Here is a 71,546-nt window from a genome sequence, read left to right as displayed (position 1 = left end):
CAGGGGGAGAATATCAATGACACGCTCACATCTGTATGCACGCACGGCTCTCTGGCAAGTGGTTGAGTCTCGCAGGGGCTTCACCGCTGGCACTGCCTCACCCATCCATTCCTGACTCACCCCGCCAGCGAGCGTGCCCACTCTTTGACTGTGCAGTGAACCCAGCAGAACCCACCCTCCCTATCGCCTGAGCCTCCCCAAGAGTGCGGCTCTGAGGGCTTTTTTTTTTTTTCCTTTCCAAGTTTCCCTTCCCTAACCAGCTTATCTGCACAGTACCCTGAGTGTGCTGCTGTGTACCGTGACTTCACCATGATTGATTGTGGTGGGGGTCCTCCACTCCCTTAGTGAGACAGAAAATGGAGGAGGGAAAAAAACAGGGGAGTGCGAGGGGATAATGGGCAAAGCAAAGAAGCCTGGAGATTCTGTGATGGGTAAAGTGAGGCATGTCTGCTCACACGCACGTGCATTTCTCATCATCTCCATACAGGGCGTACAAAACGTGCTCATCTGGCTGAGACTGGAGCGACTGTAAGCCGACAGGTGGGTAAACGCGAAGCCGTAGTTGGGATGGCTCTCTGGCAGAGAGCTGTGGAGATGCAACCTCAGTGCTGCTGGCAGCTGGGGGGTGGCGGAGTAGAGGGGTGCGTGGCGTTGACCGCTCCCTGTCTCTGCCCCTCTGTTCCCTGGAGGGTAATAAAGACTGATGACACTGATGCTGTGCCATCCGGCTCCACGGTCTCCACCGCACAACCATTTGCGCCATCATTTATCGCATTCCCCCTCCACTCCGAACCACCCCCCTTCCCCTCACCGCTCTAATTCTGCTTTAATAACCGCCAGCTCCATTCATCAGTATATTGACGGGCATGACAGGCGGTGCGGCACACACTAACTCCCTGCCCTTTACTCGCTCACAGCCGGGGTCAGCGCCAGGTCACACAGTCAATAATCACAACACACCTCACTGTCACCTTGGAGCGACTGCATGCCCTGCATATCTATTCTCACACATGCCCCAGCTTCTCATTTACTTTACAGTTTAGGATGTAACGCTTTAGGTATCCGCTTCGAAGCTATGAGCGCTATGCAGAGCAGGGATTGTAGCTCCACCAGTGGCCCAGGCAGGTTATTTAAAGATTTAAAGCATTCTGGAGTTCTGTCATACCGAAACTTCTATGACGATCAAACAAGTGGTAATGGGAAACAAAGGTAACCTGAGTAAATACAAACAGCAGTTTTCAAGTGATGAGTATGTCCATGAAGGGGAAAATGCTAACTAAAGCAACCTGACGCTATGCAAAAAGCAATTGCCTCCTAAACCCAGTGCAACAGCTGCCATCAAACATTAGCGATACCAGGCAATAAGCATTTTATATCACTGCCGAGGAGTTTTGGCCCTATTATCTTTTCACAATTGTTTACATCTGTTCCAGCAGTTCATGCAATAAGATTTTCAAAAATGATCTGCTAATGCCACAACACCTAAATTAAATAAGTTTGTATTTTGTTGCAAACTTATTCTTTTATTTTTTATTTTTTTACCGTTTACCTGTGAACTTGTTGGTGTTAAGACCCACTTCAATAATCCAAGTGTCCTTGAACTTGCAGTTGCAGTATGTAACTTTTACAAAATATATATGTGTTTTACATATTTGTTAAAACTATCACCATGTCATGCTAGCATAATACAGATAATTTGTGAAAGAATATAACTCCTCTGCATTCTCTGTATGGACCTGCTGTTATCTACACAAATACACTTTTCTGTTAGAAACAACTACTCAGTGCCAGGTGGAGGATCTTAGCGCTGTCAATGACCCTTGTGTATGTGTTGCTCTCACCTTCCCTCTTTCTGCTATGTTACAGCTGGCTCCCCATAATGGAGCCTGACATGAATGCTCAGGGCAAGTTAGCATGGCAACCGACAATGACGGATAAATGGTTTTCCTGGAATGGTAAGTTGTTTCCCTGCCATTAGCACATTTAGCAGCGCATACACAATGTTGATTGACAGTGCTACCGATTATGTAATTTCTTGATTGCAAACATCTGGATGTTTTAGTTATTTATTTATTTATGTTGCGTTTTAAATGAATCATAATTTAAAAACGTAAAAACTTTCTCAGATTATTTTTCTCTAACTTTAACATTAGAAAATAACAAAAGCCCCCATTACACACACCCACACGCGCGCACACACACATACACACACACGCACACACACACACACACACGCACACACACACACACTCACACGCATACACACACAATAAAAATGTAAATCTATTTGTGTGTGCACACTACCACCAAGCAGGCTGACTATGTATTCAACACATTCCTCTCAATGTCATCTTTCAACTCCATCTGTTGCACTAACCATCACAGTTCCTGTCATTTCAGGGGCTTTTTTTTTTTTTTTACTTGGGTGTGATGTGAGTGTATGTGACAGTGGGCACTCATTTGTTACAGGTGCAGAGCCACCCTCTTTCTCCTTGGGCATTCACCTCTTCATATGCAAAGCATGTCCTGCTGTCCTCCAACTCCAGCACAGTTTGCTGCCGTGACACATTTTTTCTTCATTTCAGCTTGACAGTGACATTTATGTTCATTTGCTCAGTGCAATTGTGTAGCATCTGGAGAGACCGCTTCCCCCCCTCTCCTCTTTTTTCACCTCTTTCCTTTTTTTTTTTATTTCCAGTCCTGACAAAAAAAATATTAATGTGCATTTGCATGCCACAGTGACTACGCCCTTGATGAAGATTTGGATTTTTGGGAACACACAGAGGGAAAACACAGCGGCAATTATACGCGTCAAGAAGACTGAGGAGCGCAGTGAGGTCTCTTGTTTTCAAATGGATTATCGCATGCATGGCAACCCAGGACGCAGCCAGGATCTGAACCCGGGCCGCTCCATGAATCTTGTGATGCTACTGGAAGTTGGAGTGCACATGGCAGCTTATCATGCTGCACGTGGTACTGATCCAGGTGGCAGCCACCCTTCTCCTTCCTCTTTGGTCACGTGATTTGTCCCCATGCTCTCTCACAATTGAAAATACACACAAACACACAAATTCAAACGTCCCAAAAGAACAAAAAGATACTTGCAGCCAAGCAGAAAAGAATGAAGCATTAAGAATACATTTGTTTTCACATAAAAAATACAAACATATATGTGCAGAGATCTCTTTACGTCTGCCCCCTCTTCACCAATGCTGGACCAGCAGCAGCAACAGCAGCAGCAGCAGTCTAGGGTGCGGGTGCTGAGGGGGCTCTAATCTGCAGTGCAGGTCCCATTGGCAAGGATCATTGAGCTAATTAATAATGTGGCACAGAGAGGAATGGCAGTCATTACAGAGCCACAGTAGTGTGTGTATGTGTGCGGAAATGCTGTGGGCTTGTGTCTACGGGAGTGGGAGTATGTGTGTGTGTGTGTGCGTGTGTGTGTGTGTGTGTGTGTGTGTGTGTGTGTGTGTGTGTGTGTGTAGGGGTGTGTGTGTGTGTGTGTGTGTGTGTGTGTGGGTGTGTGTGTGTGTGTGTGTGTGTGTGTGTGTTGGGAGGAGGCACTGCAGACACAGGGACTGACTCTGGTATGCAACCTTTTGATTCATGGTCCTACTTAGGCCAAGCAAACATAAAGACAAAACAAACCCACACATGCACACACAATTCATGAAAAGGCTAAAAATACATTACAGAAACACATATGTACTGTGAGCTTCTGCCAAAAGTATTTACACCCCCTTGTCAGCACAAACTTCAATGTATTTTAATTAAATCTGAACAAGTTGCAAAAGAGTTTAGAGCAATATTAGGTTATAAAACATTGTTCCAAGCTTTGAACCTGTGATGGGGCTAGAAAAAGTAAGAGACATCTGAAAACCAACCAAGACATGATCATCCTCCTAAGCAGAGGTTGGTGGAAAAAAGAGGATTAATCAAAGAAGTATTCATCAGTTCAGGTGTGGAGAGAGACAGAGAGACAGAGAGAGAGAGGGAGAACAGTTGTAAATTGCAGAAATTTGATCTGTATGGATCCCAAATTTGTCGAATTGTTTAAAGTAAGGTGTAAGAAATCATACTTTCAGTTGGCCAAAAGCAATTTAGTGCCTCTGCAAATATTTGAAGAATGGTGCTCTAGTCAGATGAGACTGAATTTTTTTTACTGAGTTTGGTAGAAAACAAAAGCCCTTAACACACCATCCCCAGAATGAAACATGGTTGTGGCAGCATCATGCAGTGGGCTGCTTTCCTTTAGCCTGGTAGGGAATCTGGTCAGAGATAATGGAAACATGGTTTGTTCTAAATAAACAACAATCCTGGACAAAACCCGGGGTATGGACATTTATCTTCAGGAGTACATTGAACCTAGACATATAGATATCATCTGAATGGACTTAATCATTGTGCGCTTCATTCAGCATGACTGAAAAAACAAATGAAATACCATTTGTCTTCCTACTTACTAACTAAAGTCTGGAGAGACTGGGATTTATTTTTATTTTACGAGAGACGGAGGCCTTACAGGATTTTCCTTTTCCTTCAGTCTCAGACAAGTGAATTCAGTCGACTGTAGCAGTAAATCCTCACAAAATCAGAGCAGAACACGGCTCCACTGGGCTCTGTATGAAACACTCTGCTGCACAAACAAGAGTGTATCATTTCCAGTCTTGTGCCATATGCTTGGAGTTGCTGTATACATTGCCAATATTTACTATAGGCAAGGGGACCAGAAGGCTAAGAGCATTTAGTTGTGTGCCGCAGCCCAATAGCTCAGCCCGGGCTAATGAAAGGAAACAACAGGAGCAATTAGCAGTGTAAACAAACTGCTCGCTGAGGCCCCAGACTCCAGCCTCCCCCCTGACAACACGGGGACTGGCAGCCTGGAGAAGGAGGTAATTGGGAGCACTAGGAGCCGAGACAAAATCAATGGCAACGCATGGACAGGCCCAGCGTTATTACTCACCTTCCCACTTCTCAACTCAGGGGACTCAAATGCAACAAGATACAGTAAGGAGTTTGAAGTTTACACCCAAAACCCGGAAGCGCCGGCGGTGCCTACCGAGGCATTCGTATGCGCAGGGAACGATAAACAGACACGTCTGCTCACAGGTGTATGGACAGCTGACACAACACAGGATACAAGCACTGCACTCTGACCACTGCCCATACAAGAGCATAATGACCTTCCCCTCAGTCTAATTGATCTCATCTCGGTGCCATTTATGTGTCTGCCTGTACACTAATGTCTCCAACACACTCACTCATTGGGAAGTATCTGCATCTACTGTGCGACCGTGTGGCTACAGCCTACAGACAGCCGTAGAGAACCCGCGGCCGTGTGCGTCTCCTCGCTCTCCCTGAGTGGAGCCACAGGACAGAGGAGCATCACTAATGCAGTTTGCTGGCTGGGATTTCTACTCTGCAGGGCACATTCTGCTGCAGGCGCGATGCTTTCGCTGTCTGAGTGCTGCCCAAGACAGTAATCAGCAAGAGACACTTTCCTGCAGAGTGTCATAAAAGTCCACTCATTAGAGGGGAAAGTGAATGTTTAATCTAAATAAGAACTTCGTGATAGTTTGATGTAAAGTTTGCAGACATTGTTGTAGCAGTACTGACTGTAACACTGGTGGAGTTTTATAGAGATGGCAATAAGAATGCACACCTTAAGCCAGTCTCAGAGGCTTGGAACGATATGGCCTTTACCAGGTCTTAAAACTTTGTTTTAATCTAACTTGTAGCTTCCCATAAAGTCCCACATTACAATTTAGACTGTCTTTGCTTGAGACAAGAATACAGTCTCGTTTTATTCAAGATGGGTTGAGACCACAGTGGAAAATCTGGAAAAATGAGGCAAACCTAAAAAGCCCCAAAACTTAAGAAAATATGTAAAACCACAGAATTGAAAGTTCACTTGCTATCTTTTTTTTGGCAGTCACAATAGTTTATACACTGACAAGCTATACAATATTTTGCCAAGGTATTGGGTGGCCCATTCAAATCACTGAATTCAAGCAATTGCAATCACTTCCAGAATCACAGGTAAAGCACCTCAGCACCTGGACGATACAGACTGCTTCTGAAAGAACGGGTTGGCCCCGAGGGCTCAGTGAGTTCCAGCACAGTGCTGTGATAGGATGTAACCTATGCTATAAGTACCATCTTGAATTTGCTTCTCACTAAATATTTCACAGATGACTTTTAGTAGTATTAAAACAAATCGGGTATGATTTGGTGTGGTTTGGAAATTGACTGGTCACAAAAAAAAATTTAAAAAAAATCACAGAGAGGTGTCAGCTGATTCAAAGGTCAACAACTTATTGCAGCTGGGTTTGGCAGCAGACAGGAGAATCAGGAGAATGGCACTTACCCGATGCACCATTTCAAGTATGCAGTTTTGCACGGATATAACTATGGTGTGGATTTTTATTTTAGAAGTTCACTGGAATAATGGATTCAAAGAAGCTGAGCCAATATCAATTTTACTGGATGGCAACGGCACGACTGCGCAGTGGTCCGCAAACGCAAGGCCCATTGGATGAGTGAGTTCACTCTGGAGGAACAGAACTAGTCAGGGCAGACTTCTGACCTCAACCCAACAGAAAGCCAGGCCTAATTGTCCAACATCAGTGTCAGACCTTACAAATGCTCCTCTGGAAGAATAGTCAGATATTTTTTTATAAACAGACAACACAGAACACACAAGGTTTAAAATAGGTTTTCATTAAAGCTTATATGTGTGTGTGTGTGTGTGTGTGTGTGTGTGTGTGGGGGGGGGGGGGGGGGGTGTGTGTGTGTAAAAGCAAAAAGACCTAATAAGTTTGTAAATGTAGTATAACATCAAGACCAGTGACAGCTAAGTAAATGTTTTGATCACAGCACCTGCTGATGAGTTGAACATTATGTTCTCAAAGATTATGTATGAAGTCGTAAAAAGGTCAGGTGCAAAAGAGTTTTGACAGGAATCACTTTGTCAAGATGACTGAGTCATGAGTTGGTGCATCTTCAAAATTGCAGAACTTTTATTTAGTTGGTAACTAAAATGATCACTTGAACACTGCGTTTTGTATTTATCCAGGTAATTTTTGTTATATTACAATTTTTTTGATGATCCGATTCACAGATTTGATAAAAATAAGGGGGAAAAAAAACAATACATTTGTTAATAGTACAGTTCTGTCCATTCACTTTCTGTATGCGGTCATCACGTTTCATCAGTCTTGATGTTTTTACTGAAAAAAAATCCTTTTCTCTTGAATGTTGTCATGCATAAAATTTCATGAGCATCAAGAACTGAGCCACAACACGCCTGTATGTAGAGACTGCATTTTAAATGACATTCCAGACTCACATGGACTTGGAGTCGATGCTGCAGCTTAATTTGGACCAAAGAGACTTTCATCATTTATGTTTTATCATTTATGATTCAGAAAATTGGAGGGGAACATTGCATTCATCACCTACGTCAGCCCCCTTTCTGATTTAATGGTCAAATGGATGGATATTGACTGTATTAATCCTCATTATTACTTTAAATTTCAGCTGTACCGCCAGGTCGGCTCAGCGAGGATTATGGACAATTATTAGCAGAGCCGAGACGAGACCGAGCTTCCCCTCTCCACTTGTGTGGATGCAGAGCAGACAAAAGTATAAGGGCAGGAAAGAGGAGTGAGATTCGACTCCACATGATATTAATACAGGAGACAGAGTTCTGATCAGGTTGCCAAGCATTCCCATTCAGCTATACTTAACAACATCCTCCATAAAAGCAGCCTTTGGTTCAGGCAACCAAATGTCCGGATGTTGATAGTGTACACACACACAAACACACGCACACACACACCCACACACACACACACACACACACACACACACACACCCCCACACACACACACACACGCACACGCACACACACACACACACACGCACTTTCACACACACACACACACACACACACACACACACACACTTACACACTGCCTGCCTTCTAAATACCAGTGCATTACTGCTCTGCAGCTCATTGACAGAGCTGCCACTCATCACAGAGATGGATGCATCTCCTGAGACGGTTGCAAACCTTGTTCATTAACTCATTTATTTTGCTGATCTAACTACCTTTAAAAATAAAAGTGAAGGAGAAAGCTTTCGAAGAGAGGAAGCGTCAGTGTTTTTGTGGATTTGCGCTAAAATGTGACCACAATTCTCTTTATGCTTCTAAAGCACACTCGTGGGACGTGCTCAGAGTCGGCACAGAATTAGAAAGCCCGGAACTGGCCCTTCTCTTCTTCTGCCCGACCCCAAGTAATGTGCTCCCTCCTGAGATGATGCTCTTTTATTCATTCTTCCCTCCAAATTCTTTGATTAAAAACATGTAAATGACCGGTGTGGAACCCCCAGCTTGCAGGGGAACACTGCGTTAAGTTAAACAAGACTCAAATTTGCATTTTCATTAAACTAGAGGGGGATCTGAGGATTCTGAAAACACCTTCATCTTCTGTCAATTTCCTATCGAAGTAGGTCACTACAGCAGACTACAAACACACATGGGGCAGCGCTGCATTCATCACACACACACGGCCTTGTCGATAGTCGCCTGGCTGAGCAGGCTCATAATGAATTTGAACAGTTGCACACCTATAGCAAAGTCATTTACTTTATCGGCCGATAAAAGGAAACGATAAGATAGTGGCTTGGGACTGTAAGAGTATCAGCCTCTTATTCATCCTGCAAAGATCTGCAAATGGCAAAGCTCATCCCTCACTGCAGCCGCATTAGACCTTTATCTATGGATTAAAAAAAAAAAAGTAATATCTCATCAGCACGAGTGCTTATGAAACCCCATGTTTTCATATCGATATCAGCATCTGCATCTGCAATGCAAAGACTGACCAATCAATCAAACGTTATTTGTATAGCTCCTTTCGCACAGCTTTGTCGAACACAATCTGCTTTACAAGATTTGAAAAAGACGCAAGGCTCATTAAAAACCAAGAAACAGACAAAGTGCTTAAAACATGTAGCAAAAGAGGATAAACCTCCACAAAATACATTTGAACATGAAACCGAAGGCTAGATGATGGTGGATGATAATTTTTCTGTCATTCACTAACAAGGAGCTGCTGAAGAATATAAAGTAAAATGATTTATAAAACTAAATCCAAAAACCGAAATATCAGAAATAAGAAATATTTCTAAAACTAATAAAAATAAACATGTGAAAATGCATGAATAAAAAAAATTGTACATAAAAAAATCTTTTAATAAACTCACTTATGGCAACAAATAAGACATTGGAAAAAATATTATATCATTACAACGTCATATTCAGTACATTTTAATATTGTAACATTAATTTACTTCACAAAATCAATTCACTAAGTGAAACACAGATTAATTACACATAGACTAATGCTGTCAAGATTTTATTTCTGGCAATTATGATGATTTTCCACTTTGACCAAATGAACCCTGAGCATTTAAAATTAGAGTACTACATCAAGCCAATTTTAAAAATGAGCACATAAATATGGGCTTAACGAAAAGCATATTTGCTACCTGCTGAAAGGTTGTCTTTTAAAAACTACATATTCTAATTTACTAAATATGTCTGTATATCCTCTAACATTACACTGAAAAATAAACAGTTTATTTAAGAACAAACCATTAAAGATTGAAAAAGCCACAACAATCTGACTGCATTCGTGTGCACACCCTACAACTTTTTTTAAAGCACGTCTTTATTCAAAGGCAGAGTTCAACCTGCTTTGATGTTAGGCTAAAAGCATTTACTATCTCAAATCAGTAATACTTGGTTTGTGAGGACATCACTTTACCACCTCAAAGAGTTAACCAAGTCAGTTTGGTTTCAAAACTAACTAATATTTGGGACTGTTTATAGTTTTTAAAAAAATATATTGACGAAGACCCCAAATTCCTTTGAAGAAAGGCAAGCTCAGCTCATGATGCTACTGCCAACACACACATTTATTAAGATAACTAACACCCACACCTAACACTTAATAAGATAAGTGATAGGTGTGAGATTTCCTTACAATTAAGTTGAATTGCACTTGATTTGGGTCAAAGTCAAATTATAGGTGGAAAACATTTTGAATTAGGATGTAAAATATGAGGCAAATTTTACAGCCCAAAAACTTGGCCATTTGACACTTTCAATTTTTACACTTTTAAGATTTACAAGATTTAAACTAAAATGTTATATAATTATTGCTCTTGTTATGGGAAGAACACACCCAAGTTAGACATTATGAAAAGCTAAAATAATCCATCCATCCATCTATTTTCTGTTTAATTCTTAAACTTAAAGTAATTTAAAAGTTTATGGACTACGATTGTGGAGAGCTTCGTGTATGGGTTCTAAAATCTACCCTGATGGTAAAAGGGTGTGAATGAAGAGCCTTTAAAATGAGTGTAATGTTAACAGTCTTTCAGTGACTGCAGGTAGAGGTGAAAAATAAATATATTTCTAGGAGTAGTTTTACTGTACCACACATTTTTACCTCTACTTGAGTAAATGCTTTTGAAGTGGCACAACTCTTGCAACTTCTGGCCTCTCTACCTACCTTTAGTTACTTCACAGTATGAAGAACGAATATGTTTTTGCCAAAAATGCACTGGACAAAGACAAACGGTTTGTTTTATTGACCTCTCGTGCGTACCCAAGCCTTATTGTTGTAATGTTGTTTTCTATCTACTCACTCATTCATGTCTTTCTATCTGCCTTGGTTATTTGAAGGTCAAGTGAATATGGAATGAACAGCACATACAGACATTGCAGCCTGTATACATTGTCAGCTCTAAGCATTGGTTTCAAAAATATTATGCAGTGAGGAATGTGTGTTTATTTCTCTTTAGTTATTTTGTATTGATGATATTTACTTTTTCTTTTTTTTTTTTTTTTTTTTGAAATACCAAATTTTAAACAACTTCAATATTTTGTCTGCTAATCATTGTAGCTACCATTTTGGAAATTAAATCAGATGTTGTGAATTTTTTGGATGACAACATTTACTTCTACTTGAATAGGACTATTCTGAAGTGATTCTAATATTACTTGGGTATATTTTTTATTGTGTACTCTACCAACCTCTGGCTGTGCTGTGGAGAAATTACATTGATAGATACCCTTTGGCTCCCTTGCATCTGTTCTGCTCCTGGTTCATGGAACTGCTAGAAGGATACAGGTGCTAATGCGATTTGGGCCTATTCCTCTTATGAAGTTGACCCTTTCTGTAATTGACACAGACACACTGACAATTTGATTAGCTCCTGTTGCTGCTGGAGGGTTTTTGACTATGAAAACTTCAACATGTGCATCATGTATGTAGCTCCACCTACTGATCAAACGAGGGAATATCAGCCAGATGGAGGGGAAAAGTAGACTTCTCTTGATTGACACCAGGATTGAAATTAAGCTCCTGAGCCAAAACAAATATTTAGGAAACTAGGCAACGTCTGAACCACACGCCCAAACCACTTATTGACTCATAACCGCTCTGTAGGAGGAAGTAGTATAATACATAATATAATTTAATCATTTTTTGTTCCATACTACAAGTAGTAGTACAAGTTTGTCTGCCTTTGCATCTCCTTTTCCACACATTCTAGTCTATCTGTGTTCAATTCGAAAGCATACAGAGATGCGAAAACAATAATGTTTGTATGCATAATAAGCATGTGTGTGTGTGTGTCTTCAGCCTCCCTGTGTGCTACCCAGAATGCATGTGCCATTAAAGAGTACTTTACCCTATTATAACAAAGAAAACTGATAAGAGCCTCTTGAAGCACTTGAGATAACTTGCTGGGCTTAAGTGCACTGACACTGTCACTAAACCCGCATAAGGCGTGGGAATGCAAGCAAAGGAGAAGGAGAAAAGCACACACACGCACACACACACACACACACACACACACACACACACTTCAATGGTGCATCCATCCACGGCACTAAACAGGAACGAGTTCAATAGCAAAACACTGTGTCACACGAAGGGAAAATGACTGTACATCGATTCATCAAGAGACATCGTTAAAGCTGTCAAACATCAAAGGCGCTCTGATCACAGCTCATTCTCAAGAGTGACACCAACAGCCTCATTTATCAGATTTGTTTGAGTAAGGAGAGGTAGAGCAAAGAGCCTGAAAAGGAGACCAGAGAAAGTGCTGGAAGGAAAAGATAACAGGAGAAGAAGTTTAGAAAGAAGGCATTAGCAAGGAAAAATTAGTGCGAACAACTTGAGAAAATAGAGCGGAGACAATAGATCAGAAATAAAGGTAGAAAAGACAGACTTGGAAGTAAAGAGAGGTTTTTCTTTTTTTTTTTCTTCTTTTTTCTCAAACACAAGCAACAAATGGGATTACAGGATCTGTCTATGTAGCAGGACTCCACCTGGACTGAGGTCTGGCCCCCGAGGCTCTGCGAGCTCTGGCTCACACAGCACCACACCTGCACCTCACCAAAAATGTGCATGAAGCACTATCTCCCCTTCCATCATGTCATTTTTATTATCTGCATATCTCACCTTCACCTTTGTTTGACCTCACGAGGCTTCAAGCATGTTGCTCGCACCGGTCCAGATTTATTATCATCTATCATTTTGCTAACATGGGAAACATTTCGGTGGGAGATTTTTTATTTCCATCCAAGCTCCCCTTGTAAGCGGGACATCTTTAAAAGTTTACGCAGCTCGCGATCAAATGTTTTTTATATATCCCCAGGCTCTTGTATTCTCCAAATTGCTCCAATAAATAACTTGTAAGTCTAATTATGCAGCAATTAATTGCAGCCAACATGGAATGCCCATCAATCTTGCATCATGAAAAAGTATTTTCCACCCCAGCCTGACAGAGCAAATAAGAACCCTGATTAGATTTTTTTTTTTTTGCAAGCATGTATGAGATTGTGTGCTTGCGTGCCAGCTTGTCATTATGTGTGTGGCTGAACATGTGCCCATGGAGGTTACAGAAAGAGAGCTCCATCCCAGCAGCTCGGTGGAGCTGGCTCGTCCAGTTGCTATGGCAGCAGCAGCGATGAAGGCTGTATCCATGGCCAAAGGAGGAAGCTGGCATCCTCTAGTAACAGACCTCCCACCCCTTCCTGTCTCCCCCGTATCTCCACCCCTCCCGCCTCGACTGGCTCCTGACCCGCCGGTGAACCTGCCTGGGGGTCGGAGGTCAATGGCTCAGAGCTGCAGAGTGACAGTGAGGGATGAAGAGGGAGAGAATGAGAAAGAGAGGAGTTGCACCACACAGATGGGGAGGGGAGATGAGAAAATGAAAAGATGAGACCAAATTTGATTACTATGAAGAGGGAGAGGGGGTGTGTTCGGCTGGTGGTGGTTCCGAGTTTCCAGAAAATGGCTGCGATTTCCAGAACACATTTATTTATTTTTTTTAATTTTTTTAAGATGGAGGTGTCGCCACCGATCTCTCTGTTGTGTTTGTTTACAGTTTGGTTTCCTACATGTGTCTGGATGTGTGTAGAACTACAGAGACTTAAGTGGCAGCAAAAGGATAGAAACGAGGACACTCACATCTATTTTGTTTTTAGTACTGAGTAATCAGGTGATCTGCAGAGTCAAAATGAAAGTGATTCTACCCTCTCTTGTCTCTGGTGAAAGTGAAGATATGTTTGGAGGTCGTTTTCCGTGGAGAAATCACAGGGGTTTACATGGTTCTGGGAAAGGGAGGGGGTCAAGTGAGTTGACCCCTGGCCTTCCTGCCCTGAAAGAGGTCAGACAGCCTCAGGTTTGCTCTCAGACCACAACATCCTTACCTTCACTCACCTCCAAAACTCTGAGCTGTCATACCCGTGGGTTTTGAAAGATTTGCAGTTTTTCTTTTTGTCGCCACAGCAAATTTGCAGACAAGCTTTTCATAATTTATATTTGCCTGTAAATCGCGACTTGTCTACTTTCAATGTGCATGAGAAGGAACTATTTGACTTTGTAGCTACTGGTTATGGAGTTTATAGCTATATATATCTATATATATATAGATATATATATATATATATATATATATATATATATCTATATATATATATATATATATATATATATATATATATATATATATATATATATATATATAGATATAGATAGATAGATAGATAGATAGATAGATAGATAGATAGATAGATAGATAGATAGATAGATAGATAGATAGATAGATAGATAGATAGATAGATAGATAGATAGATAGATAGATAGATAGATAGATAGATAGATAGATAGATAGATAGATAGATAGATAGATAGATAGATAGATAGATAGATAGATAGATAGATAGATAGATACAGTTTATTGTTTTTGTGTGTTGTCCTATGACATAAGTTGGAGAAATAATTTTTTTTTTGCTCACTTCATGCTGTTTTATGTATGTTTTTCTCCTCCTAGTCAGTCTATCTAAGTGTGAAGCCTTAGGAATTACTGAAGTAAAAGAGGTAAAGACCTGCACTCATCCAAACAATCAACACCTACAGAGTTACAGCCTAAAATGACCTGCTACTGTATTGGACCAAGCCATAGTCGAGCTGTAGAACACTGCTCTGTGAGGGGGGATAACATTACCCCCCAGTGGCTAGTGTTCGTAACTGCACCCTGAAACTCATGAGTGAACCTCACCATCAATCTCCATCTGTAACACTCTGAGGTCCAAAGAGTATATTTATAATAGAGTCTCTTAAACTCTGCTTTTTCCTTCTGATGCATGCAAAATGTCAGCACTATCTACTACATTATTTTCATTCATTTTCATCATCTGTATTGGCTGGTGTGGAGTGCCGGAATCGCTGCTTTTGAACTATCAGCCCACACAGTAGCAGAGAGGGCAGGGTGTAGGATGTATGTTTGCTTTCCACAAATAAAACAGACACACATGCATGTGCTCCAGGCGCAACGCACGCATTATACGCAGCCCCGTTCACTGGTGCATTCTTTTTCTTCTGCATGTTCTCCAGATGTCGTGTCCTCTTCGTCACCCCGTTCCTTCGCTCCGCTCTGCTCGGTTCCCTGCCTGGAGACTTGTCACAGCCCCTAACCGCATCAGGAGCACCGCTAGATTGGATATACATGATCTGTCCATCCATCAACGATGAGAGGGTGGGAGAGGGGAGAGGGGAGAGAGAAATGGGCAGTCTATCTGTGAGGAGTGAGATAGAGATGAAAACAGAAGGGAAGGAGAAAAATTAGGCAATGATGATCACATGCAAGCACGAAACACACACAAGGTAATTTAAGGACAAAAGCAAATAGAAAAAAAAATTGGCTCTGCGAGTTTATTCAAGGGATCATATTGGGATAAAAATTGTGCTGTTTGTGGAGAAGGTTCAGATATGAATCTGTCCCTTAGCATTTGTCTCATCGGGTCGGTGATGCTGAATCACTGTGTGCACTGAATGGGCCGGAGCACATGTGTTGTGGCTCCTGCAGAATGTGGGCACACGTAGGCAAAGCCTCTGGGAGCTGAGCCAACACTAGTTTGCACACTTTTAAATCTGCAGGTGCTACAGCGCTTATTCCCTGTTGCAGACATTCTTAATCTAGCAACACTACGATCCAGAGCAGGAGGCTGGGGGGATCTTCACCACTCCTCACTTAGAATATTTCTTGCTGGTTCTAAATTTGCTTTAATTACAGTCAAGTTATGTTAATATGTTCATCTCTCTGGGATGTATTGGTGCAGCTTCAATTGGACTGATTTTTCCTTTTAGGATGTTGAATAGAAATCTGAAGGCAAAACAAACCGCGAGCTCTTGTCAGTGTTACTTGTTGAACTGCCTGTTAAACCTGCAGATATGCGGTGACATGTGGCTGCTTTAAGCTGAATATATACTGTATAGGCAAGGTTCAGGCTGAGGTTGCCCCAACACTCCATTGTTCTCTGCTGTGATATCCATCTTATGTCTGCAGCTCTATCTTTTCCATACATTTCCAGATGATGTGCTATCACAAGCACATCTGTTTATCTCCTCCCTTTTCCTCCTCCATCTCCATCTTGCATCCTCTTTTCCCCTAAGTCCCCTTCTCTCTCTTTTCTCCACACCCTTACCTCTGTCCTCTCCTATCTTTGCTTCCATTATCGTACTGCCACCCTCCCTCCATCCCTTCCTCTCTGTCCCTGCTTCTGCTCCGTTTTTCCCACTCTCTCTCTCTCTCTTTTCGCTGCGTTCTGATGAATTGCCTTCCCCTCCTGGTGAACTCGACCGATAATCCTGGGGAAGCAGTAAAAGACCATCGATCAGCCCCGCAGACAGGCCCACAAGCCAACAACAAGCCTCTGCACTTGGCTCTGCGTGCACGTATGGGTGAGTTTGCTCTGGCATACATGCAGGCATGTACAAACCAATGCAAAATGTGTGTGTAAACCAGCAGGTGCCGTGTACAGCTGTCCACCAAAACACAGCACTTCTATCGTGTCAGTTCTTTCACATGTGCAAGCCACATGTGCCAGCGAGCTGGTCTCTGCCGAATGCGTTTCATGTGCTGTGCGTAGCTGCATGGAGTCACCAGCACATTCAGCGTACACTGACGACTTCCCTCTGTGCTCGTCCTCTCTGCATCGTCACGTGATCAACCCCCTGCTGTGACTTGTTCTTTCAGAACATGTGCATATATGCCCTATGTGTCCATATATGTGCATAATTAACATTTTTCTGCTGTATTCACGTTTGCGCATTTTCCTTTTTGTCAGCATGTGTGTGTATTATTTGCGTACAGTATCAGTCATAAATATTTGTAATGTGTAAAATGCCTGAGAATTAATTTCTCTTTCATTACAGCAACATAATCACACTCAGATTTTTTTTTTTTTTTTTTTTTTTAGAAAAGCCCAACTTTTAATTTGAATACATTTTTTCAGTTAGGGGGAAAAAAACACGTTAAGAAACAATTATTCACAAAATTACTAGCAAGACAGTCATGGTTCCTTTTCAGATCACTTTAATATAATGTTGCTGAAGCATTTTTAGATGTAAGTTTTAAAACTGACCAAGGAAATTCTTATTGGTAATCTATGACTTTCTCTACAAATATGACATGAAGGCCAATTTCATTTGTCCAGTTCTTAAACTGAGAAGACAAAATAACATGACATTCACATATAGATGTGAGTCTGGCAGCAAGAAAAAAAAAATACTTGGACATCCAAGTGATAATCAGATATTGACATAAATGTCTGACAAAAGGAATCACCTTTGTTTCCTCACTGATTGATATTAAGTCAAACTAAACCTTTCCTGTTTTAGATCCATTAGGGAACAAAATAGGAAAGAGAAACATTTTTGTATTACTAATGAAAGTTACATACTGTAAACTTATATTTTAATTTACATAACATCTTTGTTCCTTTATAGGTTACTCTGCAATTATCCAGTTACAGTCATGTGGAACATTTTAGGGTTTTGCAAATCAAAATTAATAATAAAAAAAGATCACCTTGACTTTGCTAAAAGTAATTAAACATTGAATTACTATTCAGTATTTTTCACAGTCCTGTGATTTTGTCCAAATTTCACATCGTATGCATTCAGCTGGGATTCCCTCCTGCAGGAAAGTGCTCACTCAACATGATGCTGGCGCTCCTGTTTTTGCCTCTGAGTGACCTTTCTGCCCATGTTAATGTAGAACATGTTTAACTGTGGACAATGACATCCTCTTACCCACTACACCCATCCTCTTCACAATGTCCCTTAGTTTTGCTCCGAGGCTGATATGCACATTGTGAAGGTTCGTAATTATCATTTTGATATCTTGACTGATTTATTTTTATTGCTTCAATAATGCCACACAAGTAAGCATTGTGTGTGAGGCATCACCTTAAAATACATCCACAGGTGTGCCTCTATTTAAACTGAATGTTGTTCAAGATCTCTCAGAACCCATGACGTCATCTTACAGGGTTAACCAAATTGTTTAATGGGCTTAATAAACTTGTGACTGCAGAGACATAAGAAAATATAATTCTTAATAGATTCAAATTCGACCATGAATTATGAGTCTAACTTATTTATGTGAGTTACCATAGCTTAATGTCGTTTACCAACCGGATCTGTGACAAACTATTACAAATGAAGGTCCACATTTATCTTGTCATCTACCCAGTCAGTGGGTCACCAAGTCTCCATGACAACTATTAAATACAATCTGAACTCCAACCAGTTATGTCAGAGTGATGCTAAATAATAATTAATAAAACATAAAAGAAATACTATCACAAACATAAATATGTTTGCTGAACTCAGCTGGGACTTTGAATAGAACTGTGTGGTTTGCTCAGATAAAACCATTGTCGATCGTTTTGACCGAAAACTAAACAGGTGAATCTGCAAGTGATACAAGTGAATCTTTTAAAAAAAAAACATGTTGCTGCAAACAGCCTGGGAGCTTTCATGCAACAACCATGCTACATGAAAATATTTTTATTTTTCACTGAAAATAAAATAAATAAATAGCTAACATAATTCATAAACAACAAATTTAGACAGAGGAAACACCTTTCTGCGTTATCTATTCTCCTTTTTCTTCTGAATTGATATTTTCAGTAGGTAATTTGAGAAGACATGTGTAACAACTAATTATATTTGTTCAGTAACAGCCTATTTGCTTAAGTTACATTTTTAGTGGAATGTAATTCTATGAGGAGTTTTGCAGCACCTCACTTTTTGCATCTGCCTGATTAATATTATTTTGAAGTAACAGTACTCTACTTGAGTAGACTCTCACAAGTTGCCTCACTGAACGCATAATAACCTCATCTGTTACGTCTGTTGTACTACTTGGAGCTTAAGTGAACATACAGTAAATTATATTAACTGACAGTGGAAGTACTTCTCTGTGTTCTAACTACTTTAAGTCATAGTTATGGTTTCAAAATATTTATGTTGTAAAAAAGTGTCGTTTGTAAATGTCTTTCTCGTGCCTGAATTGGTTATTTTTGTTATAATATAGTTAAATCACAAGTTACAATCAAACAGTGACTTATTTTTATCAGCCGTTTTACCAAATGCTCTTTTTTAACTCTTAGTTGAGTATTTTTTTAATCACTATTCTTTCACTTCTACTTGAGTAAAAATATACTGGAGCAGTGCTTCTATTACTTTGAGTGCAATTTCTCTCCACCTCCAAATTCATTTTATTTGACAGAGCTTAAAAGCAATCAAGAATAACTGGCTACAGTTTTCTGAGATGTACTGTGAACAAACTGAGATCACAAAGAAAAGATTAAGCTTCTGCATCAGGTTGTAACTATATAAACACAATTATAATAATAATAACAATAAAGCACTTTTTAGAAACTTGCCAATTCCTTTAAAACTACTTTTTTTTAATCAATGATAAAATTGTTAAATCAATAATATTCTCAGTGTCACTAAACATTGTTAAAACATTAGATGTATGGCTGTGTTGAAATTCAAGCATTTCTGGTAGGCCGCCGATGGTTTGGGGGTCCTAAGCTGCAGCTTAGTGTTGAGCTCGCGCTGACTGAAACCGATCATTTGTGCAAAGCTTTTATAGCGAAGAGTCCAAGAGATCTTTTTTTTTTTTTTGCAGCAACTAATATAGCTAAATAGTTTCCTTATTTTCACAGATACATGTAAGGATAAGGATAAGTGGTTACCACTTTATGTGGTGTGGTGTGATATATAATCCGAACTGTGCAAAAGCAAGTATGAATTGTTTTCATATTTACTCTTTATTTCACCCAAAAACAAGACAATGAGTGATTTCAGCTCAGCACAGCCACTGGTCATTATTCTACCCACTTAAACATGATGAATGGATGAAGGTTCCTGTTGAATCCTATTCCTTACATGCCACATTACAACATTCTGCCTTTGCCTGTATGGGAAAGCTTGACCATAAAAAGCCAGTTTCTTTGAAAATAAATCTTTGTTCTGACATCCAAGGAACTGCTTTTCATTGAGGAGACTCACCACTCATACTTTATCTCACCCCCCCCCCCATTTTGGAACTGTTTGTGATTTGTCCTTTAGTGTCTTCCCTCTCGCTTCCTTTGTTGCTAATGTACTGGCAAGCCTGACTTCATTAAGCCCTGTATGCAGCAAACACATTTATGTCCTATTTTCATTTCCACACCTCCCTCCCCCCCCTTTCATTTTGCTGTCCTACACCACAGCACCACCACCAAAGCGGAACATAAAGCCACTTCTGGGCTGGGAGATCCTCATCTCTTCGTGGATGAGGTGACACCTTGTGGCCGAAGATAAGAGCTGCAGCCCTGATTGAAATCTGACAGAAAACAGTTAACACATTGTACTCTGCAGCTGGTTGTTACCAGAGGAGTTGCCTGCAGTTATCATGTGTTCTGAGCGAATAGAATGAGCCTCTTGTAGAACACAAACAGGGCACGCACAGACACCTGCAACAGGTATCTGAGGCATTTCCTAAGCGCGGGAAGGCGTTCCTGGCCCCGATTCTTCCAATGCTTGTGAAATGACTTAATGCAAGGGTGTGCATGAAGGTACGTGCGTCCCTGGGAGCTCTGCTGAGAGTGAAACGCCACCACGGACATTGACAGATCACAGGAGAATGTGCAATTGCAGGTTGTTGCGTCCTGCTGTCATTGGGCTCATCTGTCACGGGGCAAGGCTTGCTGGGAGGCAGGAGGAGGCAAGAGAGAGGAGGCGTCACTCCTCCTATGGATGATGATCACAGTGGAGCTCCTGCCAAGCCGGCTGCTGGCCCTGTCTTGCTCCTGTGGTCCCTTGGAATTCCTCTCCTTCGCAGTCAGCTCCACAGCAATAATGTCACGGCTTTGACAGAGCACACTGTAGACAGAAGTTGTGGGCAAGAGAGGGATTTTCCCACTTGAATACACTACGGGTTGTGTGTCTCTATCTTTCCATCTTTTGGCCATAGCACTGTGTTGACGGCTCTGTATCTTCGCTGAGATTAATTTGGCAGCTTGGGGGGCTTGTTTTGGCTCAATGTGGAGAAATTTATCGCTACAAATGCCACACACAGATGCTCTGTTTCTGTGATGAGTCAACGCAGAGCCCTGCGGCGACTTCACTGATCAGACATGCCGCGGGAGCGAGAGACAAAGAGAACTAAGGTAACCCTTCCCTGTGTCTCCCCCTGCCGAACACTTCCGCGTCAACCTGGCCTTTTCTGTCCCCACTTCCTGACTGTAGAAATATCTGGTGGCACCCTAGCACACGACGGCTGCACTTGCACATGTGCACCCTCTACAGAAAAAGCTGGGAAGTGCCTTAGTTATCACATGAGAAAACATACAAACAGGAAGGCCAATTACAACCCAGCAGTCATCTATCTGTCAGACATCTGACAGGAACATAGCAAAGCCAAATATACGACTGCCCCATAAATCACAGCATCTCTCTCTAACTATCCTGTCTCGTGTGAATAATTAGTACTATCATGCAAAAGCATTTTGGAGTCCCAAAATACCATTAGATCACTTTGCTTTTGATTTTCCATCGCTTTTCTCCAAAACTTGCGCTCTCAAATAGCCAAATGTTCCTGAATATTGTAAGCATAAAACTGATTTAAGAGGCACTCAGCAAATCGATCATGCAACCAAATCGTTTAATGTTTAAGGAAGGGCCCTGTGATTTGTGGGTGGGGAAGCCGAGTTCATATTCCACATTTTGAAGATTAAAAAAGAAAAGGACCTTGTATTTTCACAGTCAGTCCTATAACCACCTCATACCCCCTTGCAGCAGTCCCGCCCTGAGAGCTCCACTGCGAGTGCAGATGCTTTATGGTGGGCAATTTAGCTTCAGCTGCTATCTGAGCCATCTCAGGAATGGTCGCGCTTAGAATCAAGTGCAATAAAGCAGAGAGGGAAGTGTAGAGAAAGACAGAAAAAAAAGAAGCACAGAGAGACGAGGAAAAAAAAAAAGAGACAACAAGCTTGTCTGGACAGCCTCTCTGGACAAAAGGTTTGGGGGGTAGGGTCTCCGGGAGACACACAAACACAAACAGGGGATTCAAAGCTACTCGCCTGGATGAGGCGGAGCAAAATTTGCCTGCTTTTTCACAGGAGATTCTAAACAAAGATGGACTCTGATAACAAAAAAAAAAAAAAGATTCATACTGTTTTTTTAAGTCTCCATACCAGTGTAACTTAAGTTTTCATACTCTGTAAAATGGCTCTTTTAGAAATTATTTTTATTTGTCTTTATGGTTTAGGTTTAACTGAGAAATTTGAGGAAATTGACGAGGATTAGTGCTGCACAAGGTTAGAAAACCAGGCATTTGCAGTACTGCTGTTGATTACCACAGTTAATCTTTATTGCCCTCACTCTCCATTAGCCTCAGTGGAGGTCAAATTTATTGTTGACATGCAAATGGCGAATGCACGGCACTTACAATACAGTTACTTATCAATTGCGTTTAAGACGTCAGTTGCAATTGCGCCATTGCATACATTTGAAGTGTGAACCAAACTTTGAACTTTGACATTTTTATCTCCAGAGAAACTCTGTTGTCTTGCCTACTTCAAATTACTTTTTTTTAAATTAGATTTCATCTTGGAGGTAAACTGATCTCTTAATCCAAAGAAAACAGAACATTGTTCTCAGAGCAAGCTGATATTTCATAAGGGTGTTCTAATTTTCAAGGATGTTATGTAATCCCACATGAAACTGTTTTGGACTAAGACAAATTATATGCCGCAGCTTCCACATTGCCCATTCCTCCTACTTTTTTGCTTCCGCAATTGAGAAATGAGAACTTTTGAGTTTGGAAACCTCAGAAAAAAAAGGGGGGGGAAAGCTTTGGAGTCGAATGAACTTAGACAGGTCTTTACAACTGCATATGTAACTATTTTGTGTCTAAAATCACATGTTGGACTAAGGTTTTTTGGGGTTTTTTTGTTTCTAAATTATGCTCCACAAGATGCCATTTTTGTATTTCCTCTAATCTCAGACACATGCTGAGACCTTCAGTATTTTTTTAAACAAGCAGTCTTTGCAATAACAATCCATTTTCAATTCCAAAGTGAAGGATCTCCAGGCATCTGTGCCATAAAGTAGACCACTGAATGAACTGAATGTGACCTCCACGGGACAACTTAAAAGAGCTGTCCATGTCTGCAGCTCTGTCTCTAAGCAAAAGAAACATATCTGTGGAGCTCTGCTGTGAGCAGCTGACACAGCAGTCTGGGTCAGACCCAACAGGCATCTTACCCTAATGTCCCAAGCAAATACTGTCGCAAATCTTGTCACATAAAAAGAAATACATTTTATCTTCTCTGCTTTTCCCATTCTAATCTCCCTTCTCAGATTAGAAACTTGTTTTAAATCTACTAAATAAAATGTTAGAACATAATTTTCTTAGGGCTTAAATTAGATTATTTTTTTAAAGGAAATGAAGTCTTACTCCAGTTAAGTCCATATTTATGTATTGTCCTACTTATTATTTGCCATTTCTTATTAGTTAATAAGGATGGCTTTGTTTTATCCTTAGCTAGTCCAATAACAACAAATATCAATGCAATATATTTTGACGTGATTTTTTTTTCCCTTCATAATTTTAGTAAATTGCTGTTTATTATTTCAGTATACATTACATAAAAAAATTTAAAAAAAATTCAAGCTCAGATTAAAACTCGCTGTAGAGAAAATAATTTATCTAGAGATGACTTTATTTCTGCCCCACTTCTTTGATTTTGAAAATAACTTAATTGGACTTATGCAAGTAATATATAACAACTTTACATGCTGAAAATGCAATGGCAATTGCAATTCAGTATGTTGCGCAGGACAAGTCATGTGCTCAGCTAAGAGGTTACTGAAAAAAGAAATTCTGGTGAGAATCCTTGCTAAGATGGAAGCCTAAACCTGAGCAGGTTTGTGTGTTTACCATGTAACATTTGATGCTGCACACTGGCTGGGGCTTTTGTTGAGTCTGCTGAGCCCACAGGAAATCTCTTGAGACGGGGAGACAGATTTACACCCTTCCCCCTAGGAGGGCTTTAAAGCTTGGGACCCGGCAGAGCGAGGAAGAGCCAAGAGCACGGAGTGAAAAGCAGTGTGATGAGACAGGGAGGGAAAGAGGGGAAGGATGGAGGTAGAGAGAACAGATGAAATATGGCGGAGGCCACAATTGTGATATCGATGGAATGCAACATGGCTGCTATTTTGCTCGCTGCCCTTCACCTCTACTCGCATACCCTCTCTGTCTTGTACCTTCTGTCTCTTGCCCTCAACTTATCCCTGCTGCTCCCTAGCACACACACACATACACCCCCACACACACGCACACACTCACAGACACACAGAAAGCTGTGGCAATAAATCTGCCAAAGAGTGCTGCTGGGATAGAGACACCTAAAGACAGACCCTGTTCTGTTTGGAGAGAATGCAGATGTACCTGCCTCCAGCGCATCATTGTCTGTCCCTTTCACTTCTCCTCTACCTCCTCCCTGCCCCTATTTTTTATCCTCTTGATCTCTTTCTGGAGTTGTCTGTCTCACGATCTTAACCTCATTCAACCTTAACTTGTCTCATATCTCAGCTCTTGCTTCCGACCTACCCTTCTTCCCTTTGCCCAGACGTTAGGAGGCAATGCTCCCCCACTTAGGAAGAACAAAACGACTCCAGCCATATCCCACACTTTGGTTGTGCTCGAGCAAGGCTGAGGTAACAGACAGACCGACAGACAGATGATACTGGTCAGGATTCTCTTTAGGAGAGGAGCCATGTGCTACGGCGATACAAATATGAGGTCTGTGATACCTGTGTGCTGCAGGTCCTTTGTCTTCGTGCCCACATCCATCATCCTGTGACAGTCTAAGTACCTGCAGAGTGATAATTAGTAATAGCTATTCACAGCTATCCACCTGTACCTAATATGTGTGGGATAAAGGCAGGCAGAGCCGTGAAAAAAAAGTGAGAAGGTTTAGAGCAGGTTTCATGTTTGCTCATGATGGCAGGTGTATGTGTTGAGGGGATCTATAAAATGCATCTTTGTTAGTCATACAGCACAATAAGCAAAGCTTGAGTTTCGTCCCATCTGCGCGAGCTATGACGGCCTCCAGACAAATCAGAGTGCAGCAAAACATTAACACTTATGCCTTGACATTATCAGTTGGGCCTCACATTGTCTTCCAGCAAAAACAAAGACTTAAACACAGGCGCGCAAGAGTAAACACATGCCGTCCAAACAGATGTGGCCCCGTATGACCTGATTTACAGCGAAGTAAACGATTTAAGCTGCACATCTCACTCCAACACCTAAACACCTGACAGGGCTCTCATAAATAAGGCTGGCCAGAGACTCCCTCATAATTTACACCTTGGTTATCTCCTAAGCTAACATGTAACAGGTCTCCACTCCATATTTCACCAACCAGAGCTCAGCACTCAGTGGGAAAAGATAGACGCGTAAATGTAAGTCCAGAGGAAAGGGGGCCAAAGAACTTCAAAGACTCGGGGGAAAGGATTGCATTTTGGGATGTGGTGTGGCCTGGGAGTAATGTATGTGCATTTGTGCATCAATGACCCTGGCCCAGGGCGTTGCCTGGACTGGAGCCACAGCCCAGCTCAGATCAAGGCCGACATCCACGAGTCCCACTCCAGCGCTGTCCATAAATCGCCCTGCTTTTGTCTGTTCTCTCTTTTCTCGGCTGAAACGTATCTTCTTCCATTAAGAGTGATGGATCAGCAAATCTAAGAGCACGAGAGACTCTGAGGTTACGGGTCCTTGTTGAGATTGCACTTTGCGCTGAAAATGCAAAAGAAATCCTCACACAGACTTTAAAGATGGAAGGAGTCCAAAAGAACAGAGTTGTCTAAAAAAAATGATAATGATTAGTGCAGGATTTGTGATCAATCACTGTGATTTACGAAGAAAAATTGTCCCTGCTACTGTTGTTCTCCTTTATTATTATTTTCTCAAAATCTCCTATCAGTTTGACAGCATCTGTGCGCCCTCTGGTGGACGTATCCGTCATTTGTCTGGATGTGTTCACACATTCAGACGATCTACGACCTTATATCTTTTTATGGCTAAGCACGTTCATTGAACATCTACAATATCAAGTCGACAATTAATGTAACGTTATGCAACAATTTCCCGAAAATAAAATCAAAGTTAGATCCTGGATTAATTACACCAACACAGAGAACTACAAACACATAAACCAAAAAGCTTTTCCTGCCAAAAGGAGTTGGTTGCGGATCTTTGTTTGCCCCTGAAGCATGAGGAAGATAATAGTTTGACAAACAACATTACACGGCTCCTCCACCTGTTAGAACGGCAACTTCACTCAGCAGATGTGGCGTGTCTGTGGGTGAGTCTGTTTACTTTAAAACTTGGTAGCAATAACAGAAAAAAAATGTGCTTTGCTATGTTTCTGGGCCATGCATTAAAGTGGGAGCTGTTAAAAAGATTAAATACCCGATATATCACTGCAGGATTTTTTTTATATACCTCTTCATCCATCATTTAAATTGCAGTATTCTGTCATGAAACAAAGCAGACCTGAAGAAAAGTAAGAATCTATTTTGTGGCAATAAAGTTAACTTGGAGTGAAGCACAGATCAACTCTACACCACCCAAACAATCGCATGTTCATATATATCACAGAGCTGCATATGCCTGAATTGATGTTGCCCTCAGGTGGCGAGAGTGCAGCACAGCAGCACTGAATGTGAAGTCCATCAGATGGCTCAAAGATTCACAGCGCCGGCTTCCATCAGCTGCATGTTTAGCACCCTATTTGTGCCCTGAACGAGTCGCGTTGCTATGATTTAGATAGTGTGACTGTGTATTTGTGTGGCGCATTCCTTGAGTCGGCGTGGTGCTCATGCGCAGTCCAGTGGAACTGGAGAGAGTTAGAGAGAGGCGGCCTTTGTTTGGGAATGTCGCTTTCGTGCGCCTGCGCGGCCCTTTGCTGGACAGAGAAGGCACATAAAGCCTGGTAAATTGCACCAGGGCAATAAAATGGCAATAAAATGACACAACAGTGCATTAATCCATCAGCAGGGAGCGCTGAAGGTACTGTAAAGACCTCTGGCTGGAGTCGGGAATGATTTCTAGGTTTATCAGCTGAGGGATGCAGCACCCAAACAGTTTGTCAGGGGGCAGTAAGGAGCAAGAAAAGGCCACGGACTCTCACTCACTGTACAGCAAGCAAAAAATAAAAAAAAATAAAAAATACAACAAATGTAAGATAACAGCAATAAAATAACGCTTCCGTTTTGTTATTGAATGTCCTAGTTTGTGTTTATTAGAAGAATGAAATAATGTAACAACAGTCTCGTCGAACTAAGAGATGGTCCCAGCTCCTCCTTTATCAGTCTACTTGCAACAGCATCTTTCATGCATTCTCTCACTCATAAGCAGAGATTCTGTGCTAAGTTTCAGCCCCTCTGGTATTTCACCTCCTCTCCGGCTCCCTGCGGCTCCTGGAGAAAGAGGAGCTTTATTTAGGAGCACCTGGATTTATGTGGAGGAACCAGAAGCAGCAAGTGATGGAAACTGCTGGCGCAGTAGGTTGGCCATGGCCAGGGGGTTCTGGCAAGGTTGTAAGTGGACCCTGTGGGTCACACAGTCATTTCCTGTTTCCTTGCCTCTTAGTTCTCTTTTTTACCATCTTTCTATTCCAGCCTGCCTTAATCTACTGCCGTTGCTTTCCTGCCAGCATTACTTCCTCCAATAGGAAACAGATGAGCAGCTCAGAGTCTGAAGTGGCCGGGATTTGCCCTTCCCATAGTCAAGGCAACACATCTGACATAGATTTTCACTTAGTTAGAGCTAAAATATCCCTTTAAACATATCATTTTGAAGTGATGCAGTCATGCTAACAAACATTTCAAAGGAATATTTTCTTGGCCTGTTAAAATCTGCAAAGCTTTTTTTTTGTTTCTTTTTTTTCATTTTGAGAGTAAACACTACCAACTAGCTTAATTCTGAATGCGTAGCTTTGATTTTGCACCAGCAATAATGAAGATGCATCTCACCAGTGACATGATGACCAGTTTCTGAAAACAGCAGCTTTTCAGTCTGCGATGTAAACGTTTCAGAGACCCTCTCAAACCCAAAGCTGGTAGCTATTTCACCAGAAAACAAAACAGCTCTAAACTGAGCCAGGTGTGTACATGCCAGAGCGAAAAGGTCAAAAGTAAAAACACATGATTCCCGCTTTCTTCTTGTTCCCTGCTCTTCTTCCACTAATAGCCTCTACCTGGTTAAATGAATAACAACTTTCTTCTAAAAGGGACCAATAAACATTCCAACACCACTTATGTAATGAGACGTTTGGTGCCTGGTCAACAGATTTTTAAGCCAGGCAACACATATTTGGCAAAATGAAAAAGAAAGGAGGGGTGCTGCGGGACAAATTGGGTAGCAACGAAGAAAATAGAAATGTTTGACAAAATGGTGGTGAGAACCATGGTGGCACACGTATGGACGTTGCTGCTTGGGAGGCCTATTAGTGGTACCAAGAGGAAATTTTGGTATGACTCGTAGTTTCATTTGATCCTGTGCCAAGTCATTTAAAAATCTGCATCTTCTGGAACCGAGCCCCAAACTGATGCTTCATTAAACTCATGCTTTGTAGATATTTTAAAAATATATGGTCGATGTCCGTACTGCTGTTGTGTCCAACTGAACTTACTCAACAGTCACATATCGATTTAATTTGGGAGGAAACTATATTTCTATATTGATATATTTTGATAGAAATCTTGGAGTATTTGCCGTATAACACGTTTTGTGCAGTCTCCAGTTTATCCTGTGCAGATAAAACTGCAAGAAAAACTTCTTGTTCTCCGGCTTCATAAATTTGGCACTGTGCATTTAACATCGTAAAGTACATTGAGTTCCAGCTCTCAGCTATCTGTCTGGGAAACACACACTATCTTCTCCACAGGAGCAGTAGCAATTGGATGTCCTGAATGTCGCTAAAGGTTGTTAATAAATGACATCATTGCTTAATTTCCGTACTTGGCCATGTAAATGTAATGGATGATGTGGGAGAGAGGACTAGTACAATTATAGAGACACCAACTTGGTAAAAGCTCTAAGCATGCTAAGAATTCCAAGCAAACTTTCAGATGACTGGTGTTTTAGCGTCACATCTCTCTGTTCTGTATCTGGTGTTGAGATTGTCAAAAACGTTCCAAAAAAAAAAAAAAACTCTGACATGTGTTTTTTTTTTTTTAAAGCTTTTATTTTTAGGGTGTTAGTTCAGTTTTCAGAGGTTTTGTATGGTTTTTAATCTTTTGAGTCACCTCAGGTAGAATTTGATTAAGTTACAGCTTTGATGTGTGGGTGTTGAAGCTCTCCTGATATGCCTGAAACTTGTTTGAGGGCTGGGCCTTGTGTGGATGGAGAAGGACCCTCATCAGAACCCAGTGGTAGATAAAATGGCTCTCCGTAAGTCTTATACTATATCACAACATCTTGCAAAATTTGCCATTTGTTGCTTTTTTTGAAAGGAAAGTCTGAATGCTACAGAGTAGATCACGTGACACAAAGAGAAATGAAGCCGCACGCATCGATATACTCTCTGTTTCACTGCTGAAGTCACTGTATGGGGTGAAAATTATTTGCAATGCTATGCACATGAAAGCACAATTATATGTATTTGTTCCGTTGTCTAGCTGATAGTGGATCTCATAGCTGTGCCCGATTTAATCGCAAACAATAGGATGCCTGCAGGTACTTCACGCTGCAGTGGATTCTGTTATATTGAAAGGTACCTGTGCCATCACTAAATTGCAGTGGTCTGAGAGCAAGATGCTGTAACAGAAAGAGAGAAAGAAAAAAAGATAACGTGGTGAGAAAATGCAAAACAGAACCAAATGCAATTAGCATGAGAGAATATCTGGCCCGTTGTCATGACAAACAAAATATTTCACATGGTTTGGCTCTGCATAATGTTTCAGAAAATGACCGAAGCCTGGCTCCCAGTTTTGTTGGCATGCTTTGAACATTGAAAGTTTGTCTCCATACCTTAACATTTTCCTAGGTGTATTGTATCGAGCTCACACAAAAAGAAAAGTTTAAACATAGAGCAGCATATTGTAACTATGTTAACACAACAATCATACAGTGAAGATTCATTCTTGTACTTTTACATAGTAAACTTGCCTTTACATCTTAGCCAATAAAAAATGTTGCAGCCTATACTAAAAGCTCCAGAACAAATTTAATAGTATTCTCATTCTGAATAAATAAATATATTTAAAAAAAATTTTGATTCATGGTTAGAGTTAAAATTCAAGCACTTATGAAAGGCCCCTCATATACGCAGCAACTTCATTCACTGATACCTTGGCCTGTCTGAGCCCACACACAGATACCTAGGATTGGATTAGGACGTTCCTTGTTCCAACTATTTGCAAGGTAAATGTGAAGCAAATTAGCTATTATGACGCAGAACTAATAGGCTTAAACAGTGAAAAAGTTGAGTAGCTTAAGTACAACGGGCGTTGTGTTAAAGACTTCTTAAAAAGTAAACACAACCCCTAGTGGGAAAATCAGTCAGCTTTGCCAGTTGTACTCAATGACCAGGGTAATTACTGTTGGCGAAACAAGCTAATAGTTTATATGTCTACAGTTAAGGCTTTCAAACATTGAAGAAGGAGGTCTATTTAATGAGATACAACCTGTCAGAAACGTAAATGAATAGCTCATTACCACTGTAATATGTTTGAAATATACATGTTGGTTTAGTGTTTGAGAAACATCTATCATTGCTTTATAAGATTCTGTCCTCAGGGGATCTCCCTGTTTACTTTTACAATTTTAAACAGACTTTTATTTTTATTTTTGAAAATGTAATATGAATTTATAGGAGGACGTTTTGTGATTCTTTGTTGTGACAAAACGCAATTAAAAACTTCTAACCCATTTTGTACTGTTTTAAAATGTATTGACTGTGTGGCGGTAATTGGAAAAACAAAGTAATTAGTGAGGAGTTAAAGTTGGAATTTCTAGTTGTCCACAAGCAGGAAAAGCATTGGTAGCAATATGAGCTACAGATGACATTGCATTATATTCAAACACTAACTGAATAGTTAAAAACATATTTATGTGATGTACCCAGGAAAAATGCAATGAAATGCAAATTGCCAGAAACAAATAAAATGTTTATTACTGCACCTACCTCTTTGTTTTAATTGTTTTAATATATGTTGAATTTTGAGGTCAGTGTTGTGAGGAACCCTTTTCCTTGTAAAAATTAATTATGAATTTAGGGGATCTTGATGTAGATTTTTTCCTAGTAGGGGTTTGGTAATCTTTACTTTGAACATGCATCACAAATGGATAGAAATTTTGTCTTTTCTCGTTTTTTTCTAAGTAACACTAAATTTCTCTCTGCTGCTGTACTATTTTGAAGGTCTTGGTTCTGTTGTATTATTTGGAAAACAATTCACTATAGAGGTTCTTGTTTATAAAAGTCTTAGGACCACTGGGAGTAACTGTGGAGAGCTCGAAGGTAAAGTAAGAGGTGTCAGTGCTGTGGAAAACACATGTGTTTGGTCTGCTCTGTTTCCCAGATTCCTTCACATCTCCTGGAGCCCTCCGTCACACTTCTGTGTCTGGGGTTTATTTCTGGCTGGCGGTGGAAATGAGTGACTCAGTGTTTAGACATGAGCTGTTTGGATAAATTGGGCCACGTGTGTCACAGATCCTGCAAGTAAAAGCTTGTCCTGCTGCGCCCTCAGAAGTGCGATGTCCTGGACACGTTATATTTCACTGGGACCCGCTCATGAATCAGCTCACGGAGCGTCCTAATCTATTTCACTAAGTTTTATTACGAATGTGTTTACTGCTAATCAGTGTAATGGACTCAACTAATAGCACTTGAATGTGTGTTTAACTTATATATTCTGTGGGCCTTGAGAGATGACAGGGCTCTCATAGGGACGGTGGTTGTAACATTGAATTATAAAACCTATTCAACATCCTGACAGGAGCCAACCTTATCTTACGAGGAGTAACATCTATGCCTTCTTTTATGCGTTAGATTTGTTATGCAGCATGGCTTTATAAAGTATTTATCAAGGCTTTATAAGACACTAAAATTCTAATCAGTTCTGGAGCCACCTCCAGCAGCATGTTGTCGAAAGCTCTCTGTTCTGAGGCCTGGGTGAGCCTTGCAGCAATCTGAGTTCTGCTAGAACTATTCCTTATGGATCAGTTAATATGAGACTCCATATCTCCTTTTGAAATCAATACCACTGCTAAAAATCAAAGGGATTTCATGGCTTCTCAGAACTCCAGTTCTCGATAGAAATCGAAGGCACTGGGACTTAATGTTTATTCGGCATCCTATGATTAAAGTGTAAGAACTATAGAGTTCTGCAGCAGACAGATGTGACTCTTTCCTACTTAAAAATATGAGCTGGAGTTTTCTTACTTGGTGGTAAGCCTTTCTCACTGTACCTCAAGCATATTATACTTCGCATTACTATACAGTGTAACATTAGATAGTTTACAGCTCTACATTATGTCAAGGCTGGCCGTGGCTGGGAACACGGATGAAGGGGAATGTTATGGTCAGCATCGGGTCAAAAACACTGTCAGCTTAGGGTTGGCGGGAAGCCAGCCTCTGATACGTGTCTGCTTCGAATGTTAATGGATTAACGCTTACCACACATCCAGCCAGGCCAGGGAAACTCAAGATGACTTTTAACGTGAAAGGCCGCCCGTAAGTCGCCATTGTAAATTCAGTGACACATGCTGTCTGTACAGGCATGTCCAGTCAGGAGGGTTTTTCCTTCCACGGGGCAGGAGTTGTGTGATGGGGGAGCAGGTGGGCTCTGTGTTGGCTGACCTTACCTCCAAGTCTCTAGTAGATATGATCAGTGTGCTGGCAGCAGTGGCTCTTAGAGTGTGTAGTCTAATGTACCCCACCTGAAACATAGACATTGGGTTGAATGATTGTCCCAAGGGACTGAGTTTAGCAAGGAACCACAAACCTAAACCTTGACATCAGCTCCTCAGATGTACCAACAGCAAGCCCATGCTAAGTGAATTTACGTACAAAATAAACATGTAGGTCTTTGTGTTTTTATTGCCACTTAGATGAATGCTCATTTGAATACAATACATGGAACATACGAAACTTAGCACGACTCCCACCCTAGTAACAACAAAGTGTTTCTAATACTATCATCAGTTTGTGTTTTATATATACAGAATTATTCAGTAATTTATGAGGAGTTAAGGGCATACCCTGGGTCTCCTAGTTTGTTGTGGATGGTTTTTTACAGACTTTTACATTGTCAGATACAAGTAGGGCTGAAACGATTCCTCGAATGATTCGAGTACCTCGATTACTAAAATTCCTCGAGGAAAATTTACCTGCCTCGAAGCTTCGTTAATTTATGTTTTATTATTTAGCGCACCGTGTTCCGGCCGGGACTTCATTTGCGTTGCGCGGAGCTCTCACTTCCGCCTCTGAGTTGTTGACAAAAGCTAAGTCTCAGCGGCATAAAGTCCAATCTTCAAGATTGGCCCGTGGGGATTTTATTGATTGATGATAATGCCCGACTTTTTATCGTTTTTGGGGAACCAATAAGCATCCTTAAAATGACTGGGGGAATGCCTGGAGTACGGCAGCATTTCTCCTCCGGGGCTGCTGGTTGAAAGCGAACGGCGGGAAGAGCGCTGAGGTGAGCGGATAGCCTGAACAGGGCGGGCGGCTGAGTAGCTGATGCTTACCGTGTAAATGTAGCTTTACCGACGAACCGCACAATAAATTTCATATCCCGGTCAGAAGAAACGGGTGGCGGAGCGCATCGTACATGACTGGTAGATGAGTTTCTGAGTGTGACCAGTGAAGGTGTCGTAAATATCCCGTATTGCTTCCCCCCGTGTTCGTCCCCCGGTCTAACGGTTCGTCAGTCCGCTGGTCTATTTCCTCCCCTCCACCCCATGTTCGTTCATTCGCCCTCTCCTCCCACTCCAGGCGGCATTTCCCGTATTTTCAAACCCAAAGCGTGACAGGTTAGGTGGCAAGGTGAGTTTAATTAATCTATTAAACTCACTGAAGATGAATACATAAACTAAAAGCTGGATTGTAGACATTTTTTATTAGCACATTTGTGAGCCTGCCTCTTTGTTATTAAATTCAATATAATTTCAGATTTTTCTATAACTTTTCTTCTGGTTAACTTAGAAAGTGAGCTATTATTGTTACAGGTTAGTTTTCTAAACTACAAAAAAGCAACTGTTAGGGATGCTCAAATATGAAAAATTGGACTGATATTGATATCTCATAGTAACACCGGTATTATGCCAGATTTACCAATATTTCATTTTATAATTTTTTTTATCCGATTACTCGATTAATCGTAAGAATAATCGATAGATTACTCGATTACTAAAATATTCGTTTACAACAGCCCTAGATACAAGTCTGACGTAGTTACTGTAACATTTTGGACAATTTTTGGATGGATTTCAGAAGTTATGCTGTTCTTTTGGAGAAGAAAATGAAATGCTTAAATACATAGTGCTGCACTGTGGAGCAGCTGTTAGTACTGTTCTCTTGTTGGCCAGGATCTTTCTGCATGGAGTTTTCACATTCTTTTTGAGACCTCCAATTTCCTTCCATAGTCCAGAAAGCATGCATGTCAGATAAACTACCCACTCCAGATTGTCTTTAAGTATGAATATGTGTGTTTGTTGTGCGTCTTTGAGATGGACTAGCAAACAGTTAAGGGTAATCCCCCATCTCTTGCCAATTGTGTGTTAAAGGGATCCACTATTAGATGAACATATTGACCTAAATATGGTGTAATTTTCCTATAAACTAAAAAATGTGTGATCTGTAAAAACTCATAATAACTTCAAAAACTGAATATATTTTGTTATATTTTTCACCTATGGAGGTCGATAACGCACTGATGTCCATTCTGTAATGGAATCTACAGATTAACTCAGGAAGGCTAACTTTTCCTAAGCTGATTTTTATTGTATTGCGTTTAACTGGTGTAAATTTAGACAATGACACACTGCATCGCTGTTGGCTGTAATTAAAAAAAAAGAATTGTGAGATGAGTCGGCATTTTTTCCCACATTTACAAAACAAGAATGCGGTGGGAAAGAGCCGAATACAACTGTCAAAGAACTCACATTTGTGCTCTCAACATTTCTCTCCAGAACACTTTGAGTCATTTGTACGAGCAAAATTGATGAAGGATCTAACAGATGGTTGTTACCCTCGCAAGCTAAAACTAAATGCCATGCCAACAGTTTTTATCCATAAGCACCCCCGTCACCCTCACTGGCCAGGTAAACATCAGAGACGGGCAATAATTGAAGCTCTTTTAAATATTAAGGAAGCTATTGCTAGTCCACTGAATGTAAAACCATGGACCCAACACCAGACCAAAGACCAGGCCATAAACAGGTGCTAACGGACTGAGGACCAGACCCGACACAGAGGATGTCAGCCACTTATTGGATCACACAGTCCAACCAGAGGTACAAGTCATTCATCATTTCCTTCACAAAGCTGAAGTTGGCAGCAGCAGCACAAACATCAGCTTTCTCAGCCAAGTCTTTTCTCTTTCTCTGTTTGATCTTCTTCATCTTCAGTACCTCTTGTGATTTCTACATTGCCATAAATTTCAACGTACTCTGGTTCAAATTGAAAAGGCTTAACGGCATTACTTATTGCTGTTTTGGCTGAACGAAAGAGCAATCAGACCTAGCATACATCATTTACCCAGAATGCACTGCAACATAAACAACATGGCAATGTCCATCTGACAATATTTTATTTAAATTTAGATAAACCAAACAGCCTACAGTTTTTTTTACTGTATTGTTTTTTGGGTTTTTTTACATCTAAAAAAATATATTTAAAAGTAATTGTGGATCCCTTTAAAAACACCAAACACCCAGAAACACTGTAAAGAACAAGAAAATGGATGAATGTTTGAACATTAGGAAAATCTGTTCTCATGTGTGCAAGGTCTAACAACTTTAAAGTCAATATCCACCTATCAAACTACTAGAATTCTCACACGAAAAAGAAACTTTTTTGAACAGGGGACCAAAACTGACTCTTGCCCAGAGGTCCACATCTTCCTGAATCCTGCCCTGCTCACACGCAGTGTTTAAAGCCTACGGTTTTAGCATTTTATAGTGCAACACAAGGCCATTATTTGACAGACTTTTCTCTTAACTGTTGTAAGCAAGCAACTTATGCTTGTCTAATGTGAATTCCCACATGGCAAAGAGAGCTGTCAAGACACTGTGCTGCGACAGCGTCAATTGCTATGTGTAATTTAGCAGCAGGGGACAATGAGCTAATCTTGCAGAAGAGCTTATACTACCAATTTAAAATCAATAAAGATGCATTGTTTTTTTTTTTAAAGACCTCCACTTGAGCTGTGCTGTAAATAAGAGCTTGGTTTGGAAGTTGTCTGCCCTCTGTGGAGGTAGAGGGGGTTGTGGCATTTAAATCCACTGACTGATTTAACTGCAAAGTTTCACACACATTTTGACAGTAATGTACCCTATTTTTCCTAATCATTTTGCTGTTGCACCGCAAGCAATTGGGTATAACAATGTCAATGGATGATTTCTGGTCCTGTATTGATAAAGTGAAGCTAAGAAAAAATCATTAGCTGCATGGTTTTAAATTGCGGAAAGAAAAACAAGTGACATGCCTGGGGGAAAAAAAACTTATGGTGTTGGAATTTGTAATCCAATTATCTTATTCTAGTAAATAAAGCACTGTAGTTTTCTATGATTTTCTGTCTCCAGCATCCACTGACTTACTTAATGCCTTCAATCTTTTTTTTTTTTTTTTTTTTTTTTTTTTTTTTTGCTCTCTGTTCTGTGCAAATTAATTTATGGTCTAATTACAAGACAAGCCCCAAGATATGAAGGAACACAAATCACTGGTCCTTACCAGATGGCAGAAAAACGGCACAGGATAATTGAAAATCTCGAAGTGGATCAATATTTAGAAGCCCAAGGTTACACAGAGTGTGACACTACTATTAACATGGAAATATGATGCATTACATCCGCAGGCAAATTGGCTTCAGTTATTTGATGCTGAATGCGATCTTTCTGGGAATCTGTTTGTGCTGGTTCCCCAGTGGCCACAGTTCTAAGCAGGTACGTCTCCACCGCCATAGCTTCAAACACACGTGTGCAGCCATGTTGACGCTCCCGCATAACACTGCTCGGACAGTTGCAACGTGGCGCAGGTCTCAGAGTCTCCTTTATGACACAATGTGCCATGAAATCTTAAAGCCTCGTGGTGTCACAGACTATCTCTGCCCACCCAACCCCTCTCTAGCATTTACCTCTGGCCTGTTAAAAATGATATCAGCGCATGGAGGGCAAGCATTAGCATTTGCATTTTATTGGAAGCACAGAGATTTAGAGCGGAGGATATATCAGCTCTGAGCAGACAGAATTAGTTAACAATGCATTACCTGCCTTTTATGGTGGCTATAACTCTTACCCCCTGGTGGGGAGAGGAGATGAAGGGAGGAGTGTGGAGGAGGAGAGGAGAGGTTGGGAGGTGGAGGTGGAAGCACAGCCAGCAGAAGGTGGGTGTTGAGGGCTGTGTGGCGCACAAGAGGGGGACATTTCGAAACTCGAGGCTTTGTCTGTGGTGCTTTACTGCACATTAAGTGTGATCGCCACACAAATTAGAGCATCACTTTGCAATCACCTTCACACAGATCAGTGCTCGGCGCTGAGGGGTGATGAGCCGATTGTCACTGCAGACATTTTTATCTGCATGTAACAAGGGAGAGGAGACCCAGCTGGTTTGCAGCTGTGCTCACCCGATCACAGCAAAATCAAATTTCACACTACTTTGTACACATTTTCTCAATTCCTTGCTTTTTTTTCCCTCCTGCAACCAGCTGGATGTCATGAATCTTGCTTTATGCCCTTTTCTGCACCCTGATATGAGTTTGCATTATTGGCGTGAGTCCACATTTATCAGTTGGTTGTTTTAGTCGTATCCTTGAGCAAACTTTGACTCTGATTGGACCCACTGCGTCAATCCGTTGCCTCTCACCACAGCTGCACAGTAGCTCCCCCAGCACTCGTTTATTGTAATGTGCTGTGCAAGACGACCCCACCTCTGCTGTGGGCAATGCCCCGTGGAACTCATTTGCACCTAGAAGTTACTGGTCGGGGGAGTACGTTTGAAGTGCAAAGAGCCTGTTGCGAATAAATAAAAAAATTTACAGCAAGGCATAATCGCCACTCTAATAAAGAGGGTTTTCTCCAGGACACGCATGGGCCAAAAAAGGGGGAAAATGTTTTCGGTTTGCTGGTAGGAATTAAAAACACCAGGAGGTGGCAGAGTCAAAAAAAGATTGCATTATGTCCAATATAGCCAGGACCTTTCAGACGGTTTGCATTACAACTTTCCCTACATAAAAATGCAATAATTTGTGAAGGATTTTTTTTCATTTAGAATACCATCTTTTATTATTATTATTATTATCATTATTATTATTAGTATTAGTATTATTACGTACTCCCAGGCCACTCATACCATGACTGAGATCCACAGTGGCTTTTCCCTTAAAAAATCTACTGGCTTGAGTTTGTCAGCAGACAGTTCCAAGCTCCATAAAACAAGCCTGCCGCTCTCTGCCTTTGCCCAGCTTAATGGTCCCAGCGGCTGGATATTTACTAGTGACCTTTGCATTCCATTTGGAGAGTAAAAGCCTTTTTGCAGAGAAAATTCTATCAGCTTCAGCGTATTGTAGCAGCACTTGTAATAGGTGTGCATCGGAATACCACAAAGAGCTGCAGTCCAAGCCAGTTGCAAAAAAAAAAGAAAAAAAAAAAAGAAAGGAGATAGATTAAAAATAATAAACCCTGCAGGTCAGGCGAGTCTTGCAAAACAAAATTAATAGGAGACACTGGTGAGGTTCAACACAAATTGGTATTTTTTTTTCCCCTATATTAAAAGGAAGTTAATTCAGGTTAGGAAGTCACTTTGTAGTTTGGCGTTTGTGAAAACGATTTGGAAATTCAGCTGCTTCACACGTTACGGCGTCCAAGTTTTCCTTGTGCTCAGCTTGGTATTCAGGCTGTGTTATTTTCCCTCACTGACTGGTATTTTTGCGATGCTCCATCACTGCCTTGGAACCGACCATGCATGAACCATAACGACCAGCCGGTTCACATCCGACCTTCACCGTGAGTCACACTCCATCTCCTTCTCCACTCATTTCTCCACATTAATCTTAGAGACAATTTCAGAAGAAAAAAAAACAGCAAACAGGAGCAGGCTGACTTTCAGTTTATCTTTTTTTTTTTATAAACTGAAAGTCAGCCTGCTCCTGTTTGCTGTTTTTTATGCCACGCAGAAAATTTTGCTTAAAGAGTTTCTTGTTTGTGTGGGTTAAAGGAAACGAGAAGATACTTCCACTGCTGTGCCTAAGCAAGCTCTAATTTGAGAGCTACTTTAGGTTTTCGAGCTGAGAAAATAAGATGTCTTCTGGAGGCGCCACTGGCTGCATCTGACAGCGCCATCTGCTGAGTGAGATCAGCTAGTGCACTTGAAATCATAAAGAAAGAATGTCAATCTCTGGCGCGTCAAAATACGCTGGACTCCAAATAGGTGCATGTCGCCACATGCATTGGTATGACGGATTGCTGTAAAGTCAACGGCACAAGACAAGCGATTTTCCGCTGTCACTACATGGTCATGCAGGAGGATTGAATGCTGCAAGTCAATCTCTCGATGAAGTCTGATGGGTTTCCTTAGAAACTTTTTAAACTACTTTGAATAATTAATTGAGCTTGCTGTACTGTTTCATAACTACAATCAATTGTACTGTATGTGATTGAATTGCCTTTTTTGTTTGTAAAGTGCTTTGAAATGACATTTGTTGTGAGTAGAAGCTATATAAATAAACTGATTTGAATTAGGTTGAAATTTCTCCATTTCCACTCTTCTTTAAAACTATGAAATCTTAATTTAATGTAAAAAAAAAAAAAAAGAGAATTTTGAAGCACTGAGAACACCCAGTCTTTCTCCTTAGTCTGGGCATTATGCTCCAAACATGGTAATTAGTTCATGTGTGGCTTAACATAAAGAAAGTGCTGGTTATGGTCCAGATCCTGAATACTTTGGTGAGAGTTAATTGTTGAAACACTGAATTTAGCTGCAGTTTTTTTTTTTTTTTTTTGTAAATCTTCCTTAGAGTCTAATGAGTTTTACTTCACAAATCACTCAACACCATGTTGCATTTCTTCTTGGATACAATTCCTTTAGTAACTTTTTGTGGTTTATCCTCTCTGTAGGGTGTAAATCTCTATAGTCAGATCAGTATTGTTTGTAATTTTTTAGGCATTGACATATTTTAAGCTCATGTAATATTCTTTAAAAATTTTGTCAGTTTTAAACTGAAAATCAGCACATTTAAAAACAAGCTCTTGAAGTAGTTACTGAAACAAATCACTGGTTTGTTATTCTAATTTATTAAGATGCACCTGTAAGCTGCCATGTAGTTCTTTGTCAAATCGAATTTAACCCACAGAACAAAAGCTTACCGACAGCAACTTCAACACTGAAAATGTTTATTAAAGGGTGCTACTATACACATACCGATATTTCACAAACGTTTACTTTTTTAAAAAAACGGCAAGAATGAAGAAGTTTTTGCGATTTGGGGAAAAATAAAAACAAAGAGAAAAATACAGTGAACTGCATGTATAAACAAGGGAATACAAACTCCTTTCCCTTACAAGGAAAATTATGTTGCAATAATCTAAACATTTGGTCCAAAATGTCCATGCTGGAGAACACAGCAAACTTTAACAGGCAACCAAACAGCATCAATTTAAAAAAAAAAAAAATCTAACTGCTGGTTTTTAGCACCCAGTAGATAAAAATTGTTAACGCCTAATACGAAAGCATCCGACTTGCCCAAATATATGCCAATAGCATTAAAGACGTACTTCAACCAATCTCCATGTCTTCTCCAATTGGTAATGAGTCACCATAAAAATCAAAACATTCAGGGACCCTAACATTGATCTCAAAGTAGTTTACATTTAGCTGCCACTAGGTGGCGAACTCCAATAATGTCTGAACCATTTCAATTCTTGGATATGGTCAAGATTGTCCAACCATTAAATATTTTCTCAACTTGAGACTTCAGCTGGAGGAAAAGAAAAGGTAAAATAAATCAAAAGTGAGTAAAATGTTTTATTGTACTTTATCAGATAATAGTGTAACAAAATTAAAAATCACATGAGGATAACTGGAAACATAAGAAGGAGAAAAAATAAAGTCACTATGCAGAAAAAAAAAAGTTTCTTCAGACTTAGAAGCTGTATTTTGGTAGACATGACAATAACAACAAAAAAAGAAAACTCTCAAAAACTACATGATTAAAAACAGCTCTCAAAAAGGAAGCAATTATGCAGTCAAGAAAACACTCCAGTGGCAGCGTCACAAATATAAAAGCTAAGGTGGATTTAGTACGGGGGACATTGACCAGTAACAATTTATGTTTAGAATGGTAGTCAACAGGTAATACAGTTTGCACCATATCTCCAATGACAGTTTTTTTTTTTTAGAAGGATTCAGTCTTTTAAACTTACAGTTATGTATTCCTTACTGCTATAATCCCATCCTTTTTGTTCTAAAAACATATGCTAAGATAAAAAAAGTTCATCAAGACAAAGAACAGTAGAATCTTTCCCCAGTAGCAAATCACCCACAGCCACTACAGCTTCTCTTTAGGTGGAGCCCCACTCCCACCCCCTCAGCAGTCTGGGGCCATTGTGCTCCGATGGGGACATGGATGGAGGAAACAACCGTGTCTGCCGTCTTTGTGTCATCACTGGACATGGTACAGGTGAAAGATGGGGGAGGTTTCAGGTGTGGGAAAAAAAAATGTCTGACTCAAGGTTGTCCCTGCAGTGGAGCTTTTCCTCTTGAGGCGAAGCACTCACGCGCTGACGGCATCCTTCTCCTTCTTATCGCTGTCTTCATGCCAGGTCAGACGCTCCTCGTAGAAGGCTATGACGATCTGTGGGCACTTATGATTGGCCTCCTTGGCGAGCACGAGATCGGCCTCATCAGAATCTTTCCTGAAAGGGATGATTGTAAGTTATATACACTGTACCAGATCACTGTTATAATCACTAACTGTACATTTACAATTATAGATGTAAAAGTTTCACTTCAGATTAATACATAAAGTGCCTCTGAATTTACAACATACGATTAACCTCAATACAACAACAAAAAGAGACACACACCATAACCATCAGATAAGACCTTAGGCTCATGTTCTGAGATATTGCGTCAACATCTGTGCTGATAAGCGTGCATCAACAGTACTCTCCGATGAAGCCATTGGAGTCAACCCTACAAGAAGCGAGTGTTTAAGTTCACATCCAAAATGTATGTTTCTTTACAAAGCTCTGAAGATTTTATTCCACCCCCCATCAACTATCACTTATAATGGAATAGTGTAGTAGAGACATCACCATGGAAACAGAACACGCCCAAGCATGAGTGAAAAGATGTACAACATGTAACACAACTGAGTTAATATGCAGTCACATAAAGCTATATGAACTGGTTTACTGTTTATATAGCTAGACAGCTATTTCATGCTAGTAATAACTAATGGCATAGTAAGCTTCCCATGCCTTTACGCCTGCACACCAGAATTAAGTCTGCAAATAAAAAAAACAAAAGGAAACCCTTAGGATCTCATCAATAATTAGGACACAATGCCACATCACAAGTTCTCTCAGAATAAATTTTTAGTAACGAAAGAACGATTAAAAAAGAATCTTTGGCCGTGAATTTGAATCAGTAGTTATTATTTCATTGCAGCAGATGCACTTAAGGTCAAACCCTTTGCTAAGTTAGTCACTCCTTTTTGTTGGGATCAGGGATTTCAGTCATACATATTGTGCTAATTCTCCAGTCACCCAAAGATTGCTTGAATGGCTTGACCAAGCAGAAACAAAATGGCCAAGACAGCAAGCTGTCTAATCAGACTGTTTAACTGTAAAATGCTTTTTTTTTTTTTTTAATGAATCCCAAAGGAATGGAGTGATCTTAACACAAAGGTTTCCAAAAAAGATGGATAACATGATCAACAAAACTTACCATTTCATGAGAAACATTAAGTCTCCACACGAGTCAGTCGCTCCTATAATCTTCTCTGGCTCAAGCCCCCTCTCAAAGCCACGTGCAACAAGGATTTCATCCTGAAATTAAATAATACAGTTGAAATCCAGAGATATTAGAATTACTTGAATTTATGTTTTTTGAAAAAAAAAAATAAATAAAAAAAAAAAAAAAAAAAATGGACTGACAAAGTCTTTTTTGTTTTGCATGACATTTGGATACATGTTCAACTTAGATCGTAGTGCTATTCAAGGCAAGGCTTAACTGCAATTCAGAGGGGCAGTGTTCTGTAATGCCTTTAAATTGGACCTCCGTCTCTTTAAGAAACTTGTACTGACTCTCGGCCTTCAGGAAGTCATCACAACGTCACTGCTCTGTTAACCCTTTAACAACGTTTTTACCAGGTTTGCATGAAAAAGTAGCTGCTATAATGAACTTGGCTGCTGCTGGCTAGTTTGAAGGAGCTGAGTGGGAGCAGTCATGATGGAGGGGGAGCACTGTCAGGTGGAAAATTTGGTATTTGAAGGCGGCACTCGATTCCCTGCCCCCAAACATTTTTCACAGCTAAATGGTTGTCACAAGAGATTCAAGTATTTCTCAAACATGCATGAAAACAAAACAAAAAAAAAACAAAAACGTGGCAACACTCAAGGTGTGTTTTTGATGAGGGAACATTGTAACATGAAAAAAGTTGATCTTACACAACACTGTCCCTTTAAGAAGCTTTCCAGAACAAGTATGACTGCTAACATGTCAAATGGAATTATTTGAGTGACATAACTGGACCCTATGGTCCACTTCAAGATTTCACATCGAGAGACACACAAAAAATGATACCATACTGATCCGTTTATAAATTTACATGAAGAATTAGAGTCAGTTAAATTAAGAGATGGCCAACCCATAAACCACAAATCTCTAAATGAAGAGATTAATTCAGAACAAAAAGCTACATTTGACAACCACAAAGGTGCCAATCCCACATATGCTAATGTATCAAATCAGGCTCAGCCTAAATGACCCAATATGTTACATTGATTTATGTATATAAGATGTACTATATACCTCTTTCTTTTTCTTGGGCTTGCTACTACCCTCCTCATCATCATCAGAGCTCCTCTTCTTGGAGCTGCCGGATTCTTTGGAGCGCCCTGAGGGGCCAGTGGTGGATTTGCTGGCCCCGCTGCTTGGTGTAGCACTACCAGTACTTCCTTTCTTGTAGGTCTTCATGAACTCTGATATTAGCTCAGGACAGTCCAGATTTTTCTCTGGCTCCCATGTGTTGTGCTTGCTGCAAAATAAAACAGAAAATCAGTACTGGTAAGGGCTGTGATAGTATTTTTTATACCATTTCATAAACTGTCTCAAAAATCAAAACTACACATCATGTGCATTGCATTTCGTGTTTCTGGCCGTTTTTCTTGTTTGTTTGGTTTTTTGTTTACTTACTCCGAGTACCCTTTCCATTTCAGGTAGAACTCCACCCTGCCTTTCACCACCCTCCTGTCCAGCACTTTCTCCACAACATATTCTTCCTCGTCAGAGGATGAGGATTCTTCGTCGCGAGACTTCTTGCCCATGGCACTGTTCGGAGCTTAGCAACACGCTGTCTCAAGTCGTCGATACTTCCCTGTTCAAAAGGAAAATAAACAATTAGCAAAATGGAACTCGCATCGCATTAAAATACAAACAAACATATATTGTTGTAAAGTTATTTTAAAAAACACCTCTAAATATAACACATGATGCACGAATGCATTCTTAGTCGACCGCTCAATACCCTCATTCTGTTATGATTTGCAAACGAAAGCGAGCGTTTCATTGTAGTTAGTTCAGTCTGCAACATGCTAAACATGGTGAAAACTCGATAAATTAAGAAGCCGAAATCGAGAAAAGTGATTTTTCTACCCCAAAACATACCTTCCTAAAAGGGAAATAGGTCAGATAGCATCAAGACATTAGCACATAAAGTGCACATTGAAACGAGGCATGATCCAGTCGTGAGCTAACCCAACCCGTGTTAGCTTGTCATATAGCCTGACAAGCTAGCATTTAAACAAACACGTTGACTTCAGACATCAAAATACAAATCTATACTTGCAACAGCATAAGTTATACTCATAAAGAACGTGTTTCTTACCGTCCGGGTGGAAGAAACAGGGTTTTTGAGCCCTCAACAGCAGCAAAGCACACCGTCTATTGTGAAGCAGCAGAAAGAGGCCAAACGCAAAGGCTACTTTAGCATCTAGCTTGGACACACATAAAGGTGCTGTGCGCAGAAAAAGCGCGCGTTAAGGCGCACAATGAACGTACCCGCCCCCTTTTCGATAACGTGTTCCCTTTTTATTTTTTCTTCTTGAAGTGCTTTTGCAAAGTTTTATATAAAAAAATTTTGTTTTTAGATACCATGCAGTTACATTTTTACCCTTATAATACATTGTTTATGTTGTGTTCGTCGTTTCATGGTCGAGTTTAATTTTATTTAAATGTCAATAATGCATCTCAGTATAAACTTTGCCTCTCTTTGACCATTTCCCAATGTCATTTATTTCATTTGGTTACTCATATTTAGACAGCAATTTTATTTCTTCACTTAAAAGAAAATAACAATGAAAGTGGTCATGGTGCAAGTTTAGTAGCACTGGATGGTTGCTGGGTCTATTTTGCATTCCCTCGTTTAATGTAGTGGTGTTCACATTGGACAGTGTCCACGTATTCTGGATGTCCTTTGTGTTTATTGGAATAAACAAGGGTCTTCTTAACTCTTTTGACCTATGTGGCCATTTACATCTTCCAACCGTTTATAGTGCATAAAAACTAAGTACGCTAAATCAATCTCGGAATAAAATCTGTAATTGTAATTGCTTTGAGTCTACTGACTTAATGGTCTGTGTATTTTTTTTCCTTAAACATGAATAAAACACGTATCCTGTCTCGTGATTAGCTGTTCATAGTGATTGACAGCGTTTAGACCAATCAAAGACCGATGTAAGCCTCTAAGACGCCACAGCGGGAACTACTACCCAATGGCAGAGTAAAAGAGGCGTAACTTTCCCTATTTATTGTACTATCCAGGAGGAGTCGGATCTCGCCTGACGCAGATTTCTGCTCTGCGGTTGTTTTACGAGGAGTCTTCAAGGATAAACCTCCAAGATGTCAAAAGACGTGAGTTTAATGCATTCTTCCACCCGTTATAACTCAGGAATTATTTTTTTAGCCTTTAGATGAGTCTTAAGTTTCAATTCGATGGCTGGGTTTGGGTTGCAAACATAGCGTCTGCTACCGTTTTCCTCCATAGTAGAGCCGCCATTTTATAGCATCTGGGCCTCGTGCTCTTTTGTTCGTCACTCCAGCTTCTTACGGTACTTAAATTTATGTTCATAATTAACGTAACTATCAAATTCGTTTAAGAAGTAATGAAACAACACACCGATAGGGTTCACGTGTAATGGCTGCGTTCAATTAGCATTTAATGTAATTCACTGGTCGGCATGCTTTAATGGCGGCAGATCCCTCCGATTTTAGCTGCTCAGTGAAGAGTGGGGGTTGGGAGTGAGCTGAAGGACACAAGCGTTGTTTATACCGATTAATCACGATTAATAACATTTTGCATGATCGGCTATCGTTTTTTCTGCTTAAGGTCCCACGTGAGCCAGAGCAGCTCCGCAAGCTGTTCATTGGAGGCCTGAGCTTTGAGACGACAGATGAGAGCCTGCGGGCTCATTTTGAACAATGGGGCTCCCTTACAGACTGTGTGGTAAGTGTCTCTTTATGTTTCCCTTATTTAGAGAAAGCTACGTTTTAGTGAATAATAACTTCTACCTTTAGGTCATGAGAGACCCCAACAGCAAGAGGTCCAGGGGTTTTGGCTTTGTTACATATTCGTCAGTACAGGAAGTTGATGCTGCCATGGCTGCCCGTCCCCACAAAGTGGACGGAAGGGTCGTGGAGCCTAAGCGTGCAGTTTCTAGAGAGGTGTGTGTTGCACAAAATGCATTTCAAAACTTATTGTGGTCTATAAATGACTATGAAAATGATTTTTTATTATTATTATTTTTTCTCTTAAGGACTCAAACCGTCCAGGTGCTCATGTAACGGTGAAGAAAATCTTTGTGGGAGGCATCAAAGAAGACACAGAGGAGTCGCACCTTAGGGATTACTTCCAGCAGTTCGGCAAAATCGAGGTCATTGATATCATGACCGACCGCAACACTGGAAAGAAGAGGGGTTTCGCTTTTGTCACATTTGATGACCATGATTCAGTGGATAGGATTGTCAGTAAGTACATGTCTTCTTCATGTATTTATTTTTTATTTTTTGCAGTTTTATGTGGTTGTACTGAATTCTTTTCGTCTTCTATGTAGTTCAAAAATATCACACTATCAACTCACACAACTGCGAAGTGAGGAAAGCCCTCACCAAGCAGGAAATGCAGAGTGTTGGAATGGGAATGAGAGGAGGACGTAACAGCGGGGGGAGGCCATACGATTATGACAGAGGCTTCAACCAGGGTAGGGCTTGTAAGCAAGCAGTTGTGTTTGCTGTGACGGTAATTGCAACATACAACCTTAAATGTTGAATCAGCGTGGTTTTGCTTTTATTGTAGGAGGTAGGGGCAGATACGGAGATGGTCCTAATAACTGGAATGATGGTGGTAAGCATTTTATTTTTTTAAATGGACACTGGGTGTTTTTTAGATCACTGGCTAGTAAAACTGTTGTGTCGTAGGTTACGGAGGCGGTCCTGGTGGTCCTGGCGGCTATAACAACGGCGGCAACAGGGGTTATAACCAGGGCTATAACCAGGGTGGTGGTGGAGGTGGCGGCGGAGGCTACGGTGGAAACAGTTATGACAGCAACGGTTATGGTAAATAGTCATGACTTTTGAATTGACCTTTTTACACTTATTTAGGCTTTAGTTTCTTCGACATGGATTTTCAATCTCAGGTAACTGTGGAGGAGGTGGCGGCGGCGGTGGGAGTAACTACAACAACATGGGCCATTACGACCCCCAGGCCTCTAACTTTGGCCCAATGAAGAACAACTTTGGCGGCGGCGGTGGCGGCGGCGGCAGGAGCTTTGGTAAGCCTCCAGAGATCCAGGATGCAGCTGGAAGGAGTTTAGCACAGGTACTACTGAGCTTCTGATTACCTTAATTTTTTTCTTCAGGTGGCTACGGAGGTGGCTCTAACAATCCCGGTGGCTACGGCCGCCCAGGACGATTCTAGAATAAGTGGTAAGCCTCTGTCCATGCATTTCAGTTTGTATTTTGTCAGAAAACCAGAGTTTGTCATTGCAGGAAATATTTGAGTAGAGATAACGTAAAGCAAATACACTCTGGACGTCAGGTCGTACAAAGTCAGTGCATAGTTAACAATGTTGTTCCATATTGTTCAACAGGACTGAGTACTTAGGAGAGGAGAGCAAGGAGAGGAGAGCAAGCGAAGTGACAGGGCAGCTGCAGGTTTACCTCCTAAATCTGCTCAGCCAAACAGTTGTGGCAGGTTACAGCTGCTACAAGAAGAGATGTACAGTAGATAAATCATGGAGGGCCTTCAATTAAACTTTTGTGTCTTCTGTTTTTTTTTCTTTCATCAAAATGTGTTTATAAAACATTCCAATGAGGGTTTTATGTTTATCTTTAAATCTGGCTTTTATTTGTAACTGCATCAAATCAATCTGAAATAAAACACCTTTCAGTTTTTTAAGTCTTGTTAGATTCTTTAGCGGTTCGGGTAAGGGAGGGTGCATTATTAGATGCAGAGTGGGGATGAGGACAATTCTGAATGTGAGGCATTTGGGAAGGGAGAAGATCGCTGTATCTACCATTGTGGTTGAGGAGTTGTGGACAGATGCTATCATCATAAAGAGGCCATCACTTGGTACAAACTGCCCTGATTTCAACAAAGATCATCTGGAGGATGCTAGCTTACATGCAAAGTCTGAGGCTAGCCATGGGAGCAAGCTGAGGGAGAGAAGTAGCAAAGCCATCGCCAGGATCATTGAAGCAGGGGAGAGTGAGAACATAGTCCTGAGGCTAGCTGACAGCAGCTACCAAAGGGCTTAAGTGCTGACCGTAGGTAAGACCAGACTTCTCAACTACTGCTAGTAAATCTAACCTTTGACTCGTAGCTGGTAGTCAGTTATACAGCCAGCAATGGCGTAAACTTAAGTTCGTATTTGCTTCAGTTGATGGTAAAATTGACCTCTGTAATTGTGAATGGAGGTCAAATCTGTTGCATGCATTTATTTTAAAAAAAAAAAGAAAATTGAAGCATTGCTTTTTTTAAACTTGTCATTTTTCTACTTTTTTCAGAAATCTTTGGTCCCTGAAATGCTGAAATGTGACTTCATTTCCATGACAATGACTCACAGGTACAAAGGAAGGCTTGTATTAACAATTGCTTTTTTATTATAACAAAATGACAAAACATTGTTTTGTTTCCCCCAACAGGTTAACTGGACAGTTGTGCAATGCAGAAGTGTTTTAACTTCATTGAAGAGTGGAGTGCAGATTATCTTTTTTTTTTTTTTTTTTTTACATCCTGTTTTTAAATAAACTTTTATACATTTTAAATGGTTTGGTTTCAGTCATTTTTAAGGAGCAGAAAATGTTTACCGTTACGTTTGGCAAGTTTTTACTCAAACTGTTGCAAAATTCACAAGCAAGTTGTTTAGTCCACTTGCTGGACTGAGATAGTTTAACACTGGTCTCTCTTATCCATTGAATGAGGTACCAAATAAATACTTCCATCAGGAGTTTGTTGTAAAGAATATTCATCTATGGAGTAAGGCTGGCCATCTTCGTCTCGTAAATGAGAGAAAACTTCCCTGTAGAGGTCTGTGAGTCGGCACTTGATGAAAGTCAAGCTACGTTGGAACTCCAGCCGCTCCTGTGCCAGATGTTCTCTTTGGGCCTGCAGGTGGTTCAGCTCTCTCTCCAGGTGAACAATGCTCTCCAGCTTCCTCTTCCTGCAGTTCTGGGCCGCCACCTTGTTCTTTCCTCTGCGCCTAATGTCTCTGACCAGTGCGAGTTGAGTGTCTGTCAAAGTGTACTGTGTCAGGAGCTCATTGAAGTCATCCACAGGGAGATTGATGATCTTATCCAAGGGGAAGGGAATCTTCAGAGCCACAGCCTTGCGCTCATCTCTGCTCAGAGGAGCAGGTGTGGAGCTGCTGCCTTGTGACTTTGTGTGCATGCTGTATGAGCTCCCTCTGCTGGTCACTGTTGCATTGCCGTACAGGTCGGCGGCAACGTGCTGCTTCAGAGGTCGAGGATTCATAGAACAAGTTTGTGAGTGAGGGTAACTGGGTTGAGGTGAAAAGTAAGGTGCGTGTCCACCTGAGTGTAGATATGGGAGAGTTTGACTCTGATAGTCCATTGGATAATGTATGTGGCCTCTTCTTCCATGCTCAGTCATGCTTTCTGGTTCACAATCACTATATTGTGTTCCCATATCAACATTTTGGTAACCTGGTCCGCCCCCGGCAGGATTATCTGGAGAAGAAGTGACTGGGCTTGATCCCAGTGAGAGACCCGAATCTGATTCCAGATCATCCCCAGAGCGAACATGGGCGTTTTGCCCCAGCGTAGTCCACAGCATGTGTCGACTTAAACCCTGAGAGATGCTGGCGTTCGGCCTTCTATGACCCTGAGCGGTACCTGCCATGTTTATAAGAGACGGCTGAGCCTGGGAGGTGATAGGAAGCATTCTGTGAGGCAGCTGTGAATCTGCATTTCCATACACCGCATCTGTGTTGTTGAGTCGATGGCAAGCAGGAACTTCTTCAGAGTAGCATCCCTCGTAAGTGTCAGCAGTGCTCAGCTCACAGGCAGCAGCAGGAGGTTCTGAATGGGACTGAGTCATCCCAAACTCTCCAGCGGGGGCCATAGGCTGCATGGGTTGATAATGTGCAGCTTCATAGGAGTTTCCACTTTGGACTTCGAATTCCTGTAACAAAAGAGCAGAGTTATTAAAGGCAAGCAGAACTACGCAGTTTTCAGCCTCGGCTATACAATCCTGCCTGTTCTATAAAATAATGTTTTATTGTAGCTCATCAGCAAGATGATATAATGGTTTCACTTTGGAAATATGTCAAATTTTCACCTGTATAGATTATTTTACCATATGAAGCTCTATAGAAAAATGTTAAAATAGGATTTTTGAAAATTGATAACAGAAATTGAATATTTTCTGGAATTACTTAGTAGCATATTGGCCCTTTAAATTATGTTGTGATTTCAGATTACAACACATTTTGTTAAATAAGATAAATATCACCGAAGCAAATACCTAAAAATTGCATCCCTCGAAATTTTAAATACGAGTTGGATTTTGTATTTTTTCTTTTCTTTTTTGAAGAAAGCTGCAGGATCACACCTCTAAACTATGTAGCTTCTTTCAAGTGACTCGGCTCTTTTTGGTTTGCTTTCCTCTCCGATGACTAACCGTTTCATCTAAAAGTTTTCATTTCTTGTAATTGGAGACCTTTATCGTAAACTTTATGGAGCATTTATAACTACTTTTGAAAATATCCTGATCTATATTATTATATATTTTTTTTAATCACGTAGGATTTTATTCATAGAAATTCATACAAATGCACCAATCTTTATAAATCACATATATTTAACTAGGGATCAGATTTATAAAGTGTTTTAAACATTTGATAACAGGCATGACATTTATAACTTTAATCATATCTCAATATAATTTTCAATAATTGAATTGTTGCCTTGCAGGAAAAAGGTCCTCTGTTTGAATCACGACCCGAGTCCATCTTAGATAAATTTTTTATGCTATCCACATGCATGTGTGGGTTCTCTGGCCTCTCCATGGCCCATGAATATGCATCAAAAGTTAGCCTGTCCTCTGAAATGCCAGTAAGTATTAACATGTGTCTGCATTTACGGCTGTTTGTCTCTGTGATGAACTGGTGACATTATCCAGATTACACCTCGCCTTTCTACCACATGAAGGCAGGCACCAGTGCACTTTCTCACGCACATCACCTAACTTCATTAAATATTACTTCTTATTATGGTTTTAGCAAGCGCTAAAAATATTTGCATTTAATATAATTCTTTGTGGCTTCAGCAGTGTTTCATTTCATTTCATCTCATTTTGGGGGGGGAAACTGAAGCAGTTGTCGCATTTAAAATGCACGCTGCAGGATTTAATGCGCTGGTTACTGTGATGCTTTGCAAATAACATTTCTACAAGCTACACTTCCCTTTTCATTTTGCGTATGTAACTGTATTTTGCGTTGAATTTTTTTTTAAAAACACAATATAAAGCCTGACTGATTTTCTCAAAAAAATGTATATTTTGTTATAGTTGTTGACAAAGTTAAGTCATAATTTATTAATTTGTTGAGCAAATGTATATCATATTAGTTAAAACAAGCATATAAAAAGTGCATACCTTTAATTGATAATGGATATGTCAATGCTAAGGAAGGTATAAAAATGTAAGCAATTTAAGGCACAAAAATGACTATTTTTTTATTTTTATTTTTTATTGAATTTGACTTTGTACATGTGGAATAACGCTTTCTTCTGCACGCTCATTTTGTTCCGCTTCAACTACTAAATACTTCTTTAATCTTTCAAAGGCGGCACATTTGCTCACGGATCTGTAATATAGGTACTGATGTGAATTTTTATTTGTCGATAAGGAAAACATAACCATTTCACTTACATGTATTTTACACTTTATTTTGCCCTGTTGTCGCAAAAGTAAAAAATAAAACGGTACAGCAAAAAAAAAGAGAAGTAAATTTTTATATCACATGTTATTGGAGGGTAGAAAAATTGTCCTGTTTGTCTGTTATTATTAAAAGACTCCTAAAGAGCACAAATTATTTTTGGAGGTTTTCTTTACCTGGAGCTCAGTGATGGCCATCAACTCCTGCCAAGCCATGTCCATCTCCATGTCCTGTGGCGGTCCATGAGGCCTGACTCCATTAAAATTAGCAGGCATGGGCAGCCCCCCGCACAGCCTGCCTGGAGTAGCCACCACCTTATGTAGCGAAAGACAACATTTGTGATAATAAACAAAACACATTCTTGGAAGTTTTTTCGGCTACGGCATACACCGAGTTGCCTGTTTCTCATCTCATCTCAGGACCTACCTCACAGGTTCTCCTCAATGGGAGAACATAGTTGGCCGTTGAGCACATTTAGAAGAGGCTTTCACTGGAAAAAGTCCACCTGGTGGAGACACATAACTGTTTGTTACAGTGACCTGCTGTCCTCTCGCCACGAACTGCTAGGTGACAACACGCTGCTCCACGCACGTCTCAAGGAAATTACACATCTGGTAGCCTGTCAGTTGTAAATACGAGGCTGTTTGGGTGTTGTGTAGGTTCTTTTGAAGCTTATAAAAGGTTAATTTTCAGTTGAGCTGACTCCTCCTATCAGCTGTTCCAGTGTGCAGCAATGCCAAGCCCTGATAACACAATCTGCGGAAAAACAGCGCGCTCTGAAAGACAGAGTAAGGACAGAAGGCCGGTTGGGAAATTTTGCTCTTGATTATTCCAAACTTTTCTCATTATTAAAGTTTAGCTGGACGCCATGGAAGGAGATCATCTGTAAATTGTCTTTCCAAGTTTGTCGGGAACAGCTGGCCACATCTACTTTACTGTTTGGGGGATTCCTTGTCTAAAAGATGTGACCAAAAAATAAATAAATAACTTATTTAACAGCAGCCCAAGGCTGTAAGGAGGACCGCTATGACTTGAACATCATTTTGAAGACATTGCTGTGTCATAAAAAAAATATATATCAAAAAGAGATAAAAAAAAAGAGTTGTATTACCATACTATACCATGCCACTGAAAAATTGCTTTCTAAAATATTTTCAAAAATGCATGTTTTTGAATTTTTATGCAACATTAAACAGGTTCTGTTCATATTTGGCATTACGGTAAAGAACAAACATAAAGAACAAAGGCACTTGTTATTGTGATTGAATAATTTATTGAGATAAGGTATATCTAAATTTGCATCTACAATTACAAATTATAAATCATTTAATATTTTCATTCTGTCCATTTTCATCCAAACATTTATTTATTTATTTATTTATTTATTTATTTATTTATACCATTAGTAGTTTCATTATGAAACAGACTATTTTATGTGCTTTATTGTAATAACTGTACAGATTGAAAAAAATTGAAAAAAAAGTATAAGTGGAGATTTCTTAAACATAAAAAGTCAAATTTCATTCATTCTAATTTTATTTTCTCATCACGTTGTATTTTTGTTAACATGAATGTAGACACTCAAGTAAGCATATACTCACTTTTTAATATGCATCATTATAATTTATTTGAAGCATTAGTGTGTAAGTTATTCCACAATGTGTAATAACGTGAAGTATGACATTGTATCAAATATGTTGTACAGTAAAGGTTGCTGTATTTGCTACAACTTTCCTGTTCTCTTTGGTTGTGGGATCAAAATGTACCTACTTAAAACAAGGACATTTTATTTAGCAAGTTTTATTTATTTAAACAGTTGAATTGAAGTTTTGTGCTCCTGCATTTGGTGTGAGGAGTACATAGTTATATCAAAGTTATGCAATAAGTTCAATACAACAGATTCTCCAGCCTAATCACAATATTTTATTTTTAATGTATACACACACACACACACACACAGAAATGTAATATGTAAACATTTTTTAATTACATTTCTAGAGAACTTCAAAAATAAAAAATTTCTCTAAAAGCAGAAGGAAAACATAAATGAACGTACCTGAGCAACATCTTTATCATCTTCAGCAGGTGATGAGGAACAGCAAGGACACATATGTCAGTCCTGGAGGTGAGCACAAGAAAATTACTCAAAGCCTTTTTGATGATGGCAAGAGGTGTGACACTTGAGGCCTCTTTGCTCTATCTCTTCTCTTACTGTGAACCTCTCTGTTAGGCTGCACATTCAGCCACCAGCATAAAAGGGATGGCTCGATGCAGACAAACGCAATCTTCCTGTAAAGCACCCACACCAGCCCCCTTTTTTTTTTTCTCTCTCTCTTTTCTTTGCGCTCTTGTATCCTTAATAGTAAACTTGCGCCCCAACCTTCAAATTTCCCTTCTGCCCTCACAAGAAACCACAAACCAACAGTGTGGCACACACCACGGCAATTATTCTGTCAGTCCACAGTGAAGCAGGAAGATGTTTACAAATCTAAAAAAAAAAATAAAATAAAATAAATGGAGACTTTTTTTTTTTTTACTCTTAATTATGAAGCATACACCTAACCTGGTTAGATCAAAGATGTAAAACAGAATAAAAACAAGCTGCATTGATGTCTCTGTCCGGTCCAAAACTGCACGAGAACAATGTTCTCCCAAAAGTGAAAAGGTATGAGGAGTGTGATTTGGATCACCTGGAGTCAGAGGCAGCATTGCAGTGAGGGCCCTGCTGGAGGCTTGGAGGCAGGATTGAGACTCAGTTTAGCGGAGCTGGAATGCACACCCCTCCGACAGGTAAGAAAGCCTGCATTGTTCCTTTATCTGGCAGAGCAACCGCCAAGGGAGATACAGGAGCAGGGGGAAGAATGAAGGGAAGCGTGTCTTACATAGCAAGTGACCATTGAAATCCCACACAAAAAAAATCCCCCTCATTGCCCAGATCTAAAACATTGTGAGGACTGAACTCACAAAGGCTTTTTTATGTTCTGTGTTACTGTCACGTTGCGCTGAACCTCACGCACAAATTACTGGCAAAAAAGTTCATGCTAAGTTATTTTTACATATTTTTTTGTCTTTGATAACAGAGACACCTTGCCACATGGTAACTCTGATTACTCTATGTTTATGACAGATCACATCAAGTTTTTTTTATGTAAAACGGATGAATGATTGCATTAAAACACTTTATCATTGTAAAAAAATCATAATTTATTCACTTTTCTCCATAATATACTCTGAGATCTTGTGCTAAATTAAACAATGTGCTCTCATAATAACATTAGCAAAAGCTATATGCACTTTTACTTTCACCAAAAAACAAAAATAAATACATTGTTAAAAGAAAGAAAAACTCCATTACTATCAACAATCTAAGATATGTGTTAAAGAAAAAATAGTTCCTACTTTTTAGATGAAAAACAAAGTGAAGATTCACTACTGATGCAGGCCACTTAGCATAAATACACAAGGGGAAAAAAATGTACATCACATGCGTTTAATTTTTAACAACTTTATTTTTGTGGGTTTGGAAATCCCACTTATTTCCACAAACAGGCATTTGAATTACTGTTGAAAAGAAAAACCTGGAGAATAAGTACATAAAGGATATGTCTGGATAAATGCTGAGTAGCTCGAAAATAAAAAGTTAACACTCTCAGTAAAGCATGATGTATTTAATGTCACGAGATCATTACAGTATGACATCCCACTGAAAGCACAAACCTTTTACTGACATTGTTTTCAGTTGGGGGAGGAAAAGTAGGTGGCTGACAAAGTCAAGAAAGGTGAACATCTACCAGGAATCCAGGAAGGGACTTCCCAACTCAAGTTCCTAGCACCCAGCCCCTGACTCAACCAATGCCACAGCATGCCCTGTTATTACAGCAACCGCAGCGGTTAGAAATCTGGACAGAGTTCCCAGGTCAACGCCCACATTCCCAGTTTGTGTTTGTTTGCTCCAATTAGTCTTTGACATCTTTGCCTTACAGTCTGCCTGGAGCTCACAGGCCCCTTCACAGTTTACTTCTCGTGCTTCTCACGGCTTCACAGACTACTTCACCTTCGAAAACACAGCAGGAAGAGTAGTTGGTAGCTGACCACAGTTGAGTAAACTCGGGATTTATTTCTCCTAATGTCCCTGAAGCCAAAGGCTAAAAATAGCAGCTTGCGTTTTTGTTCGTCTAGTCCACACATCATAGCACACTTTCATGGCTTTATATTTTACCGAAAACAATGAACGTGTAGCCTGTTGCACTTTGGAGAGTCTAGGAAAACTTTATCAGACACAAATGGAAAAAACAACTCAGTATGCAGCAAAATGGGTTCATACAGAGGGTTGTGGTATCAAAATGGGAATGTTTTCAGAGTAAGCTTCTCGGAAGGAAGGGAATAAAAAGCAGAGATGGTAAATCATCTTCAACAAATAAAAGCCAGATTTTAGTTTGAAGATTAAAGAAAATTATTTTCACTTAATTTTGAAATGTTAAATGTTACCAACCATGTTATAAAAACAAAATTAGGAAGATAATCCTAGAATAGATTAGAATCTTTTATTTGTGCCTCAGTGTGTCACTGTGTCTCAGCAGCTATGAGAGAGGCAAAACAGAATGCGTTAAACACACTAAAACAATGGTCATAGAAGCAGCATAAACAGGAACGATATTTATGGCTGTGCAGTAAAAGAATATAAATCGTAAACCGAAGTGAACTGCACCAGTTCTGTCCGAATTGTATTTTTGTGTGATCTATTTGACTATAGACAGATATGTTCGATGCAAAGAATACAGGAAGAGAGCAAAGCAAAATTATGCAACTGAAACAGCACTGTTCAGTAAATGTGGTCGCATGAAGAAAACAATGGACTGAAATTTAATATTGATCTGTTGAACCTCCCTGAACCCCCGAATATTTTGTGTGTATAATTTTGTTGTATGGTTTTTTTTTTTTTTTTTTTTTTTTATGTTATGTTTTTCTATGTAGCTTTAGCTACAACCTTAAATCTTAAGCTATTGATGCAAATGGCACAACATGAATTCAGGTTTTGCATTTTAGGTTGAACTGAACTAAATCGAATAGTTTTTTTCGTCTTTGTCAGCATTTTTCCAAACACTGTTAAAATGCATTTTTAGAATACATTACAACTGAAATTTGACTTTTTTTTTGTCTTCCCATGTTGTTAACTTTTCTATTATTATTAATTTCTATTAAATTGAGTCATATGTAACATATATTTTAATATTTACTTCTACCAGTTTGCATGTGGCTTGGTAAAAATAAATGTGTATAGAAAATTTCTTAAATTTTCATTTGAGGGTTTAAGAGAATCTTAATTATCTTTTATGTATGTGATGATTAAAGTTGGTAATGGGATTTTTTTTTTAAAAGTGGAAATAGAAAAGGGACAGATGGACGAAGAGATGGATGTTTCATCCCATCGTTTATGGTTGTTTATTTGTTTTGTAGGAAGCCTCCTTGGCTGTGGAGACAAATAGCTGCTGCGAGGACTGACCTCTGATTACACAGATGTCCGGTTGATTGCTTTTTAAACTGAAATATGTAACAATCTTTGACTACAGGCCTTATGAAGACGTGTAAGAGAACATGAATTAATTTCAATGAGATTAATTCCTCCGTCCTTCATCACTGAACTTCTCATGACGTTCGGAACGTTACTGTGGCCTGAAGGTGAGAAAATGAGGAACCTGAACATGCAGCATCATTCTTCTGAATGTCTCAATAAAACCTGCGCTTATCTCAAGATGTCCAGATTATGATAAAGTTTTGCAACAGCGGCATTGCATTTCTGGATTATTTTCTGATAGCTTTCAGTTGGCTTTTCTGTGTAAATTTCTCTTTCATGCACTAATCATGTTAAAGCGACGGTTGTACGGTAAACAGACTTTCACGACAAAAACAAAACCTAGTTCATCCTTTGAGGCTGCATTGATACTTTTAAGTGCATATATGCATGAGCGTGAAGCATGCAAAAGCTGGCTGGTAATGCAGACAGAGAGGGAAGGCAGGGAAAGGAGGATGTTGGCTGGCGGAAGCTCTGCTTAATGCTGATAAAAGGAGCACTTGGTTCTGAGGAAGGGAACTGCTAACTGCTGTGGTCGCTGGCATAGGCAGTGGAGAGGGAAACAGTCCGCACTTTATCACCACCTCACTTCTACTTATGTAATTAATTTGAATTGTTTAATACTTGTGAAAAACACCTCTAACATTTGACTAGAATAAAATGACCTGCAACAACTCTTATTTTTTTTTCCTCCAAACGTGCTGTGTAGGTGCATATTTTCCAAAAAAAATAAAAACTAATGGCTTATGTAGAAAAATAATATATCGTAACAAATCCCTTTGAATGATTTTTGTTGTAAGCCTTAATAATAATTAATATTCACCTCTCTGCAAAGTTAACAGTCATTATCTGGTGTTTGCATGTTTCATTATGTTGATTCATTGTTCAGGTTTTACTCATCGCCCACTCTACCTGTCATCGTTATCACTGTGGTATTGTGAACAATCACCTAGAAACTCCAATATATTTTTGATAAAAGAGAGGGCATGACACCCAAAGTTCTTTTAACCCTGAGCAAGTTAAAGGCAGCACGCTGTTTCCTCTCCACTCAGTGCAATTTTGAAATCTTAGCGGCTACATTGTGTAAACATAGTGCCGTATTGCGACACTTCATGGTTCTTTACCACAACGCTGTTATAAGTAAGTGTCAAATAAGTTTATATCTCTTCATTGCACTTACTTCTCGAGATGATTAATTTAGATACACCGTTTTGTTTCCAGTAATATTCAAAACACTCGTCCAAAAGGAGCGAACTGTAAGGCCAAACAATGACGTCATTTATGGACTAAGACAGAGGGAAATCCCCATCAGCCAGCCTTTTCCAAACGTTTCCCAGAAGTGGGAAGTAAGATAATTGGAGTTGGTTAAATGTGGGAGGATCCAGAAAAAAAAGATGCTGATGAGCATCAGAAAACTGAAAAACTGAAAAAAGCCCAGCAAATTGAGTGATTTCTGGTTGCTACGATGCTTTACAAATAACAACTTTGTTGTGTGACACAGAGCTGAGTGTTCGCTGTAGTTGAAATGAGGTTTGAGAATATAAAATACATCTCTTGGTAAACATGTGTAAAACAATTTAATCTGTCTATGATCTGCCACTCATATAAAATAAATATTTGAACAAATATTTTGCTAATCAATTTGATAATTATTTACACTGCAATAATCAATTTGAGGAATATTGCCCCAGATTTGGAAGTCATTATAACACAAAAACTGCATTGATGAAAGCTACCAAATATGTTTTCATTAACTCAGGTGTTGGATTTTTGTCTACACTCATTAGGTTTTTCAAGTTTACCTTAGCAATGTGTTGAATTTCACTTTGCCTTCAGAACTGCCTCAATTATTTGCTTTCATATGCTTAGCAAGACATCAAAAACCTTCGTCAGAGAATTTTGTTCCATATTGACATGCTAAGATCGGGCAGCTGCAGCAGATTTGCTGGCAGCAACATTGGTGTGAAGTGTCACCTTTCACCTCATCCATAGTTTAATATCTGATGATTGTGCAAATCATTGGACCACAATGAAATAACATTCAAAAAACCATCTTGAGAAGATTTGAGGTTTGTAACATAGTGCATTATCCTGTTGGAAGCAATCATCAGAAGACACATACACCGTGGTCATAAAGAAATGGACATGCTCAGTAATACTAGTCAGGGTGTTGTCTCTAAATAATAAGATACCCCAGATGTGGGCTGTTAGATCTCACTGTTACATTAGATGCAATCATAAGTGACAGAACCAGAGTGAACACTGAGAAAAATGTAAGCTGATGGAGGCAGTGTGATTTTTTTTGGGGGGGGCAATGTTCTTGCTAAGAAATATTGACTCCTGTGATTCATGTAGATGTTACTCTCTGACATTCTAAGCATTGCGGCATAGCAATATCTTTCAAGAAGACATTATCGGTTCCATCCTTTTCCAGAAAAAGTGGTTCAGGAATGGTTTGACAAGCACAAGAGCAAGTTTTAGGAGTTGACTTGGCCTCAAAATCCATCAGTTTCCATTACAAATAGAGCATCTGTAGATGTTCTGGACAAACAGTCCAATTCATGAAGGCTTCATTTTTATGTTTATGAAACCTATAGGAACTTCTGCTAATGTTTTGCTGCCAGATACCACATAGCACAGTTTCAAGTAGTAAATTAATAGGTCAGGAATGTTTTGACAGTTAAATGGGGAGCCATGGCAGAAAATCATAATGTTAGTCCGAAATTGCGTAGCTTGTGATTGTATTGTATTGTTTTGAATGACGTTATAGGACTGCACTGTATTGAACAGTAACAGTATATTAATTACTTTAAAGTATTGGACTTCTCATCTCATAATATATATTTTCTTTTTTACTGAAATGAATTTGTCTTAAACTCAGATTTGGAGCTCGGTAAGAACCTGTTCTTTGTAATAAAAATTTTTTTACAACATTGAAGGATAACTTGTAATATAAATATGAGTTAGAATAAACTGAATAGAACTACATGTAAAGCTGGATTTTTGTTTGCGTTATTAATGGCGCGTTTTATTCGTAGTCTGACTGGGAAATTTCGACTTCCCAATCGGAAAAAATCAATTGAACTTGTTGTAACACTTACAGAATCAAAATGAAGTGGGGCTATGTATTTAAAGAAATATTAATTTATTAGAATATTAAAGTAATCATTAATGTTTTATCATAACTTTCCAATCAAACACAAAGCTTTAGTAGTCTTTAGCGGCTCTCACTCGCATGTGAAGTGATCTTTGCCCTATACGTACGCACAACGTAAGATGCTGCGTGGGCCAATAGGGAAGAGCCTCATTTTGGAGGTAGTAGGCTGGTGCTAGCCGGGTAGCTAGTTTGCTAACGAGAAAGAAGATGGATTCTCCAATACTGGTATTGTTACCGCTTATATTCTTTCGTCATGTTATACTGTTTTACGATAAATAACTAGCTTTAGCAATTATAAACAAAGAACTGTAGTTATAAACATGGTAAAATATCTGTATTATGCTCGTCAAGGAGTTAGATTGACAGGGAGCTAAGTCTTGGCTAACCAGTTAGTTAGCTTCGTTTGTTGCTGATGTGGAAGTCCAGCGTCATTTTTACGACCTGTCTAGCATTTTAAACAGTTTAAAAATATTTTATGAACAATTTAAGATTAGCTTTGCGGCACTCATTTAATTTACACTCTTCGGATATAGTTTTCGCTGTAGTGTCCTGAAATGTGACAGACATGTTTCTAATTCCTAAAATGATCGCTTAAAATAATGGGTTGTTGTTGGCGTCTCCACAGGAACCTTCCCTGCACACAGTCAAAGCTGTACTGATCCTGGACAACGATGGAGACAGGCTTTATGCCAAGGTAATAATTTTGTTTAATATGTAATGTGATTATATAATATTACCGAGATTTTATGCCTCTGAACTTCTCCTAGCATGTCATAATTAACAGTATCTAAAATAAGTTAATATATAATAATGGTGACATACCTTTTTGTTTTTATCTTCATATATAAAAAGAAAATCACTAACAGTACATCAGCCACTTACAAGCCTTACAAGAATGCAAGTCATTTTAAGGGAAGCGGGTTCGATTCAATACAATTTTAGGTCTGTTGCATGCCTGCAGTAAATTTAACAGCCAAACTACAGATTTGTGCAGTTCAAAAATAATTTTACTGAATCTAAAATCAAATATTTAAAATTAAGCAACTTTGTCTATTCAGGACCAAGACCTGCTATGTTTTTGTTGATAATTTGCATATAATTAGCTGTTGTTGTATCGTTTTTGTGTATATTTGAACACATCTTTTTTTTTTTTTTTTTTACACAGTAAAAGCTTTTTTTATTACAAGAGCAAAGCTGTCTGTGTGTTCTAAAGAACAGATGTGATTAAACAAGACTTGAAACAGAACTAAACAATCTACAAGCTGCAAACAGTGCACAATAAACCTCCCAAATTGTGATGGCTGTAATTAGGTAAATTTTTTGACAATGGTTTGTGGAATATGAAAAGTAAAGCAAAACAACATTTGCTATGCTATTTTTCTGTAACCAAAACAATATTCACCCTAAATGTCAATGAGCTGAAAACCCACACAGTTAATAATTATAAATATTATTGTATTGTATTTTTTTTTGTAATTGACTGTCATTATAAAGAAACTTGTTGACTGAATCCTTTAACATATACGTGAGAAAATTTCTACATGGGTTTGATTTTTAGATTTTTGTTCAAAGTTGGGGGGGAAATAAAAATTACATGTCAAGCGACGTCAAAACAGCAACAGTAGCTGCTTATTTGTAATGTTCGTGAAGATATCTGGGTCTATGCCCTTGGTTTAAAATATGACCAGCCTGCTTATGGCTGCATTTAGATTCAGATAAATACACCGTGCTGATCTATTTACAGTATTATGACGACACATATCCGACAGTGAAGGAGCAGAAAGCTTTTGAGAAGAACATATTTAACAAGACTCACCGGACAGACAGTAAGCAATGTTTTCTGTATATAAAGACTCATTTATTATCATTACATTACCTCATTTCACATCTTAAGAGCATTGTGATTATTATGGTGTTTGTTTATTTTTCTTTTTGTTGTTTTATCCTTTAAGGTGAGATAGCATTACTGGAGGGCCTGACTGTTGTGTACAAGAGCAATATTGACCTGTTCTTTTATGTGATTGGAAGCTCACATGAAAATGAGGTAAACTTAAGATTGTGCAATGTACTATTTGGGATGCAAAACATCCATCTGAAATATCACTAAATTTCACACAAAATAATCAAGTTTTATTTATTTTATTTTATTTTATTTTTTTTTTATTCAAAATGTTATTTGGTTTCATGGTAACATTTAATAGTTATTAATATCCAATGACAAAGCTAAAATAATTCTAGGTTACCTTAAATGTCATCATGGTGTTACAACAATTTACGTAATACAGATATGTTACGGAGAAGCACGCGTTACACAATTTAACATGCTTAACGAGTTGAGAAGTGGTTTTATTAATTTTGCCTTGACTCTGTCATTTATTTAAGAAAATATAACATTTGTGCTTTTAAACTTCAAGTCTCCATTACTTAGACACACATTGAAATATTATTTTAATTTCTAAAGCAAACAAAGTGTGAGTTTTAATATCTTCTTGTGTCTTCTCTTTACAGCTGATGCTTATGGCTGTGCTAAATTGCCTATTTGATTCCCTCAGTCAGATGTTGAGGTATTTTTTAGCACAATATCAATTGACCATTTAAAGTAGTGTCTAGGAAAACTGTGGTTTGTATTTATACATTTTTTTTCTGCAGAAAAAATGTCGAGAGGAGAGCTTTGTTGGAGAATATGGAGGGACTCTTCTTGGCTGTGGATGAAATCGTGGATGGAGGGTATGTACAAAATTTTACAGCATGAAACCTTCAACACCAAAATTTTTTTTTTCACTATCAGCTGGTATCTTTGCGTACTTAATAATTTATTGAACATTTTGTGTCTCCTACAGGGTGATCTTAGAGAGTGACCCACAGCAAGTTGTGCACCGTGTGGCTCTCAGAGTAAGCTCTGCTCACCATCTTTCCTTCCAGAAATATTCCACAGAGTTTGGTCTTCCTTTTGTGAACTGTGTATGTAATATTTTTCTTGTAGGGCGATGATGTACCTTTGACAGAGCAGACAGTCACCCAGGTATACAATATACCCTCACTTTTTTTCACTCTCTCCTACTAAGTTTGAAAGATTTGTTCGATTATAGATCTTTAAAAGTCACCATTCTACAATCTAGTATAAAGGCTGATGTTTCGCGTCATGTCCTCTTCTCCCGCTTTGTCACTTGCCTTCAGGCTGGTGTTTTTTTGTTGCCTTATATGCGGAATGGTGTGCATGATAACTAATTATTCAGTGGTAGAAGGTAGCCAGCGGTAGTTCCTGTCTTTTAGTTTCTATGCAGCTCTGTCTGTCTGTGGGTGTGAGCTCTTCTTGATTAATGTTGTCATTTAGGAGATCTGAGACCGGCCAACGCCATTCCTCCTATTGCAATGATTAATAGCTGTGTCCAGTCTCAATGCTTTATGGTTATGATTTGGCTTTCATTCAATCAATTAAGATGATTAATTAGGTCTTCATAATTCCTTTTCAATTATATCACTTAGTCATTTTTTTGTGGTATTACTTCATTTTTTATCATTACGCTAGAGTACATTAATTTTGTTTTTCTATTTTTTCTTCTTTTTTTAATTCACTTGAATGTTTGTTGCCATTGTGGTTTGACTAAAATTTTACTGTAGACAGTTATAACTTGTTTTGTGTAATTAAAAGTATTTCTCTTTCGCAGGTGCTCCAGTCTGCCAAAGAACAGATCAAGTGGTCACTTCTCCGATAGTTGTCTTCTCGCCAGCGTAACCAGTGAGCCGCTGCTCGGCACAGACCACATGGCACTGATCTCCTCATCTAGCCTACATTTGAGTCAAAGCTGTAGCAGTGCAAACGGCTGATCAAGTCACACTTTCGGACTTCTTCTTTCTGAAGTTTCCTTTTTTCATAAATTTTCTGTTGTCTTTTTGCTCTGTTTTTATTATCAAAGAGGCTAAAATGTGTACATTCCAGTAATGACTGGCCTGTTTTGTTGATTACTTTTACATTTTTTTTCTTCCAAATGTGATACACTGATAGACATCAAAACCTCTGAAACCATTCCATGTATCACTCTATCCTGACATATAATCCTTTGAACAGCATGCTGTCGTTCACAGATCATTGTAAAAACAATAAAGTTGTGTTAAATTTACATGTTAAATATTTGCCACCACTATTGCATTCATTACGTTTTATTTCCTAAATTGTTTAACATTTGTTACTTTTGTGTGCACTGAGGAAAACATAAAGCTTTATAGCTTTACATGGATTTAATGTTTTTTAAAATCATCCTTATCAGTTACTCTTTGTTCTTGTTTGCATAGCTTTACTTTAAGAAATAGGAAAGGAATTTTTATTAAAGTGAAAGTGTGCCATCTACCGGTAATAGGAAGGAATTACATAACGACAAAAAATATTTCTGGGGGAGGAATTTTATTCCTGCCACTAGAATCAAAACTTGATGTTGAATTTTGTACAATGAAAAGTTGTATAAGGGAGATAAATACCTTATGCATGTTTATCTGCTGATGTGCATCTTGGATGCCGTGTACACCCAGCTGTCACACACTTGTTCCCTTCACTAAATAATTATGAAGGGGGGGGAGAGCTGAAAGAAATGCAAGAAATAACAGACGTGACATCCATCTGATGTCTGATGTACAGTAAATTATTTGAAATTACCTTTCTGCCAGTTAATTCCAGATAAGAAACAAGACTTAAAATTAATAAGATTTTTGCAAAAACAAATTGATTTCGAATGAACAGTTCATGTGCAATCTCATGTCTATTCTCCTAAAGCACATAAATTGGTTCATAATGACATCCTTAGACATCCTTAAAAATACACAGAGGGTTTTAAAATGCTAACAAAAAGTTTTCCATTTGAGTTTAAAGGCTTTTCACAATTACCTGTGTAATGGCATTTATTGGAGAAATTATGTTTTTGTAAAATGCCTCGAGAGATTTGTCGTGAATTGGCGATATATAAATAAACTGAGCTGAATTGAACTGAAAATAGAAAACATTACCCTGACCCATTAATCATATTATTTTGGCTTTGCTCCATTTTATCCTGACACATGCCCTAAATGAAGTGCTAGGATGATGCTACTTGCTAAGTGTTCAGTGGACAAAAGTAGTAAGAACGAGGATGGTAATTATTATAAATGGTCCCCATTAATACACCAGTTTACTGTTATCACGCCAGTTTGCTGGTATAATGAGAACAGCTTATGTCTCAGTGTGCGGCTTTAGTGCAAGACGTGGGGGCAGGAGGGGGGTTTGAAGGTTAAAAAGGACGAGGCCGGCTCGGGTAGGCAGCAGTACATGTAATTAGATGAAATCCCAGGAAGAGCACAGCATGGAAGAGAGCGGGTTAAAACACAATCCTACCCGGGATGCTTCTCCAAGCTCTCACTTTTCATTGAGATGGGCCTGCAGCACAATCGGCATCTCAGTGACTTGCTGTCATCCTGTAATTACAGTTGCACCATCATAAAAAGCAGCCAGGTAATTTATTTTAATTATACAGGAATGAGTACAGCAGTTAGAAGCGTCATGGCCTGACATACTGTACATAACATGCAGTAAAATTGTCAGAGACGTGTGCGTTAGAGTCTCGTAATTGATCGATGCATACAGTGAAGGACTCGGTCCTTTCTCTTGTGCGAGTGTGTGTTCGTGGGGAGGGGGCGGTGGGACTTTGTAAATTAGTCAATAAATTCTCATCATCTGCAAGCTCACAGAGTCTTTATGCCAGAGTCAATGGGCCCCAGCACCCATCCAATAGTATGTCCAGGTAAACGGACACAAATAGGTAAACTATGCATGCATGGAAACGTACTTACAGCACCGTGCACAATATCACCCCTGGTAAAGATGAGCGCAAAGCCTTAAAATAAATGCAGGTTTTATTTATTTATATATAAAAGTTTTATTGCTCCTATGGTGTTGTTCATGGTGGCAGCACGTTGCAGCAGCTCTGTTATGTTCTGATTTACTCTTTTTGTTGATTTTTATTCATCATTTTCTGGGTTGCAGCATTGGATGTTTGGATAATTAATACCTTTGGTTTTGGATTTTGTGCAGATGGAAGGATTTTCACTCTTTTTCTTTTCCTTTTTTTAACTCTCAGGCAGTTGCTATGATGCATTACTGTGGCAATAAGGTATTGTTTTTACAAGTGGGAGCAGCTGAAATAGCATCCCATAAGCTCAAATAATACTCGAGCTACAACCCAAATTCCAGAGCAGTTGATGGATGCAGAGCAGGACTAAAGAGCAGAGAGAAGGAGGAAGTTAAAATCATCTCTTCCATTGATTATGATGAGGAACAATCGCATCACCAATTTCAACGTCTTTGTAACCGGCCAGAGATTTAAAGAGGAGCGGCAGAGAAAATGAGGTGTATTAACAGTGCTTGCAGACAACTGATGGTATCATCCAGATCACGTTACTCTGAAATATGCCTGTCATTAGATTGTAACAGAGCAACAGTCTTCAGACAGAGGCCTCTTCAGATTCAGTAAGGCGGGACAATACACAAGATAATTCAAAGTTCTTTACAGAAAAAGGATCTGGGATAAACAAATTTATATTAAAAACAACACAAAAAAATAATTGCAGTTTTAGCCAACGGAAAAGAAAACACTACGCTGCAGCTATGAAACAAATATGCAGGATAGTGTAGATTTAGTGGCAGTAAACAAACATTTGTTCAGTCCTGATTTAATGAACCCATCAGTTTCTGTGTATCTCTCTTTCTTTGAGCGTTTGTTCCAGAGTTAAGCAGCATATAAACTAAACTTACCCTCACCCCTCCCTTTTACAGGAATTAAAGAACAGAGAATGTAATCTGACAATCAGTTCTAAAATGTATTTACGACCAAGGCCATTCAGTATTTTAATGGTTCAAACACGATATTAAAATCTATCCTTTTAGCAAACAGTGAGCCAGCAGTATAGTGATTTAGGGTTGGCTTTAATATAGGCCATTTTTCTGTCACTGATCAGAACTCTGCTAGCAGCATTTTTGGAGGGGCTGCAGCTGTCTGTTTGACTTTTATAAAGACGTCAACACAATAACCTAACCAACTAAGAAGAAATATATTCACCAGTTTTTCTGTTTCCTGTTTTAACAGGACACTATTTATTCAACTAATGATTTAAGATCCAAGCAAGTTTAGGAATATAATTTATTGTATTCCTAATATAATAAATTCTGTTATTGAAATTTTGATCTGAGGTTACAATAACAGCCAGATTTCTTGCATTCTTTGTGGTTTTAAGGGTCATTGAATGTAGTAGAGTTGGGATCTCCAACATATCTTGGAATAAGAAAAGACTTTTCTTTTTTATGGCATAAAGTCAGAGGAAAATTATGGACACTCCAGCTCAGTTACTATACATGTGGTGACATAGAAATATAAAATTGTGTTATCAGAACAAACATAAGAAATGTTTCAGATGTTACTCTATTATGTGAACTAAGTGGAGAATGCAGATGTGGAATAAAACAGGCAGGTGAATCTTGCCTTGAAAAATCCCATATTTGATCTGCGTTTGCTCAACTTTATATCTCATTATAAAAATATAATTATAATTATGTAAAACACAAAGAAGCCCCAGTTTACATAATAAGTTCTTATTCTCCTTCTCTGTGTAAAAAAAAAAATCTCACCAGCACAGCTACTATGATGCAGGGACAAACGAAAAAAACCATACAGAGCATTGTTTTTATGGCACAGCATCCTGGTTTCTGTCAGAGAACTCTAAGCAGCTCATCCAAGTTTTACTAAACAGTAGAAGAGTCTATACAATTTCCTGGAAGCAGAAGGGAATATCTGTCCACATACCCATGACACCACAAAAACAACCAACAATAACCAGGAGGATCTTGCATGGATAAACATTTAGAAATAGGCCATTAAAAGCTACTTAAAGTGCTTGCAGTTGTGAATGCGTGCATGTAGAGTAGAGGAGATATGTGCCCAAGCCTACTCCCCCCCTCGCCTTCGCGGCAGCATTGTGGCAGCCTGACATGGTTTATGGCCCCAGTTGCCCTCTCTGGCTCTGTTTATGGATTCCCATAGAAAAAAGAATCATGGCCACTCCAAGGAAACCCAGCCAAAAACAACACCTCCACCATTGCACTCTTGCCTGCCTTTGCCATAACTCAACTCACTATTTATGTCTCTAGAAAAAGGAGAAAAAACTTTTCATAGTAATGACATAAGATGACTGTAAATTCTGATGATAATGTTTAATTTTTTCGTGTCATTGTAAAATAAAAGTGTCACCACATGTGTGTGGTTTATTGGATGTCGTTATAAGTTGGTAAAAAAAAAAAAAAAAATGGGATTTTCGTTTTTGAAAAGGAACAGTGCAACCCCCATCTCCACCCTGCCATCACAGGTCTGATTTCACAGTACCATTTATTTCTCACTATACCTGTAAGATTTAAGCTCATGAAAATGCTCAACTCTTCTTGGATAATGAAATCATACCACCAAGGGAATTGTTTGCTGAAGAAATATTCCTTCATCTGATGTGTTTTGCTTGGGCTTTTTTCTATGTTCCCTTGCTTGTAACTCTTTCCAGAAAGCATTGAATTGGAAGATGGTCGAAGAAGCTCTTTATTCTGGGTTTAAATGCTCCATGAGCATGCCGTGTTTCTTCCAGGCTGGAAAAAAAAAAAAAAGCCCTCCAGCGTTAAACCTTGTTTAGGTTTGCTCTGCTGCAGGGGGAATTCCAATGTGTTCTGAACTTGCACAACTGGGGCACATCTGGTTGAATGGGCTGAACTGGACTCTGGTTTACCCCCTGCTTCAGACCCCCACAGGCAGGCTGTAATCCAGAAGGCTTGCCACTAATGGAGTTGTGTCACAAAAGTCAGAGGCTACTGCTGTTATCAAACAAATGCACACATTTTGGTGTAGATATGATGCAAAAGAGCCCTAAAGAAGGCCCATCAGTCAGTTTTTATAGTAAACAGTCAACATCAGACACATGTATGGTGGTTGTAAACCTTTATGAGGGCTATTCCTTAGCTTCAACTGCATCTGGAAGAAAACCAAAAAAATATTTTTTTATTTTATTTTTTTTGCAGTGGAGACTAAGTCCATCCTTCCTCGTTTGTTAGTTTGCTACACAATTTGCATTTTTCTTTTTCCCTTTGTTCATCTTCGAAGATTGCAAAGAAATGGATTTTCCCTGCATACCTCCACCTTCACTATATTTCCTTATTCACTTTTCCTCACTCTCTTCCCCTCCTTCCCTGTGGATTCCCCCAACCACACCAAGACACCGTTAACAGAGCAGCCCAGACAGATTTACAGCCATCGTCTTTCCATTGGCCGCCACTGTGACAGCTGAGATTTAACGCTGCCTTCTCATTGGCCAAGGCGGGACAGGTTAATTTACGGCTGTACTGTGATTTGATGCCTCCTGCCTTTGAAGTGAGTTACTGCTCTGTCGCTCATAGGACACAGAAACGGTGTCAGGTTGCAATCGTAAAAATCTTATCCCTGAAGGGAGGTGGCACTGGAGTACAATAGTCCTTATATCACTAGAGCTTCTTGCAAGCATCGAGATACAACAGAAAGAGAGAAGTGTCCAAGTACCAAGTTGTTCATTTGGAAATGTTTTGAATAAAACATCATGTCTGTACCCAAGAGAGGAATCCAATTATGATGCAAAATGAGGGGAAAGGTGATTTTTCATGTCAGCAGACTCAAGAATGTGTTATTCCTGCCTCTTCTTTTTGGACCTGAACGTACCTTTATATTGGCTAAGTTTCCTTCACTCATTCCAAATACCTCTAACCCTTTTGTTTTTATATATAACTGATAACTTTTTCTGGATTTTAATCCTTAGCAGTCTCTATATCAAGCATATGCCACTACTTCCTTGTCTGAGAACCAGAAAAGGAATGCTAATACTGCCCCAAGGCAGTATTAGCATTGCGGCCTTGAAGCAAGAAGGTAATGTGTTCAAATCCTTGCCAAAGGCCTT

At 39.5% G+C, this 71,546-nt stretch overlaps 4 protein-coding genes across 7 annotated transcripts; 2 read left to right on the top strand and 2 right to left on the bottom strand.

Annotated features, from left to right (window-relative positions):
- Window positions 1–41,162: 41,162 nt before the first annotated feature.
- cbx5 (chromobox homolog 5 (HP1 alpha homolog, Drosophila)) lies at window positions 41,163–45,421 on the bottom strand. Its single transcript, XM_014982706.2, has 5 exons — window positions 45,270–45,421; window positions 44,579–44,759; window positions 44,195–44,420; window positions 43,109–43,209; window positions 41,163–42,072 (listed from the first exon to the last, which is right to left on the bottom strand). Exons 2-5 carry the CDS (start codon window positions 44,707–44,709, stop codon window positions 41,931–41,933), a joined length of 600 nt encoding a protein of 199 aa, XP_014838192.1. The 5' UTR covers window positions 44,710–44,759; window positions 45,270–45,421; the 3' UTR covers window positions 41,163–41,930.
- Window positions 45,422–46,149: 728 nt separating this feature from the next.
- Window positions 46,150–49,705, top strand: hnrnpa1b (heterogeneous nuclear ribonucleoprotein A1b). 2 transcript variants are annotated; one of them, XR_015763830.1, is made up of 11 exons: window positions 46,150–46,294; window positions 46,770–46,886; window positions 46,958–47,104; window positions 47,197–47,407; window positions 47,494–47,640; window positions 47,736–47,783; window positions 47,858–47,995; window positions 48,076–48,210; window positions 48,298–48,364; window positions 49,445–49,503; window positions 49,583–49,705. XR_015763830.1 is itself a non-coding variant. In XM_088007357.1 (10 exons), the coding sequence occupies exons 1-9, from the start codon at window positions 46,283–46,285 to the stop codon at window positions 48,354–48,356; spliced, it is 1,014 nt and encodes a 337-aa protein (XP_087863483.1). In that variant the 5' UTR covers window positions 46,150–46,282; the 3' UTR covers window positions 48,357–48,364; window positions 48,529–48,836. The 2 variants fall into 2 exon arrangements, 1 of the variants encoding a protein (XP_087863483.1); XM_088007357.1 differs by lacking the exons at window positions 49,445–49,503; window positions 49,583–49,705 and adding an exon at window positions 48,529–48,836.
- nfe2 (nuclear factor, erythroid 2) lies at window positions 49,518–55,472 on the bottom strand. Of its 3 annotated transcripts, none has more exons than XM_088007355.1 (4): window positions 54,893–55,472; window positions 53,263–53,612; window positions 53,013–53,150; window positions 49,518–51,080 (listed from the first exon to the last, which is right to left on the bottom strand). In XM_088007355.1, the coding sequence occupies exons 2-4, from the start codon at window positions 53,308–53,310 to the stop codon at window positions 49,830–49,832; spliced, it is 1,437 nt and encodes a 478-aa protein (XP_087863481.1). In that variant the 5' UTR covers window positions 53,311–53,612; window positions 54,893–55,472; the 3' UTR covers window positions 49,518–49,829. The 3 variants fall into 3 exon arrangements, with proteins under 3 accessions (XP_087863481.1, XP_014838189.2, XP_014838188.2); XM_014982703.2 differs by having other exon boundaries at window positions 53,263–53,341; XM_014982702.2 differs by lacking the exon at window positions 54,893–55,472 and having other exon boundaries at window positions 53,263–54,075.
- A 6,190-nt stretch (window positions 55,473–61,662) lies between these two features.
- On the top strand, window positions 61,663–65,695 carry copz1 (COPI coat complex subunit zeta 1). The gene is made up of 9 exons (XM_014982707.2): window positions 61,663–61,790; window positions 62,191–62,259; window positions 63,310–63,391; window positions 63,518–63,609; window positions 64,074–64,129; window positions 64,215–64,292; window positions 64,406–64,457; window positions 64,549–64,587; window positions 65,234–65,695. Exons 1-9 carry the CDS (start codon window positions 61,773–61,775, stop codon window positions 65,279–65,281), a joined length of 534 nt encoding a protein of 177 aa, XP_014838193.1. The 5' UTR covers window positions 61,663–61,772; the 3' UTR covers window positions 65,282–65,695.
- The last annotated feature ends 5,851 nt before the right edge of the window (window positions 65,696–71,546 follow it).

This window comes from Poecilia mexicana, unplaced genomic scaffold (genome assembly GCF_051168715.1).
Source record: "Poecilia mexicana isolate PSO_F unplaced genomic scaffold, ASM5116871v1 scaffold_7, whole genome shotgun sequence".
In the NCBI taxonomy this organism is placed as follows: Eukaryota; Metazoa; Chordata; class Actinopteri; order Cyprinodontiformes; family Poeciliidae; genus Poecilia; species Poecilia mexicana.
This window is presented reverse-complemented; position numbering and strand designations above follow the sequence as displayed.

Coding starts and splice junctions, on each gene's coding strand:
- nfe2 (XM_088007355.1), bottom strand. CDS start 53,310: ATGTGCTCAACGGCCAACTATGTTCTCCCATTGAGGAGAACCTGTGAG. Junction 53,151..53,262: donor CATTGAGGAGAACCTGTGAG/GTAGGTCCTGAG, acceptor TCGCTACATAAG/GTGGTGGCTACTCCAGGCAG. Junction 51,081..53,012: donor TGGCCATCACTGAGCTCCAG/GTAAAGAAAACC, acceptor CTTTTGTTACAG/GAATTCGAAGTCCAAAGTGG.
- cbx5 (XM_014982706.2), bottom strand. CDS start 44,709: ATGGGCAAGAAGTCTCGCGACGAAGAATCCTCATCCTCTGACGAGGAA. Junction 44,421..44,578: donor AAATGGAAAGGGTACTCGGA/GTAAGTAAACAA, acceptor TTTATTTTGCAG/CAAGCACAACACATGGGAGC. Junction 42,073..43,108: donor TTAATGTTTCTCATGAAATG/GTAAGTTTTGTT, acceptor CATCCCTTTCAG/GAAAGATTCTGATGAGGCCG.
- copz1 (XM_014982707.2), top strand. Junction 64,130..64,214: donor TCCCTCAGTCAGATGTTGAG/GTATTTTTTAGC, acceptor TTTTTTCTGCAG/AAAAAATGTCGAGAGGAGAG. Junction 64,293..64,405: donor GATGAAATCGTGGATGGAGG/GTATGTACAAAA, acceptor TGTCTCCTACAG/GGTGATCTTAGAGAGTGACC.
- hnrnpa1b (XM_088007357.1), top strand. Junction 47,784..47,857: donor TAATAACTGGAATGATGGTG/GTAAGCATTTTA, acceptor GTTGTGTCGTAG/GTTACGGAGGCGGTCCTGGT. Junction 47,996..48,075: donor TTATGACAGCAACGGTTATG/GTAAATAGTCAT, acceptor TTTCAATCTCAG/GTAACTGTGGAGGAGGTGGC.